This window comes from Lactuca sativa, chromosome 4 (genome assembly GCF_002870075.4).
Source record: "Lactuca sativa cultivar Salinas chromosome 4, Lsat_Salinas_v11, whole genome shotgun sequence".
In the NCBI taxonomy this organism is placed as follows: Eukaryota; Viridiplantae; Streptophyta; class Magnoliopsida; order Asterales; family Asteraceae; genus Lactuca; species Lactuca sativa.
In genome coordinates this window covers 4506725-4578813 of record NC_056626.2, presented here as the reverse complement: position 1 = coordinate 4578813, position 72089 = coordinate 4506725, and the positions used below count along the sequence as shown (strand labels likewise).

Sequence of the window (72089 nt, the reverse complement as noted above, 5' to 3'; positions counted from 1 at the left end):
AATTTATTAACAGAAGAATAGTTATTGTCAACACATAAGGTTCTTTAACAAGCTTAACTAAACATAATTACCAATTAAAATTAATCCTACTCAAATAATCAATCCATGTTCACAAAATTGTCTACCCTAACAGAAGAATAAGTTTTTAGCTCATGATTGCAGTAAACATAAACTCAAAAACAAAATCAAAGTATGTAAACATGATTCAAATCAAAAAGTTACTAAGAATAAACCAAAATTGTCTTGATTCTCTTCACAATTGAATGTAGGGTTGATTCTTCAGTCCCTCACGACCTAGCAGCACTTCTAATCGTTTCTCAGCCTCCTAGGGTTTCTCCCCATGCTATGATATCGATCTGAAAGTCCCTTTATATAGATTTTCACAAAACAGAGGCTACTCGGCGAGTCCAGTGACCTACTCGGCGAGTCCATCACTTAAAACCCGTGTACGGCAAGTCAGCGCGTCCAGAATCGCGAAACTTCTGACCAACTCGGCGAGTAATCGACCCTACTCGCCGAGTACGTTTCGAATCAGCATTTTCTCAAAACACGAAAGTCGTGCGAAATTGTGTCTAATTTTCAGAACATTTTGAATCTCATCAATCGGAGTTACGGTTCATGAGATACGGCCAAAACACTGACGAGGGGTCAAGCTGTCCAACAACATCCTTCTTTCTTCAAAATCCAAGATCCAAGCTTCCAATCGCTAGTTCCGCTTCATTTTCCACCCGAGCATGTAATTGTTGCTGAAAAATGAAATTATAAACTAATTAAGCACCTTTTGTTCATTAAATGAGACAAAAACAACATAAAGTATTAAGATAATGCATGAATTTTATAACTAAATATGTCCATATCAAGCAGTAACTTGGAAAAGTTCCAAGCAGGAAACCGTAGCTGATTCAATGTGCGAATCAGAATACATTGCAGCGAGCGAAGCGTTAAAGGAGGCAATATGGTTGAAGAACTTCATTGGTGATCTTGGAGTTGTACCTGCCATAAAGGAGCCTATGGAAATTTTCTGTGATAATGAAGGAACGGTTGCCTTGACCAAGGAACCGAGGGATAATGGTAGATCTCATCATATCGACAGAAAATATCACTTTATTAGACATCGAGTAGAAGAAGGACACCTCGTGGTTAGGAGGATATCATCAGAAGATAACCCAGCAGATCCGCTTACGAAGGGACTGAGTAGGGTTAAGCATTTGCAGCATGCTAGGAGTATTGGACTGGGAGATGATATTAGATTAGATTAGATAGTTTAGAAACTTATAATATATAAATGTAATTGACATTTGATGATTAAATAAAGGAGTATTATTTATAAGTAAAGTTACTGTCTTATGTTAATTGTTTAACTATTGTTTCACTTTGCATGTTTTGACTTCCATAATAATTGAGTTTATTAAGAATAGTCGAATTATTCAAACAATCCACAATCATTCATATGTTGGAAGTAGGTATGAATGAAGATTGTAATAAATTGGTGTGTAGATTGACTAAATGGTATTAGACATAGCAAAAGTTTGCTACAACGTTCATGAGTGCTTATGAACTAGTTTTGAGCATTGGAACAAACCCGAACTTGCTGGAATCACCTTATGGAATGTGACAAAAAGGTGATCGCAAGACGATAATATCATATGGTCTTAAAACCTAGATATATGGTTTGCTATTTGTTAATTGGTTGTACATTGATAATGCGAAACCGCATCAGTAAATTGATGTCATAAAACGCATTGTTGTGTATAATTGGTTAATGAATGAGTAAATGCATATAAGTCGAAGTTTATCTGTTACTTTTATCCTAAGAGGGTAAAAGCGATATCTCGGCCGCTCGATGATTTGATTTGACTTATGTTCCAGGCCAGTTCAGAACTAAATTGATGTGTTCGATTAAGTTCTATGTCGAATAAATCTGAGATCGAGAAACCCACTGCTGGACAAATGATTCCATAGAATTGTCCGCGTAATATCTAAACAGAGGACTGTACGATCCCTTATCTAAAGGACAGGACTGATAAGATCAGAGTTTGACAGCGTCTTTGAGAGCTACTATTGCTAATCGGATTATGCTTGTATATATAGTTACTAGACTTATCCAAGTGGGAGACTGTTGGAATAGTGTCTAAGGCTGCAACTATATTTGGCAAGTATTTGAGCCGGTTGTGCATGGTCCTTTTGGGTTGCCTTCACCATAGCAATTTGAGAGGATGATTTATAATGAGAGAAGAAATATTATTAATATATTATGAGAATAATATAAGGAATAATAATATTGTTATTTGATTAATATAAGTCATAAATTAATTAGGAATTAATTTCGTGACTTAAAGAGATTAATTGAATAAAGGGGCATACACTGTCAAATGTGTGATAGTTATGTTTTAGGCTATGAATCCTTAAGGATAAGAGGGTGGAAGATTTTAAGGTTTGGAAGATCCTAGAAATCATCCAAGGCCTAGTCCATAAGGATTATTGGATTGCTTAGGGCCTAAGTTATTCAATTAGGGTTTAAGGTGTAACCCTAGTAGCCATTAGTATATATAGACCCCTTGGGAGGAGGAAATCGGCACTCTTGCTAATCAAGAAACCCTAGAGCCGATTTTCTCTTCCTCCTCTCTCTCTATTATCATCCTCTTGCTAGTTGGTGTTTGTAAGCCATTAGAGGAGTGACAATTGTGACTCTAAGCTCCAAGGACAAGAAGATTCAAGCAAGCAACTCAAGGTAATCTTCTAGATCTGTTTTTCATATATGATTTGAATGTTTTTTTCATTAGATCTATCAATCAAAGTCTTGGATACATTGCATGTTCAATTAGAGAAACCTAGATCCAAGAATTAGGGTTTGTATGTACATATAGGAATGTTCTTATGGCTCAAACCCATCAGTAACAACTCCGGGTAGTGCTCCCTCATCTCCTCCTCGGGCTCCCAGGTCCACTCAGAACCCTTGCGGTGCTGCCACTGCACCTTCACTACCTGAACAACCTTATTTCTCAAGGTCTTCATCATGCAATCCAAAATCGCTACCGACTTCTCTATGTAGTTCAGGCTGTCGTCAACCTTAATATCCTCTAAAATCTACAACAAAACAAACAAATTGTGGAAAGTAGAAAAACAACCATCACATAATTTGGTTACAAGTTTTCAAAACATACTAAATAAAATCTCAAAAACTAAAACATACCAAAAATAAAAATGACTAAAAATAAAAAGGATAAACATCGTTCTTCATCTTCGTCATCTCGTGCTCCGCTAGTCTCTGCTCCGTCTCCCTGTCGCGACCAATACTTGCTCCATGAAGGGAAAATCGGGTATTGATTTCCCAAGTTAGGTGGTTGCGCAATTTGAAAATTTTGGATCATGTTTTCCATGGTACCACCTATCTAGTTCATACCCATACTCATCCGAACAAAATAACCTCCCTTCATCTCATCGCGAGATGGTCCTCCTCCCATGGGTGCATTTTGTTGCACTGGTTGACCTCTCTCACCTCACCCCCTCACATTCCTTCTTCCTCTTTGACGTGGTTGCTGCTCAGGTTCCCTAAATTGCTCCCCATCATTATCATCATGAATACGCCAATGTGATCCCATATTAACAATAACATACATGGACTCCAATACCAAAGAAAGATTGTCCCCTGCCTTGCACGTTAATGTACGAGATCAAACGAGGCATCAAAAGACCATAACACCTCGCCAGGAGAGTAACAAAATGTCCTCCTGTGATAGGGCTCATGTCTCGTGATATTAGCGCCTTGCTACTCAAGTAACTAGCAAGGTGGTATAGAATATTGCAAAAAAATGCCAATGCCATAATAGAACACAAGAAGAACAAGTATAAACTTGTCACTTTTTCTTCATGCTTCTTATGGTTGATGGAAAAGGTAACCAATCGATTGAGGAGTCGATGAATCGGTGACCAGATATGGCACTCTTGCAAAACACCCGAATGGAATGCCCTGTTCGCAGTGGAGATCTTGTTTCATTCTCATCATAAATACCCATCTTCGAAGAAAATTCCACTAAACTGCATTCCCTATATTCGCCCCCAAGGAAAAAAACTAAAGCTCGTGCAAAATATGGATCCACCGTAGCGTCCTCAAATGATATCGACACGAAAAACTCAACACATAATTCTTTAAAAACAGGTTTGTTGGTAGCAAATACATTCTTCCACCCATTACAAGTGAAAGAAAATCTGTCTACCGTAAATGTCTTTGGTAAATAAGGGGTCATCCTCTCCGTGAGTCATAGTTCTCCTAATTTGATCCAATCAATCCGAGGAGAAATGGAGAATTCTATATTATATAACCACCCCATATTGTTCTTAAAATTTGTCACCACACTTTGGGGCATGTTGACCGGAACTTGATACAATGGGTGAAGGTCAAAAACATTTCTGTGAAATTGCTCATTTGTTCTCCATGAGGCCATTTTCTGCAAAATAAACAATAAACAAGACCAAGGGAAGAAACAAGGAATAACAATTAGTAGAAAAATCATAGAATTTTGTTTGCACTGAGCTCACAACGTGAGCTCGAAGGCCACATCATGAGCTATGAACGAAAGCTAATCATCAGACCTAAATCAGGCATCACGAGTCCAAAATATTGCCAAGGGTTTTATATAATAACATTCTAATGTTCATAAATCACACATGCAATAGTAATTTTCTTTAATATATAACCAATTTCGACATTTAGACTTCAAGAACAAACCCTAAATCTAAATGCAAAAAATTAGAAAAATTAACAAGATTAGAGAGTGTGGATCTTACCGAAATCAAAGATTACACATGAAATCGAGAGAAAATTGAGGAAAAATGGCACAAAATCGAAGTGTGGGGACAAGTGCTTCGCGTTTGGTCGTGAGTGGTAGAAAGTGGTAGTCAAATGACAAAAGTTGTGTGTAGAAATGCTCCCTCGTGTTTTTATATCTCACGCCGTGAGGAGGTAACCTCACGTCGTGAATTTTAAAACGAGTAAATATCATTGGGTAAAATTAAATTACCACATTGTGGGGCTTAAACCGGCGTCGTGGTGTCGAGGTTTTTGACCATAAATTATATTTTTTTTCTCTAAAAAAAATTAAACACTCTATAATTGAAACCCCACACTTGATTTTTACTTATCTTTAAAAAGCAATATGACTTTGATGATTATTTATCCTAAAACTTAATAAAATTGCAAAACTACAAATGCAAAAACTAAAAGAAAAATGCAAACTGAACTAAGGTTGCCTCCCGAGAAACGTTTCTTTTTGTTGGAGTCATGAGCCGGACTCCGTGCCACCCTATGTTGTTTCGATTGAGATCGGGCTCTCCACTTGCACCTTTTGTTCCCTCCACCTTTTTCTGTACGCTTGTACCATTATAAGATATGCTTTCTTAGAATTTTCCTTCTTCAATTTAGAATCGTTGTCCTCAAGTTTCCGTTTCACCCCTTTATTCTTCAAAACAATTTCAGGTTCTCCTCTTTCTTGTTATAGCTCCTTAGCTTCGAAATCCACCTCGACCAAAGTTGGTTGTCTCAAATCTTGGGTAACTTCTTCTTCTTCATCAATTGACACCAAACTTTCTTCACTCTCCTTACTAACTAGAGAACTTGGAGTTTTATAAGCAAAGACCTTAAAAACCATTGGAATTGATGCTCCAGGCTTAGTTCGCTTGACTTGTTCTAATATTTAAATTTTTTCTTACATCAATTTATCCAACTCTTCAAGCTCATTTTCTTCATCCATAAAGAATACTTCATTTTGAGCGTTATCTGTTTTGAATCCGTCTTCCAATACAAAAGTCATTTCTTCATTCCCCACTCGTAATGTAAGTTTTGACACACGAATATCCACCAAGGATCGTGCAATATTGAGTAAAGGACGTCCAAGGATATGTAACGACCCAAAATTTTCAAATAAAATTTTCATTTTTATTTAGCCAAACATTCCCATAAAATATGTAGTAACATTAACCATTGTTTTCAAAATTCATAACATTAACATTTTATTTAAAACATCAGAGTGTCCCATCAAAACAAATGTTAGAGAGTGCACGCCATGCCATCAAGCCTTGCCCTTGCTCTTAGGCTCAGAAGTACCTGAAACAAATCAACAAACTATAAGCTAATTCTTAGTGAGCTCCCTAGAGCATACCCCACATACAATCCACATAAACACATATCATATTAGCTACAATAGCTACATATACCAGATAAACCATGCATACAAACATATAAGGATGTCGTGGGCTCCTCCCATGGTCTTACTCCAGAATGCCATGAGCTCCCCCACATGGTCTTACACTTAAGAGCCATGGGCTCCCCCACATGGTCTTATATCTAAGTGTCATGGGCTCCTCCCATGGTCTTTAGCTGGAAAGCCATGGGATCCCCCACATGATCTTATATCTAAGTGTCATGGGCTCCTCCCATGGTCTTTACTTGAAAATGTATGGGCTCCCCCACATGGTCTTACATCCAAGTGTCATGGGCTCCCCTCATGGTCTTCCCTGCAAGTATCACATATATAGCTAGCATAACAAAAAGCATAACTAACTATTATACCACATATCTCTATAATAATGAGTGTACCACATATCACAAAATGAACCGGCCTTGGTGCCTTAAACTCATTGGTATGGCGAGCAGACTCACCTCTTGTGAATGTTGAACTAACAAGCTAAGCTCGATAAATCCCACGTGCTGCTCCAACTCAACTACCTATAATCATCATGTGATTAACTTGTCACAATCCCGAATTACCATGAATATCCTCAAATTCAACCCTGGTCAAAGTCAAGGTCAACAGTCCATGTTGACGTCAACTCGTCGAGTGCATCCAGCAACTCGTCAAGTTGCCCGAGTAACTCTTCAACTTGTCGAGTTACCTGTGTAACTCGTCGAGTTCCCAAATGTCCAGAAGACCAAAAACCCATGCAGACCGAAAACCCCAACCCTTCACAAAAATCACTCGAAATCTCGAAAACGAGTAAACCTTACTCGACTCGTCGAGTTAGCTAAGGGACTCGACAAGTTCCTTCAGTCCTTTTTGTGTTCAAACATTTTTAAGCTACTCCAAAGCTCCAGATTGCATATCTAACCTCCTATGTAATGTCTGTGTTTCCGGGCTTGCCATATTTAGCAATATAATAGTCTAGGTTAATCTTTGTAACCCGTTTTAAAATAATAAGAATGTATTATTTGAGTATTATGTGTTTTGTGCTTAATTGCTTAATTATGTGGTCTGATTAATTAAGAATAAAAATAAGCGTCAAATTTTAAGTGTAAAATAAACTTAATATCTTTGGTTAATGTTGTAGTAGTCGAAACGAGGTTTCCGAATATATATAGAACGCCCAAATCTGACTTCGTATGAGGAAGTTATGATTTATCGAAGTTCCGGCTTAGCGGTATACAGCCTGAAATACTCGAATTGAGATCGAGCGGTTGTTAGCCGAAGCAATCTAAATGAGAATCGAAGATCTCATTGTTGGTATCGAAGCGATAAAAAGTTAGGCGAGAACGGACGTCAAACGAAGAAGTTATGAATTTATAACGAAAGTTTCTGTCGCGGCCTATTAAAAATAATTAATAAAAATAAAGTCAAAATTAGCCGACGGAGTCTAAACGAAAGTCGTAGAGCGTAGTCTCACCTTCGCGTGGATATAAAGAACGTCGAAAACGGAGTTCGTATGAAGAAGTTATGAATTTCCGAAGTTTATTAATCATTTTATATTTTTATTTAATTCAAAATCGGAGGCATTATCCGAAGCCGAGTCACCGGTGTAATCCGGAGTACGCCCCGCGTACGAGGTTACGCTATCGCGTAACTCCGATAGTGTCGACACTTCGGATGACGCATGAAATGACGATTTCGGACGCGTACACGTTGCGTACGCCTGTACGCCCCGCGTACTCCGAGGTTCCAGCCTCTATATAAAGGATCCGAAGACAGCCTCATTTCTTGTTCATTTTCTTCTCTTCTCTCTAGTCTTTTGCATCGTTTTTCGTGCCGAAGCTACCCCGAAGCCCCGGTATCATACTCTAGCCCCGAGGCAAGTCCCGAGATCCCGAAGATCCCGAGAAGCGCGGTTCCCGAGTCGAAGCTCTGCCCGCGAGAAGTTCGATTTTCGAGGAGATCTTCCAGATCTGCTGAGGAATACTACTTCTATAAGCCGTAGTGCTGTCGGATCGTCTTCTGATCAAGTGAGTGTGTAGTTATTTCTTCCAATACAATAATACGAAGTATTTTATATAAAAATACGTGCTATGTGTATATATTTGGTTCTGTTATGTGTGAATGAGTATTCACTCTCTTCTATCTTACAGATCTGCTTATTTCTTTATGAGATATATGTTATGTGTGTGTGTGCCTCGTCTGTTATGTGATATATGTGTTGATTCAAGCATGCTATACAGGTTTTCTTTAAACTATGTATACAAATGTATATTTTTATCTACTAATATGTTGGGTAGAACATGGGTAGATAGTTGGTGTGTAATAAACAGATGAGAGGCCTCGATGTTGTTGTTGTTGTTGATCTAGTTATTCAGCGGAGTATGGATAACGACCACGAACTCCTTCTAGACAGTCCAGTGGAACGCTAGCATGTTCATAACCTGTAGGTGTTGTGAACGATGTGTTCACCGGTGTACTCTATCCCCCTCATGGTTGCCTTTAGGATATCTATTGTTGAGGAAACCCCTTTCGCAGTGATGTCCGTCCCGATGAAAATCCTAGATTAGGTCCCTTGAGATAGTTGTTGTTTTAGGGACGTAAAGTGAGGATAACGGGAATGGGTAATCGGGATAGTGATTGGTTGTTGAAATTAAATATAACTTATTTATTGTGGGTTGAAAACCCTATATGCTCACCAGGCTCCCAAGCCCGACCCACTCAGTTTTATTTGTATTACAGGAAGTGGCACAAGGGCGTAAGATGGATGGATCATCTTGTTGTTTTGTTTACAAGTCTGTACATGTATATATTTGTTGAATGACTTGTAATGTTTATCGTTTATGCTTTATGGTCTGTATCGGAACATGACATCCCGAGTTTTGATTATATAATGAAATGCATCTCTTGATGAAATGCTTTGATAAATATTATTTTATCATGTTTTGTTTTTGGGAACAAATTCCGCAACTCTTTCAAATCAAAAGGATTTACTCTGAAATTATTTAAAAACATAAATGAAAATCGGTCTTTTCTGGCCGAGATTTTGGGGATGTCACAGTTGGTATCAGAGCATTAGTTTAAGCGAACTAGGAATTTGTAGGATTTCTAGACTTAAACTTAGAATGCTAAATGGAATGATGAGATGTGTGTCTGTTGGATTTTAGACACGAGCACTAGTTTATTTTAGGAAAGTTGCCTAAAATGCTTTATGTGCTAAATGTTATATGTTGCCATATATGATATTATTTGTTCGGATCTACGGTCTGTTGCCGACCGGATCTGGAAACCTTATGTGTGTAGGATTCTAAGCGTGCGTCTACGTCATTAGAACTAGCATGTAAACGTTTCGGAGTGATAAGGATGATTTGAATATCTATCGTGAATGAGGATCTAATTTCACCTTATTCGGTGTGTAGATCAAAATGGTGAGAACGAGGAGTGGCGTTGGAAACACGGATGAAAATAGGAATCAACCGCCAGTGATTGAGCAGATACCTGTTGTAGCAGCAGCACCAGAACCAATAACAATGGCTGCGGTGCAAGCCATGATTCGGGCTATGCTAGCCGAACAAAGGGAGGAGATGCGACAAATGTTGCATAATAATAGGGATGAACCTGTCATACCTATTGAGGAACCTGAATTGATTCCCGAGCAATCGGAGGAAGGGAACAATAGTCGCATGGTGAGTCAAGTTGGGACTCAAGAGGAACGAAGGAACGATCCAGAAAGGAGAAACAACAAGGATGGGCGTATGTACAAGAACTTCTTGGGTGCCAAACCGCCAAGTCTTTCTGGGAGCCCAAAGCCTGTTGAGATAATGGATTGGATCTCCGAAATGGAGATGGTATTTGAAAGTTGCGACTGTAGCAACAAACAGAAGACCGTCTTTGCGGTTAGAAAACTGAAGACTGGGGTCTTGAGTTGGTGGAAGTTGTTGGCAGATACTATGCCACGAGGAGCAGCCCTGAAAATGTCATGGGAGGAGTTCTTGGAACAACTGAGGGTGCAGTATTGTTCAGAGATAGATCTGATTGATCTGAACAATGAGTTCCAAAACTTGAAGAAAGGGAAGATGAGCATAGATGACTATGTTATTGCATTTACTGAGAAGATGAAGTTGTTTCTGTACCTAGTGCCGACGGAACTCTCCAAGATTGAGAGGTTTGCTAACGGACTGCCTGCTGACTTTGGTCCGACAGTCAAGATGGCAACCACTCTGAAAACGACTGTTCGTGCAGCTAAGAATGTGGAGGCCCAGCAGAAGGAAAGGGGTCTGGAAAGAATAGATGTTGGAGAAAAGAGGAAGTTCGATGGAACTTCAGGGTCCAACAAGAAAAACAAGTTCTCGAAGTCTGGTTCGAGGGGAGGTGGAGGTGAAGCGAAATGGTGCGACAAATGTAAGAAGAAGCATCATGGAAGATGTGAGGTGGCGAACACATGCTACAAGTGTGGAAAGCCAGGGCACTATGCCAATGAGTGTACCCTCACAAAGAAAGTTTGCTATGGTTGTGGTGAGGAGGGTCATATGTCGAGGGACTACCCGAAGAAGAAGGAGGCAGCTAGACCCAACATTCCGCCAAAGCCAAAGGCGAGAGCATTCCAGATGACACTGGAAGCTGCTAAAGATGAAGTTGATGTCGCTTCAGGTACCTTTCTCGTTAACGAATTGCCTGCCCAAATTTTATTTGATTCTGGAGCCAACTACTCCTTTATATCGGATGAATTTGGTAGAAAGCTAGCTTTGCCTGTTGTTAGACTAGATAATGCTTTATTAGTCGAAGTTGCTAGTGGCAAGTTTGTACCTGTTAGCTATCGCATGAAAAACATCTTAATTGATCTGAATGAGAATAAGTTCCACGAGGAATTATTGCCTATCGAACTTAATGGTTTCGACATCGTATTGGGAATGGATTGGCTTAGCGCCAACGACGCCGAAATTTTATTCAAGAAGAAAATAGTCAAAGTAAACCCGCCTGGGAAAGACTCGTTTATGGTGTATGGAGATAAACGCAGAGTGAATTCTGGAATCATTTCATTGATAAAAGCCAGGAAATGTTTGACCAAGGGGTGTACATCGTATTTAGCATTCGTGATTGATGCTAAGAATGAAAAGAAGGTGATGCAGAATATTCCAGTTGTGTGTGATTATCCGGAAGTATTTCCCGAAGATCTTCCTGGATTACCGCCTGATCGACAAGTGGAATTCCGTATTGACTTGTTGCCAGGAACGACGCCAATTGCAAAAGCACCTTATCGATTAGCACCGACGGAGATGAAGGAGCTAATGATGCAACTTCAGGAGTTATTGGACAACGGTTTCATTAGACCTAGTTCATCACCCTGGGGAGCTCCGGTGTTATTTGTAAAGAAGAAAGATGGAAGTATGAGAATGTGCATCGATTACTGAGAGCTGAACAAGGCAACAATAAAGAATAGATATCCGTTGCCGAGGATTGATGACCTGTTCGATCAATTGCAAGGTTCAAGTTATTTCTCGAAGATCGATCTTAGGTCAGGATATCATCAGCTGAAAGTAAGAGAGCAAGATATCGAGAAGACTGCATTCAGAACAAGATATGGACACTACGAGTTCTTGGTTATGTCGTTTGGACTAACCAATGCTCCAGCAGCGTTCATGGATTTGATGAATAGGGTTTGTAACCCGTTCCTTGATAAATCCGTGATAGTGTTCATAGACGACATTCTGATTTACTCGAAAAGCCAAGAGGAGCATGGCAGACACTTGCGAGAAGTGTTAGAAGTCTTGAAGAAGGAGAAGCTGTATGCAAAGTTCTCCAAATGTGATTTTTGGATTCGTGAAGTCCAATTCTTGGGTCACGTGGTCAACCAAGAAGGGATAATGGTTGATCCAGCGAAGATCGAAGCTGTGACAAAGTGGGAACAACCGAAAAGTCCCACGGAGATTCGAAGCTTTTTAGGATTAGCCGGATATTACTGAAGGTTTATCCAAGGCTTTTCTTCAATTGCTACTCCGTTGACAGCTTTGACCCACAAAGGAGCTACTTATGCTTGGGGTGAGAAGCATAAGGAAGCATTTGAGAAGCTAAAGGAGAAGCTATGCGAGGCACCGATACTTTCTCTACCCGATGGAGTTGAAGACTTCGCTGTCTATAGCGATGCGTCTGGTGTTGGTTTGGGTTGTGTTTTGACCCAAAGAGAAAAGGTGATAGCATATGCGTCTCGACAGCTGAAAGAGCATGAAAAGAACTACCCGACTCATGATTTGGAGTTGGCAGCGGTAGTTTTCGCTCTGAAAATATGGAGGCATTACCTCTATGGCACGAAGTGCAAACTTTTCACTGATCATAAGAGTCTCCAATATCTCTTTAATCAGAAAGAATTGAATATGAGGCAACGACGCTGGCTAGAATTACTTAAAGACTACGACTGCGAGATACTTTACCACCCCGGTAAAGCTAATGTTGTTGCTGATGCTCTCAGTCGGAAAGTCAATCCTGAAAGGAAAAGGCCAAGAGCGTTGAGAATTGAAGTTGTCTCAACTATTTTGGAAAGTATAAAGAAAGCTCAGAGCGAAGCTTCTGAGAAGAATGACAGAAAGGAGGAACGTTTGGGCAAAACGTTGGTGTTCGGTATAAACAGTCATGGACTGAAGGTGTTCCAAGATCGGATTTGGATACCTAAGACAGGAGGAGTTAGAGATCTTCTGATGGAAGACGCTCACAAGACCATGTACTCGATTCATCCGGGTAGCACTAAAATGTATAGGGACCTGAAACCCTACTACTCGTGGCCGACGATGAAGCTTGATGTTGCAAAGTATGTGGCCGAGTGTGTGACTTGTGCGAGAGTCAAGACACAACATCAGAAACCGTACGGGAGTTTAGAACCTTTGCCTGTGCCTATGGGCAAGTGGGAAGACATTGCTATGGATTTTGTCACTAAACTGCCCAGAACAAAGAATGGTCACGACATGATTTGGGTGGTCGTTGATCGATTCACTAAGAGTGCGCATTTCATAGCGGCCAGGGAGAAATGGTCTGTGGAGAAGCTTGCGAATTCTTACGTGAAGGAAATTGTGAGGCTTCACGGTGTTCCATTGACGATTGTGTCGGATCGTGATAGCCGTTTCACATCGAGGTTTTGGAAAAGTCTACAAGAGGAATTGGGTACCAAGTTGTGTTTAAGTACAGCTTACCATCCGCAGACTGATGGTCAGAGCGAACGAACGATACAAACACTTGAAGATATGCTGAGAGCATGTACTCTGGAATTCCTAGGTAATTGGGATGAACATTTACCGTTGGTAGAATTTTCCTATAATAATAGTTTCCACTCGAGCATTAAGATGGCACCTTACCAAGCTTTGTATGGACAGAAGTGTCGTACGCCGTCTTGTTGGCTTGAGGCTGGGGAAAAGCAGTTTATGGGACCGGAGATGGTTCATCAAACTGCTGAAAAGTTGAAAATAATTAGGGAAAGAATGTTAGCGGCTCAGGATCGTCAAAAGAGCTATGCTGACAAGAAGCGGAGACCGATAACTTTTGAGGTTGGGGATTCGGTTTTGCTTAAAGTCTCGCCGTGGAAGGGACTTATAAGATTTGGTAAAAGGGGAAAGTTGAGTCCAAGGTTTATTGGACCGTTTAAAGTTCTTCAGAGGATTGGGAACCAAGCTTACAAGCTCGAATTACCCGAAGAACTAAATGGAATTCACAACACTTTTCATGTGTGTTATTTGAGGAAGTTCACGGGAGAAGTTCCCGACATAATTCCAATTTCTGAATTGAGAATTGATGAGAACAAAAGGTTGATCGAAGAACCAGAGGCAATTGTTGACCGAAAGACTAAGAAATTGCGACGCATGATGGTTGGGTTAGTGCTTGTCCGATGGAAACACACGAATGGGCCGAATCTCACCTGGGAGACGGAGAGTGACATGATGGGTCGCTATCCGCATTTGTTTGTTGATGTGTGATTCCGGGGATGGAATCATTCTAAGGTGGAGAGAATTGTAACGCCTGTGTTTCCGGGCTTGCCATATTTAGCAATATAATAGTCTAGGTTAATCTTTGTAACACGTTTTGAAATAATAAGAATGTATTATTTGAGTATTATGTGTTTTGTGCTTAATTGCTTAATTATGTGGTCTGATTAATTAAGAATAAAAATAAGCGTCAAATTTTAAGTGTAAAATAAACTTAATATATTTGGTTAATGTTGTAGTAGTCGAAACGAGGTTTCCGAATATATATAGAACGCCCAAATCTGACTTCGTATGAGGAAGTTATGATTTATCGAAGTTCCGGCTTAGCGGTATACAGCCTGAAATACTCGAATTGAGATCGAGCGGTTGTTAGCCGAAGCAATCTAAATGAGAATCAAAGATCTCATTGTTGGTATCGAAGCGATAAAAAGTTAGGCGAGAACGGACGTCAAACGAAGAAGTTATGAATTTATAACGAAAGTTTCTGTCGCGGCCTATTAAAAATAATTAATAAAAATAAAGTCAAAATTAGCCGACGGAGTCTAAACGAAAGTCGTAGAGCGTAGTCTCACCTTCGCGTGGATATAAAGAACGTCGAAAACGGAGTTCGTATGAAGAAGTTATGAATTTCCGAAGTTTATTAATCATTTTATATTTTTATTTAATTCAAAATCGGAGGCATTATCCGAAGCCGAGTCACCGGTGTAATCCGGAGTACGCCCCGCGTACGAGGTTACGCTATCGCGTAACTCCGATAGTGTCGACACTTCGGATGACGCATGAAATGACGATTTCGGACGCGTACACGTTGCGTACGCCTGTACGCCCCGCGTACTCCGAGGTTCCAGCCTCTATATAAAGGATCCGAAGACAGCCTCATTTCTTGTTCATTTTCTTCTCTTCTCTCTAGTCTTTTGCATCGTTTTTCGTGCCGAAGCTACCCCGAAGCCCCGGTATCATACTCTAGCCCCGAGGCAAGTCCCGAGATCCCGAAGATCCCGAGAAGCGCGGTTCCCGAGTCGAAGCTCTGCCCGCGAGAAGTTCGATTTTCGAGGAGATCTTCCAGATCTGCTGAGGAATACTACTTCTATAAGCCGTAGTGCTGTCGGATCGTCTTCTGATCAAGTGAGTGTGTAGTTATTTCTTCCAATACAATAATACGAAGTATTTTATATAAAAATACGTGCTATGTGTATATATTTGGTTCTGTTATGTGTGAATGAGTATTCACTCTCTTCTATCTTACAGATCTGCTTATTTCTTTATGAGATATATGTTATGTGTGTGTGTGCCTCGTCTGTTATGTGATATATGTGTTGATTCAAGCATGCTATACAGGTTTTCTTTAAACTATGTATACAAATGTATATTTTTATCTACTAATATGTTGGGTAGAACATGGGTAGATAGTTGGTGTGTAATAAACAGATGAGAGGCCTCGATGTTGTTGTTGTTGTTGATCTAGTTATTCAGCGGAGTATGGATAACGACCACGAACTCCTTCTAGACAGTCCAGTGGAACGCTAGCATGTTCATAACCTGTAGGTGTTGTGAACGATGTGTTCACCGGTGTACTCTATCCCCCTCATGGTTGCCTTTAGGATATCTATTGTTGAGGAAACCCCTTTCGCAGTGATGTCCGTCCCGATGAAAATCCTAGATTAGGTCCCTTGAGATAGTTGTTGTTTTAGGGACGTAAAGTGAGGATAACGGGAATGGGTAATCGGGATAGTGATTGGTTGTTGAAATTAAATATAACTTATTTATTGTGGGTTGAAAACCCTATATGCTCACCAGGCTCCCAAGCCCGACCCACTCAGTTTTATTTGTATTACAGGAAGTGGCACAAGGGCGTAAGATGGATGGATCATCTTGTTGTTTTGTTTACAAGTCTGTACATGTATATATTTGTTGAATGACTTGTAATGTTTATCGTTTATGCTTTATGGTCTGTATCGGAACATGACATCCCGAGTTTTGATTATATAATGAAATGCATCTCTTGATGAAATGCTTTGATAAATATTATTTTATCATGTTTTGTTTTTGGGAACAAATTCCGCAACTCTTTCAAATCAAAAGGATTTACTCTGAAATTATTTAAAAACATAAATGAAAATCGGTCTTTTCTGGCCGAGATTTTGGGGATGTCACAGTTGGTATCAGAGCATTAGTTTAAGCGAACTAGGAATTTGTAGGATTTCTAGACTTAAACTTAGAATGCTAAATGGAATGATGAGATGTGTGTCTGTTGGATTTTAGACACGAGCACTAGTTTATTTTAGGAAAGTTGCCTAAAATGCTTTATGTGCTAAATGTTATATGTTGCCATATATGATATTATTTGTTCGGATCTACGGTCTGTTGCCGACCGGATCTGGAAACCTTATGTGTGTAGGATTCTAAGCGTGCGTCTACGTCATTAGAACTAGCATGTAAACGTTTCGGAGTGATAAGGATGATTTGAATATCTATCGTGAATGAGGATCTAATTTCACCTTATTCGGTGTGTAGATCAAAATGGTGAGAACGAGGAGTGGCGTTGGAAACACGGATGAAAATAGGAATCAACCGCCAGTGATTGAGCAGATACCTGTTGTAGCAGCAGCACCAGAACCAATAACAATGGCTGCGGTGCAAGCCATGATTCGGGCTATGCTAGCCGAACAAAGGGAGGAGATGCGACAAATGTTGCATAATAATAGGGATGAACCTGTCATACCTATTGAGGAACCTGAATTGATTCCCGAGCAATCGGAGGAAGGGAACAATAGTCGCATGGTGAGTCAAGTTGGGACTCAAGAGGAACGAAGGAACGATCCAGAAAGGAGAAACAACAAGGATGGGCGTATGTACAAGAACTTCTTGGGTGCCAAACCGCCAAGTCTTTCTGGGAGCCCAAAGCCTGTTGAGATAATGGATTGGATCTCCGAAATGGAGATGGTATTTGAAAGTTGCGACTGTAGCAACAAACAGAAGACCGTCTTTGCGGTTAGAAAACTGAAGACTGGGGTCTTGAGTTGGTGGAAGTTGTTGGCAGATACTATGCCACGAGGAGCAGCCCTGAAAATGTCATGGGAGGAGTTCTTGGAACAACTGAGGGTGCAGTATTGTTCAGAGATAGATCTGATTGATCTGAACAATGAGTTCCAAAACTTGAAGAAAGGGAAGATGAGCATAGATGACTATGTTATTGCATTTACTGAGAAGATGAAGTTGTTTCTGTACCTAGTGCCGACGGAACTCTCCAAGATTGAGAGGTTTGCTAACGGACTGCCTGCTGACTTTGGTCCGACAGTCAAGATGGCAACCACTCTGAAAACGACTGTTCGTGCAGCTAAGAATGTGGAGGCCCAGCAGAAGGAAAGGGGTCTGGAAAGAATAGATGTTGGAGAAAAGAGGAAGTTCGATGGAACTTCAGGGTCCAACAAGAAAAACAAGTTCTCGAAGTCTGGTTCGAGGGGAGGTGGAGGTGAAGCGAAATGGTGCGACAAATGTAAGAAGAAGCATCATGGAAGATGTGAGGTGGCGAACACATGCTACAAGTGTGGAAAGCCAGGGCACTATGCCAATGAGTGTACCCTCACAAAGAAAGTTTGCTATGGTTGTGGTGAGGAGGGTCATATGTCGAGGGACTACCCGAAGAAGAAGGAGGCAGCTAGACCCAACATTCCGCCAAAGCCAAAGGCGAGAGCATTCCAGATGACACTGGAAGCTGCTAAAGATGAAGTTGATGTCGCTTCAGGTACCTTTCTCGTTAACGAATTGCCTGCCCAAATTTTATTTGATTCTGGAGCCAACTACTCCTTTATATCGGATGAATTTGGTAGAAAGCTAGCTTTGCCTGTTGTTAGACTAGATAATGCTTTATTAGTCGAAGTTGCTAGTGGCAAGTTTGTACCTGTTAGCTATCGCATGAAAAACATCTTAATTGATCTGAATGAGAATAAGTTCCACGAGGAATTATTGCCTATCGAACTTAATGGTTTCGACATCGTATTGGGAATGGATTGGCTTAGCGCCAACGACGCCGAAATTTTATTCAAGAAGAAAATAGTCAAAGTAAACCCGCCTGGGAAAGACTCGTTTATGGTGTATGGAGATAAACGCAGAGTGAATTCTGGAATCATTTCATTGATAAAAGCCAGGAAATGTTTGACCAAGGGGTGTACATCGTATTTAGCATTCGTGATTGATGCTAAGAATGAAAAGAAGGTGATGCAGAATATTCCAGTTGTGTGTGATTATCCGGAAGTATTTCCCGAAGATCTTCCTGGATTACCGCCTGATCGACAAGTGGAATTCCGTATTGACTTGTTGCCAGGAACGACGCCAATTGCAAAAGCACCTTATCGATTAGCACCGACGGAGATGAAGGAGCTAATGATGCAACTTCAGGAGTTATTGGACAACGGTTTCATTAGACCTAGTTCATCACCCTGGGGAGCTCCGGTGTTATTTGTAAAGAAGAAAGATGGAAGTATGAGAATGTGCATCGATTACTGAGAGCTGAACAAGGCAACAATAAAGAATAGATATCCGTTGCCGAGGATTGATGACCTGTTCGATCAATTGCAAGGTTCAAGTTATTTCTCGAAGATCGATCTTAGGTCAGGATATCATCAGCTGAAAGTAAGAGAGCAAGATATCGAGAAGACTGCATTCAGAACAAGATATGGACACTACGAGTTCTTGGTTATGTCGTTTGGACTAACCAATGCTCCAGCAGCGTTCATGGATTTGATGAATAGGGTTTGTAACCCGTTCCTTGATAAATCCGTGATAGTGTTCATAGACGACATTCTGATTTACTCGAAAAGCCAAGAGGAGCATGGCAGACACTTGCGAGAAGTGTTAGAAGTCTTGAAGAAGGAGAAGCTGTATGCAAAGTTCTCCAAATGTGATTTTTGGATTCGTGAAGTCCAATTCTTGGGTCACGTGGTCAACCAAGAAGGGATAATGGTTGATCCAGCGAAGATCGAAGCTGTGACAAAGTGGGAACAACCGAAAAGTCCCACGGAGATTCGAAGCTTTTTAGGATTAGCCGGATATTACTGAAGGTTTATCCAAGGCTTTTCTTCAATTGCTACTCCGTTGACAGCTTTGACCCACAAAGGAGCTACTTATGCTTGGGGTGAGAAGCATAAGGAAGCATTTGAGAAGCTAAAGGAGAAGCTATGCGAGGCACCGATACTTTCTCTACCCGATGGAGTTGAAGACTTCGCTGTCTATAGCGATGCGTCTGGTGTTGGTTTGGGTTGTGTTTTGACCCAAAGAGAAAAGGTGATAGCATATGCGTCTCGACAGCTGAAAGAGCATGAAAAGAACTACCCGAAATGGTTCACAAATGCCCTAAAAATGTTCCAAAACCCAAGAAGAAGAGGATCTAATGCTAGAATGATCAAGGTAATAGCCTGTTACCTTCAAATGGGTGTCCAAACATTGTAGATGTTAGATCTACAGTCTCCTTCCCGCTCCAGGCTCCACAATCTTCAAACTCCTTCAACTAAAGCACCGAAAACTCTCTCTTAGCCTCTCAATCACAAGGAAACAGCAAAGAACGGCTTAGGCTTTCTTCACTGGGTAGTGAAGTTGTAAGGGAGGCCACAAGAGGCAGATTAAGTCCATTAAATAGGGTGCAAACCCTAAAAATTAGGGTTTTCCTTTACAACGCCTACTCGTCGAGTCGGGGCCTTTCAACTCGTCGAGTAGGATCTGAATACCGCGTCCTCATTGTTGAGTTATGAAGTGTTGCGTCATTGGGCCTTTTGTCTAAATCTATTAGGGTTTACTTTATATAGTGCATGCATGCACCTTAGTATGTACACTTTTGATAGTTTTCTCTTTGATTATATTGTAACCCTAGCACACCTCTATAGTAGCAAGTCTCCATAGAGTTCTTCTGAGTTCATGACTTATTAATCATTCGACATAAGCATTGATTCATCTGGTGTTCTTATTTACATTGTGTTCTTGATTTATTTGTTTAAGAATCTTATCGATCTAAACGTTTTAATCTCATCAATTGGTATCAGAGCAGGAGGCTGTGTAAATCATATGCATCTCTTCTATTTGAAGAATGTTTTTTAGGGTTTCCGCTTTTATTGAATCTATTGAGTTGTCATCTCTTCATTGACGTTGTTCATAGATCTCGATATTACCCTAATACCGCTTTACAAGTCTGATTCTTGACAGGTAAATAGATCAAGCTATTATGTCTCATGATGACTCTCAAACCAATCCCATTAACATCTCCAACAACATTGGTTCGACTACAAGGATTCCAATCTTGTATACTCAAGAGTATGAAGTATGGGCTCTTCACTTTGAAGATTATGTCCTTGGTTCGGAGGACAATGTATATTTAATCTGGGAGGCAATTACCGTGGGTCCTTTTTCTTATGTTGGAACCCAAAGAACCATCGAGACTAAAAAATAGTATAATCAGCTGATGATTGACGTGAAAGATGTTACTCAAGACGAGAAGGACAAGCTGCTCAGCAACGTAAAAGCAATGAGGATGATCAGATTCGCTTTACAATCTGACACCTTTCGTCTGGTGAGTACATGTAACACTGCAAAGGAGATTTGGGACGGGCTTAAGGAGTTGTATTCCACCGATGAGTATCTCGAACATTCCACTCAAACTCTTTTGGGTTCGGAGTTTGGTGACTTCAAGAAAAAGCAAGACGAAAGTCTCATTCAAACATTCGACCGTTACAACCATCTACTCAACAAGATGATCAAGCATGGAATTGGCAGAGAGGTGATCGAGCAGAAAGTCACTTTTATGAATGGTCTAAGGCCATAATGATGGCTATGGTTTCAACTGTTAAAGATCATGAACAGTTTAAATCCTACTCATTGGCGAAGCTCGTGGGAATTCTCAAGTCTCATGAAAGTGTTGTGACCAAGGAAACGAAAGCAGTTTCTGGAATGAGATCATTGGCTCTATTCTCAAAGGGTAGGAATTTGATTGAAGAAGAAACAAAGTCAAACCTTTTCTGAATGTGATATGACAGATGAAGAATATGCACTAATGGTATCCAATCCCAAGCGGTTTGCAAGAAAGAAGTTCCCAGCTAAGAACCGAAACTGGCAGGGAAGCTATAGTTCGGAGAAGGCGAAAGAGGAGATTAAAAGTGCTCCTTAGAAAGAAGAGGAAAAGAAAGAGTGAAAACTTGTGGGTGACTCGGGTTATGAATGCAATTATTGTCATGGCAAAACCATCTAGCGAAGGAATGCATGCTAAGAAGAAAGAATGAGAAGAAAGAGGGTGAAGATGATGAAGCTTACCACACTCGTAAGCTTGAAGAAGACAAGAAGAAGAAGTATAACGATAAATCCATGCACGTGTTACTTGTGCAGGAAAATGTTGAAGAAAACGAGTTCAGTGGAGTAGAGGTATGGTCTACTGATTCGGAAGATGAGGAAGTACGCAAGCCCACTCATGGCAGGGCATTTATTGTGAAGGAAGAAGGTTCTTAGTTGGCAGGAAAGTGTCTGATGGTGATGGATGGAATGTCACAAATGAGAGGTTACACTACAGATGGCGGGGATTATGAAGCGAAAGAGAGGGAGGATAGATGCTTCATAACGAAATTGGTTGGAGAACAGATCAACGAATGTGATCAGTTCATCAAGAAGGTAAATTCTATCCTTAAAACACTCAAAATAACCGTTTCTAACTATGAAAAGGAATTAAATGATTTATAATCTAAACTTTCTAGTCTAAGTGGTAGCCTAAAACAAACTCGCCTCACAAATGCTAACCTAACTGATCAAATTAACAGGGTGTCTTCCAAGAGTGAGAGAGCATAAGGAGTTAGAGTTGGTTAGGGCGAGAGACGAATCGATATATTTGCAACGTGACAATTTGAAAATTTTGAAACAATGGAATATTTTTTGTTTAATTGCTAAGCGTCTTTATACAAATATTACTCAGTTGCATCTAGATTGCAATATTGGCAAAAAGATTCACAAAATGATTTTGCCCTTTCTTGAACTTAAGGAAGAAGAAATAGATGTCGACTGTTATAACTGTGAATCAATTGTCTCGTCAGAAGAAACCACTGATGCCTATAGGATTGGTCTGGACAAAATTGAGTCCTTTTTTAAGTCAAAAGACCACAAGGACATGCTTAAAAACTTATTGGACGAAAATGATAAGTTGAAAATTAAGACCGAAACCGTACATATTTTTGATTCATTGAGTACCAAGTTAAGTTCAGAAAACAAGATTGATGTTGACAATACTTTTGAATTTGACGAGAACAATGATATGAGTGAAATTTCTGTAGAGGATGTGGTTGACTATTCTGAATTTGTTAAAACCGAACCCGAACCAACAAAAGTCCTTATATCTGAAAATTCTGTTGAGTTCGCTCGATCGTCTAAAGACCAGAACAAAGTCCTGAAAGAAAAGGTTGTGGTATAGCGAAAGGTACAAACTGTACCAAATCAAGTGTACGCCACCACTGGAGTTACCAAGAAGCAAACTGTTGAGCGAACTTCCTTGGTAGATGAAGATAATGATGATGGCTGTGATGAGTACTTTTGGTCTACCCCGATTGATAATGTAGATGAAACGAAAGGATTATCGAAACGAACCTCTTGGAGGGTAAAAGGTAGATACGTGGCTGAAGTAATCAATAAGCCATCTAACTTCGCTAAAGCAAGTACAAGTGGTACAAAAGAAGCTCAAAGTGAGACCAAAAGGACAAGCGAATCTCAGTCAGTAAGGAGCGAAACTCATGCAAGGAAACTGAAACCAAATGTGAATATTCACAAATATTCCAAGCAACTTGCAAAGCAAAAGCATCAACGAAACAGGAGATATCAGAAGAATCTCAACGAAAGGAAGCAATTTTGGCAATCCCAGAACTCTAACTATGTGAATAAAGAAAAGTCTTCCACTCAAAGAGCGAAAGCAAATTCGCAGGCAAAACCCAAGCAGTGTTCTCACTGTCATTCTTGTGCTTCACATAAACAAAAGGGACATCTCGCTCACAGGTCATCATCACCAAGAAAGTTCACCGTGAAAAACAACCATCCTCGCTCTCAACCGAATCAAACTCCTCTCAAGGATGTTAAAGGAAAGGGAAAGCTCGTCTTCGATTCAGAAGAACAAATAAAGAAGACGACTACTAACCCTAGGAAGGATACGGAAGGAGCTGTTAAGAATCAAAATAAAGAAAAACAAATTGATTCAAACAAAGCAAATAACAAAATCAAAGTTTTCACCGTTAAAAGAAAAGACGAAACCAATTTAATAAAACAAATGTATATTGTTGATCTTTCTATTTCTTTTCCTTGTCCTGTAAAAGGCTCACTAGGACCCAAACATCTTTGGGTTCCTAAATCTGCTTAATTTTTGCAGGTTATACGTGACGAGCAGTTCGAAGACGAATGGTATATTGATAGTGGCTGATCACGTCCCATGACAGGAAGGAAGGAAGGAAGAGCTTAGGGAGTTTCGTTCTCTCAAAGATGGGGGCGTATCAAGTACGGAAACAAATCTTATGGCAAGATAAAGGGATACAGGATGATTACAAATAGAGATTTCTCAATCCATAAAGTTGCCTATGTGGAAGGATTGCAACATAAACTAATCGGTGTTTCACAATTGGTTGTAGAAACTGGTCTGAAGGTTTCGTTCGATGATGAAGGATCAGAGATCATAGAGAAGAAAACGAAAACAGTTCTTTTGAAGTTGTAGTGAAAAGGCGAGATGTATCCACTTATTCTAAATCTGATACGAGGGAAGCCTGTTGTATGTCTACTAACTATGGCTCACTCTAATGAAAGCTGGTTATGGCACCGAAGACTCTCACACCTTAACTTTAAAGATATCAACAAGCTTATTCTTGGTGATCATGTGAGAGGTCTTCCCCTATTGAAGTTTGATAAGGAGCATCTATGTGCTTCATGCAAAATTGGAAAGCAAAGCAGAAAGAGTCATCCAACTCTTATAAATACAAAGATCATCGAGCCTCTTGAGCTTTTTCATATTGATCTTTGTTGACCATCTGCAATTGAGAGTATCAGCGGTAGTAAGTTTATACTTTATTGTTGATGATTTTTCCCGTTTCACTTGGGTATATTTTCTTAAACAGAAATCAGAGGCTACTCCAAAGCTGAAGAACTTCATAAAGCAAGTGGAAGTTCAGTTGTGAAAGTTGGTTCGTAACATCAGAAGCGACAACGGATTGGAATTCAAGAACAAAGTTTTTAAAGAATTTCTATCCGAAAAGGGAGTTTCACACAACATCTCTGCTCCTTACACTCCATAGCAGAATGGAGTAGTTGAAAGACGCAACCGATCTTTGTGTGAAGCAGCCCGAACCATGCTTAGCTTCGCTTCTCTTCCTCTTTATTTCTGGGCCGATGCTATTACTGCTGCTTGCTATACCCATAATTGATCCTTTCTCAATAAGCGATTTTCTATCACTCCATACTAAATTCTCAATAATCGCAAACATAACATAATTTTTTTTTCATGTGTTCGGTTCCAGGTGTTTCACCTTCAACTCCAAAGAGAACCGAAACAAATTTGATGTGAAAGCTGATGAAGGGATTTTCTTGGGATACTCTCTAACCTCCAAGGCATATAGGGTTCTCAAAAAAAGATCAAAGAAGTTAGAAGAAACCTATTATGTCACGTTTGATGACTATTACATGAAGAAATTCCAATCAAGCGAAGGTTCAACGGGGGAAATCTTTCCTATTACTGGTAAAGTCATTGCTCTGATATCCAACCTGTTCGAAGAGTACATGTTGCTTTTTGATGAACTAGAAAAGGCCATCCACTCTAAAGAAAATGCAGCCGATAACAAAATCGATAACCTAAAGAAGATAATCACTGCCGCTACAAAAGACATGGAAAATGAACCCCAGAGTCCAAGCGAACCTCATGCTTCAAGCACGCCAAAAGTTAGCACTCCAAAAGACAGCACGCCACTGCCAGAGGAAGATTCACCTTCATCAAGTAAAGAAGCTTCGCCTCTCTAGTGGGAGAACTCATCTCCAACCAAGACCCATGAAAGTCCAATCGAGGGGAAGAATTTTGAACCTGATGTTGAAACCGTCTCATCATTCGAGGGGGAGAATCAGAATACAAATGATAATTTGGACGATCAGTCAGAATTCGAAGAGGAAGTAACTGTTGAACTAGATCCTGCCTATGATCCAGATTACCCTCCACTAACTAAATGGACAAGTGATCATCCGAAAACACAAGTGATTAGTGAATCATCTGAGGGAGTCCTTACACACTCTCAAGTTAAAGCGAAACAAATTGCTTTATTCTCACAAGTGGAATATTGCATGTTTAATTTGTTTGTCTCCAAGATAGAACCAAAAACCATCTACATTGCACTCGATCATTCTGATTGGGTACAGGCTATGCAAGATGAAATCAACGAATTTGAGAGAATCCGAGTCTGGAGAGTGATTCCTACTCCAGAGGATGCATCCATAGTTGGTTTAAAATGGGTATTCCGTAACAAGATGGATAAAGAAGGGAATGTGATACGGAACAAAGCAAGAGTTGTAGTGAAAGGATATTGTCAGGAAGAAGGGATCGATTATGAAGAAGCCTTCACTCCAGTTGCAAGGTTAGAATTCGTATGTATCTTTCTGGCATACGCAACACATAAGAATTTTGAAGTTTTTCAAATGGTCGTTAAGTGTGCTTTCCTGAATGGGGAATTGGAAGAAACTGTATATGTTGAACAACCACCAGGTTTCGTGAATGAGAAATATCCTGATCATTGCTACATTCTCGACAAAGCAGTTTACGGTCTAAAGCAAGCCCCTAGAGCCTGGTATGAAACTTTAACTCGTTTCAAAAAATGTCTAAATTCAAACAAGTTTCGGTTGACCCAACCTTCTTTCGCAAGAAAGAGGGTGACCACCTAATGAGAGTCCAAATTTGTGTCGGTGACATCATCTTCGGTTCCATGAATCCCAGCTTAACCGCTGCATTCCAAAAATTGATGGAGACTAAATTTGAGATGAGCTTAATGAGTCCAATTAACTTTTTCCTTGGCCTGAACATAAGACAGGGACCAGAAGGCATTTTTATCAACCGGGAGGCTTACACAAAGACAGTTCTAGCAAAATTTTTCATGATGGGAGACTTAAGAGTAAAGGTTCCAATGGCCTTCGGGACGAAGCTGACACCATCCCTGGATAAACCAGTCGCTAACATGACCCTCTATTGTTAGATAATAAGATCAATAATGTATCTTACAGCTAGTAGATCGAATATCATGTTTTCTGTTTTTTATTGTGCCAGGTTCCAAGCCAATCCACGCAAACCTCACATGGTGGTTGATAAGAACATCCTCAGATATTTGAAGCGAACCTCATCTCTCGAAATATGGTATCCAACCAAATCAGGCTTCTTTGTTCAAGCATTATCTGATGCCAATCTTAGAGGATGTGGTCTAGACCGAAAGAGCACAACTGGAGGTTATCAATTTCTTGATGGTAAACTCGCCATCTGGCAGTCCAAGAAACAAACTTGTGTATCTCTATCCACCGCCGAAGCTGAATATATTGCCGCAACATTTGTACCTCACAAGTCGTCTGGATCCAAAGCCAACTAAGAGATTATGGCCTGAACATGAAGAAAATTACCCTATATTATGACTTAGAAAGTGCAATCCGTATTTGTCACAACCCAGTGCAGCATTCCAAGACGAAACACATTGCACTGCGATATCATTTCATCAATGATCACGTAGAAGACGGTAATGTTGAAGTTCACTTCGTTCGATCTGCTGATCAATTGGATGACATTTTCACGAAAGCTTTGCCTGAAGCAACCTTCAATAGAATACTCCAAGGCTTAGTAATGATGGAAGCTGAACCAGTACAGAACCCATCTTCGCTTCATTAAGCTTCACTTTCGCTTTCGCCTCTTTAAAATTTAACAAGTGAAATAGAGCGAACGCTCGGTCTATTTCGATTTTGGATTTTTCGGTAACCGAATTGTACTGAATGCTTGGTATATTTCGCCTCATCTATACAAAGGCGAATGCTCGGTATATATCTTTTTTGTACATTTATTTTTTTGTCTTTTTCAGAAATATCTAAAATACAAAAAATATTTTTTTTTGTCTTTTTAAGAAACATCAAAAATACAAAAATATTTTTCCTTTCTGTTATTTTATTTTATTTATTTTTCAGATCTATCAAAACACAAAAATATTTTCTTGTATTTCCTTTGGATTCTATCAATCTTGTTGCTTGTCTCAACCATGAATTATGGGGAAGGTATATATTCTTACTCTATATACTAGCTAAGTGTCCCTAGAAGTATGATGTTGCATGTTGTCCAAAGCCTCACCAACTCTAAGTGAACCCTTACTGATTCGATATATACAAATCGTTTCTTCCCAATAAGGTTGCAAAAATCGCTTAAGTAATGAGCTACCTTACTCTTCTCACACCGAGTTAAGAGTTATCTGCTCGGTCCTTATTGTATAGCAGAGGTACTTTCGGTTCCTTAACCACCTTATACTTTTCTCCATCTCATTACGCTTCATAATCGTAACCCTTGAGACTCTCTGAATTTACCACTCAGGTTTATGGCTACACAAAATATGTGTTAATGATCTTAGTTTCGTTTCGCCACATACTAAGTGAAACCTACAATCCAATGCCTTAACTGAATTGATGGTGAACAATCAAATGTTCTTGTTTTTCACCCATATATTAACGAAACCACATTTGTGGTCGGTACCATGAAATCTCTTTCATTTCACTTTATGAGATCTTTATGAAATGCTCCAACACAAGGACATTTCTACCCAAAAGATCCAGTTTTAATTTTGTTTTGAGATTTCTATATTATCACTAAGTCACTGAAATTGAACCAACCTACTTGATGTTTTGGCTACACTTGCCACACAAGTACTTCACTCAACTTTCGGTCTTATATCAAGGTTCGTAGTTCAGTTGAAGCGAAAGCCACCCTCATAACCGAATATTGAAAAGATGCCTTTCATTGCTTCTCAACAAGCATTTGATCCTACTTCAACGGGTAACCACAAAGACACTTCTCAGTCTCTCTTGACTTTGAAGGAAGCGATTCGTGTCCAGGATCCACAGTTTCGTGTCTTTAAAGACATCACTACTATCCCACATAAAAAACTTGATTTATTTCTTTTTCTTTGGTACACTCTTGCACGAAGTTCTTTATGATCTTCCAAAGTCTGGTTCGTTGTTACAATGGGAATTTTTTAACTTGTTGCTATGCTCCTACAACACAACAGTGGTCTTATTATTAAAGAAGTAACAGGTGCTCAATCAATCTTTTTGGCATATAAGGCGAAATGGGAGAATTGGTTTCGAAAAGGAATTTGAAACGATTGGTTACTCTGCAGAGAAGATGAATGGATAAGATTTTGAAAAAGGTGCGGGAATTTGAAACATTAACCTTATCATCATGCCGCCTGACACGCTTTTTGGGGAACGATAGTTGTCAAATCGCTACTTTTTAGGCGTCGTTTCAGAATGGCACGCTATCATTATAAAGAGAACTTTCTCTCTCCTAGAAATCAAATAAAGGATTTTCCTTCATTCTGTTCTCATTTTTACAACCTTCTTAAGGCGATTTCTTCTCTTCTACTGTTCATCTTCCCCACCAAGCTTCAACAATGGCAAATTCTTCTTCCATTCAAGAAAACACCGCTCAATCCTCTCTCCTTACCATAAAGCCCAACCAAAATCTGATTATCAACTTGGTGCCTTACTCCTATGATCCCTACATGTTGCAGATGGTCGAATGTCTAAAATACTCACCATTGGTGAATGCCCTTACTAAAGTCGACGTTGTTCCAATGTCTCTCCTTTCTTAGGTTTATTCTTCAGCAAAATACGTCAAGGCCGATGAAAGAATTTTATTTGAAATCTTTGATAAGAAGACTTCAGTCTCGAAGGCTAGATTTTGTTCTCTTTTAAGGCTACCTTCTGACGACTCATTGGTGAACCCCAACTCAATTTCTACTGTACCTACACCTCCAGTCAACACATTTGATGCGGGGGCACAAACTTCAGGTGTTGAAACCCCCATTACCTCAAAACCTTTGTCACCAATCAACTCAGAAGAATCAGATACTATTCTCGGTGGCGCGGATATGGATTTTGATACTTTTCACTATAGTCCCTACATTGTTCAAAGTGATGACGATGATGATGCCCCTGTCACCAAGAGGCATCTCAAGGAGTTAAATGAGAAGCTTGATACTTTGCTCGCCTCTTCATCTCAATCCTCTACTTCGGCATATTTTGATGCCGCTATTAAAGCTTTAGTAGCCACTTTGGTTCAGCAGCATGAAATTTCTACCGAGAAAGCAACCAAAGTCGTCGATGAATCCACTAAGATAGCGACCGAAAAAGTCAAAAAACTAATGGCTGATGCTAAAGCCTTTTTGCAGTCTCTACAAGCTGAGTCGCAGCAACATGTAAACACAGTGAATTCTTCTGTCGAGAAGCTTGTTTCTTCTCTCCAAGTCGAACTAGTAAAGTTTGAAATTGTTCGCTCTGACATCCAATCTGATCACTTGGCGCTCAATAAGTCTATCAACTATCGTCTAGAAAAACTCTAGGTTGATCTAGCTATGGAAAATAAAGTGATGGATGAGCTCGCTCGACAAGCCACTTTGCTCAAAACTAAGTCTATAAATTTCACCCAAGCCCAGAAGGAGATTGATGATCTCAAGAACAAACGAGTAGTTGTTAAATCATGTGTTGCTGATGTTCATGCTCTTCTGGTTGATCTCCTGGATGCCCATGATATAGTTCTCACAATCACCATCAGGAGGCGTTTTGCTGAAAAACTGTGTCCAACTGTAATACCCTGTTTATTTATTAGATGAATAAATAAATTAATGAACAAATGGTAGCCCTAAAATAAATAATTACATATCAAAGGATGGTCTCGAGGAGATAATTGTCACAAGTTTAGAAGATGGAGGTTAAGAGTGTAAAATCCGGACTTAAATTGTAAGTATTAATGAAGGTAGGGGCTAAATGGTAAATTACGGACTCCATTTGTAAAGAATTTTGAAGGTTGGGGTTAAAAGGGTAACATATGGATTTTATTTGAGAATAAGTTGTAAAGGAGGGGCTGAATGGTAACTGTGTGTCTAGATATGAAAGAAATTATGTGAGCAGGGGTGAGAAGTGTAAATTGTGGACTTCCTGTGAAAAGAATCATATGGGGAGGGACCATTTATGACATTATGGGTGAAGTTTGAGTGGGTGTCGGGTATATAGCTCTCGGTAAACCCTAACCCTATCTTTAAGAGAGTAGCCGTCATCTTCCTTTTTCCCCTTATACCTCCCACCATCGGTCGTTACTCCCTTATTTCTCCGACTAACCAAGCAACCGGCGAACCATTGTTGCCGGTGAAGGCAACCACCATGGAAGTTGCGCCCGTCGCCGTCATTTAGCCATCGTAGCAAGCATCCAGGAGGTCTACTGAAGCCTGATGAGCTGAGCTTCACGGCTATCGTTCGCTGCTGGTGTGCCGCCAAGGACCACCGAACCTCCTCCGTTTTCTCTCTCTCACTGCCATCGTTCCTATCGCGGACGGTCACACGTAGTCGAGAAAGCACCACCGTGTCAGGCGATTAGGCACCGGATGGGGGAAGCTGCCATCGTGTTGGGACCGCAACACCATCAGGAGCATCGCCGCTGCATCCATTCCGTGACCGTCGAAGGCTGCCCTTGGTTGTCGGGTCAGTGGGCAGTTCATGGGGCGTGATTATTGTTGTTTCCGTTCACCAGTCGGGGTTACGACTCCCCACCCCTCTCCTTCCGCTTCGCTGCCACCGCCTATGCAATGTATTGCTGCTCCGGTCAACATAGGTGAGTGATTGGGGTCGTTTTGTAGTAGATTGGGTGTGTGGTTGCATCTCCACTAGTAGTTCTTGTGTTGGGTGTTTTGTTGGCCTAAGAATGGAGAAGAGAACCACCATGGCCGCCAGCCATGGTGGCTGCCACCATACACCGCCATGTATGTGTGTTTACATTAGTTAGGGTGTGTGTGTGAGCTTTGGTATTTTATTGTAATTGTAAAAGAAAATGGAATAATGAGAAAGAAACCATAACCACCACCGTGAGGTGGTGGCTGCCGCCTCCCGCCGCCACCGGCCGCCGTGTCGGGTGGCGGTGTGCCTTGTCTCGATTGTGTTGATTCATTTGGGGGTTTGAAACCCTAATGGGCCCAATAAGACTTAATGGGCTTAATAAAACCTTAATGGACCCTAATGAAATCTTAATGGGCTTAATAATATTTTAGTGGGCTTAATAGGCCCAATAAGGCCCTAATGGACCTAAAAGCCCAACAAATTGATAAATGGACTAATATTTGGGTTGGAAAAACCATAATGCAAATAAAACCCTAATTTGTGGAAATTGTTTGGGGCACACGAGAATTAATTATTAAATCTTAAATAATTAATAATCATTGGCAAACTAGCGTAAGGCATAATGGAATTAATGGATTAAGTCCTTAATGGGTTAAGAAAGAAACACTAAACCTTAATCATCATTGCATGTGAAAACTCTAATTTGGGATTATGGGCTTGGACTTATCGAGACCCATATTTGGGCCATTGGAATGGAATTATGTGATTAAGCCCAATCACATCATATGACTTATTTAGAAGAATGATGGACTTAATGGATTAAGTCCTTAAAGGAATAATTCCTTAATGGGTTAAGTAGGAAACTTAACCCTAATCGGCATTTTATGTGAAACCCTAACTTCACTTGGGTTTATTGTTGGGCCTTTCTATTGGGCCTTGATGATTGGATTATTAATGGGCCATCCAAGAATAATTATATGGACTAAAATAATTTAATGGGCCTAGGGTAAGTCCCATGTATGGGGCTTGGGCCCAATTTGGAAAAATGGGCCATAGTTTGGGCTTTAATGATTACATGATGTTGAGCCTTAGAATGAGACCATGTATAGGCCTAGGCCCAATTTGGAAAATTGGGCCATGTGTTGGGCTTTGATTCCTAGTTGAGTTTGGGCCTATAGATTGGGCCTTGGGCTTGAATAAGCCAAGCTAGGGGTAATGTAGTAATTACCCAAAGAATGTACTTATGGTTATGTATTGGGACCCAATTATTAATTGGGTGTTATTTTGGTGTTGACAGTTCGGGAAGCTGTCATTCAGTAGTTGGGGTTGAGTCTGCAGGACTTCAACAGTGTGGGATTGTGTCTACGGGACTTCAGCAGTGTGAGGTGAGTTACCTTCCAGTAGCGGTGGGTCTAAGGCCACAATGCCGACCCACTAGTAGGAGACGTATGATAGATGATTGTCTTTGTGATATCATCTAGGTTTGCTACTACCCGATATGTTATATGCTAGCATGATATGTTTTATGTGATAGTATTCGAGTTCGGTTGTTAGGACCGAAGGGTAGTCAGACACCCCATATACGTCTGACAGTATGTGATGATATGTTTGCACGCTGGCTTGTTATGTTATATGCGATAGAGGTAGTATGAGGGGACCAGTCCCCGTGTTCGGTTGTTAGGACCGAAGGGTAGTTCAGGCACCCCAGATATGTCTGATAGTATGTTTATGTTATGATATATGTGATAGTAGCAGTAGGGGGTGGAATAGTCCCCGAGGGTCGGTTGTTAGGACCGACGGGTAGGTCAGCACCCCATAATGGCTTGACATGGGTAGGTCAGCACCCCATAATGGCTTGACATGGGTAGGTTAGCACCCCAGAATGGCTTGACACGGGTAAGTCAGCACCCCAGAATGGCTTGACACGGGTAGGTCGGGCACCCTAGAATTGCCCGGCAGTATGTATGATATGTGACTGTATGGTATGTGGTATGATGGGGGAACTCACTAAGCTTCATGCTTACAGTTTTCAGTTTTGGTTTCAGGTACTTTGTGTTTAAAGGAAAGGAGCCGGCTTGATCGCAGCGCATCACACTATGGTTTTCCGCACATGAGATCTTTGGGATTACACTCTGATATTATTTTATGATAACACGTTTGATTATTTCTACTTTGGTTTTGACATGACATGATACTACGGATGTTTTATTACACTGTTGGTTTTATAATGACGTATTTAAAAATGAAATTTTTGGCCTGTATTTTTGGGATGTTACACCAACTCTTGCACTTCTGAGCAGAATCGAGGGTGTTTCGGAGGCGGGCGCCCTTCCAAAACAAGGGGGAAAAGCAAGTCAAGCTCCACCAAAGCAAAAACCCAAAAGCCAAACTCCAACAACAGAAAATCCTCCACCTCCTATTGTTAAACCAAGTGTCACTACAAAACCGATGGATAATGAAGCTTTGGGTTCAACTGGTCATGATAAAGGAAAGAAAACTGTTGGTGAAAGTGGAGAAGAAGAAGATGTGAATCAAGAAGGGTCGTTAAAGCAAACTCGTGAAATCGAAGAGAGGGAAAGAAAAGCTAAAGATGCTCATGACATTTTGGAACGAAGTAAATCTATTTTTCCATTATGGACATTGGAAAACCTGCTGAAGGAAGCAATTGAATCCCCAAGTACTCATTGGCTTGAACCAGTCATTTCCTTTGACTTGGTTAATTCTAAAGACCTGCAATTCGACATGTCGATCACCCGAAGGGCATTATTTTTTCATTGTTTTAAGCCAATTGCTTCCGTTCCCTCACCTGACCCGAAGGTTGATAGAGAACTAATTGATTACTACCTTGCTTTCTCACAACCTCAGTATTTGACCTGGAGTGCAAAGAAGATTACCACGGTCAAGGTTTTGAAGCCAGTTGCTGCGGGGAAATTTATCAATGTGAAGTTCCGTGTTACTCGTGGTTCGGATGATTCAGTTCATGAATTTTCTCTTGCTGACTTGCCGAATCTCAACCCTCATGATTGGATTTTGTTGACTAACATTTTGTTGTCAAATGAGCAGAAGTACGAACCCATTCTTGATCACATAAAGAGAATGTTGGTTTCGTATATACATGAAGTAGCAAAGCTTGATCAGGCGATTGCTTCGGCTCTGAGGAAGAAGCCCACTGTCAAACCCATTGGCAAGGATAGTGATGTGAACAAGATGAGTATGGGCAAGATTGACACCGAACATTTAACGGTGATGTTTACTAAAGATGTTGGAGGTTCGACTCTTCCATTAAAGTGCCTGTTCGCTTTGTCTGACAAGCATCTGTTCTCTACTGTTGCTCTTGAACATATTTTGGATATAGTCAACAGATGTAAATCCAATGACGATGCTGCAAAGAAGATCTTCAATGACATGATTTTGTGGTATATTAACTTTCGTCGCACTATTCTAGCTATTATACCGAAGCTGTTCCAAACAGTAAAGAAGACTACTCAGGTTCTGCAACAGTAATATCTCACCTCAATTGACGTAAAGGGGGAGATTGTTGAGTTATGAGGTGTTGCTTCATTTGGCCTTTTGTTGAAATCTATTGGGGTTTACTTTATATAGTGCATACATGCACCTTAGTATGTACGGTTTTTGTAGTTTTCTCTTTGATCGTATTGTAACCCTAGCACACCTCTACATTAGCAATTCTTGATAGAGTTCTTCTGAGGTGGTGACTTATTAATCATTCGACATAAGCATTGATTCATCTGGTGTTCTTATTTACATTGTGTTCTTGATTTATTTGTTTAAGAATCTTATCGATCTAAACGTTTTAATCTCATCACTCATAAATGATCTCTACTCGACGAGTTGGAACTCCCCAACTCGCCGAGTCCAAACATAAAACCCTAAAATTAAATAAATTAAATGATAGCTGGAATAGGTGTTACAAGATAATTGGGAAATTTTTATCGTCCTTCATGTATAACACTACAATATCAATTGGAAAAATAAAATTTTCCAATTTTCACTAAAATGTCCTCAACTATGCCGTGAGGACGAGTCACTGAATGGTTGGCCAGATGAATCGTCATTCTAGTTGCCTTCAATTCTGGAAGGTTGAGCTTCTGATAAAATAAATAGGGCATCAAATTTATACTCGCTCCAGAATCGGCTAAAGCATATGTCTTCACATGGGAGTGTAAGGCGTTCAGGATCTCCCATATTCCTTGGTATCCCTTCCATAATAACCTTAGAACTCTTCTCACTAAGGACTACCTTGGAGGTATTTTCTAGTTGTTGGCAAGTATCGAGTAAATGTTGAAGAAATTTGGCAAATTCGGGTACTTGTGCCAAGGATTAAATAAAGGAGTATTAATCGGAATACTCTTTAATTGCATCATAAATTTAATATGATCTTTCTCCAGCGAATGAACTTTGGCTCGAGAAGGAAATGGTAAAGAAGGTTGATAAGCTTGAACATCAACAAAATTTTCCTGCCTAGACCGGGCCCACGTCGTGAGGATTGAAGCCTTACATTTTGAGGATGGTAATTTAGCAACATTATTGTCTTCTACTTTTATCTGATTTGGTTGTGATTCGGGCTGCTTTGTCTCTTCTTCCAAAGCTTCTATAAAATCAGAAATAGTGTTTTCTTCAGTATCGATGGCCATGACATGTGGTGGTGGTTTCTTATGTTAATTGGTGGAGGTAACCGTTCGTTAACCAATGTAGTTAATTGACCAAGTTGAGTCTGAATATCTTTAATGGAAGCTTGGTGATTTCTCATAGTAGCATCAGCTGCATCGTGACATTTTTCTGAAGCCTCCATGAACCAAGTAAGTATAGAATCCAAATCAACTTTCTTTTCAAGTTGTGGTTGTTCTTTTTGGTAAAAAGCCTCGGCCTCTTTGGCTTTTGTTTTTTTGTAGTCATCGTAAGGCAACCATTCCTTATTCAGCTTCCCGTAATCTTCATCGTAGCAGTCTCCACTTGAGTAGTAGACTCGAGCCTTTCTATTCTCGTTCTCATCCAAATAAGAATCTTTTGTCAAATGTGAACCATTGCAATTTTCACAACCCACACAAATCGTGTGAAATGATTGGTCCATCTTGGTCATTCTTCTATCCATGCTACTTAACATTGCCATTACCTCCGTCATATCTTCCGAAGCACCCTTCTTGATCCCCCTAGTTCTATCGTTACGTGGGTTGTGATATTCCCGTGAAAGCTTTGAAAACTCTTCGATTAATTCTTTATTTTCAGCGGGATTCTTCTTAGTTAAAGGTCCTTGTGAATCAAGTAGTTGCCTTGTCGTGAGGTTCACCCTATCATAGAAGATTGTAACAACCCGATATTTCAAGTTAATGTAATAGTCTAGGTCAACTATTGTAACTAGTTTTACAGTAATAAAGATGTATAAATTAAGATAAAAATGATCGTCAAAATTAAAATGTTAGATAAACTCAATATCCAAGAAGAAACTTGTAGTGGTCGTGACAAGGATTCTGGAGATATAAAGAACGCTGAAAACCGAGTTATAACAAAGAAGTTATTACCTATCGAAGTTTTGCGACAGAACTGACACAACGTTGTGTGACGTCAAAAGTGAATTTACGATAAAATACTTTTTAGCCTTAACAACCTAAAAAAAATTTGTAGCATACGTTAAATCGAGAACATACATAAAAAAAAACGTCCAAATCTGACTTCATATGAGGAAGTTATGAAATTTCTAAGATTCAACACAGCAAGATACATCCCGAAATTCGAATTCTAGATCGATCGATTTCTAGCCGACACGACCTAAATGAGAATTGAAGATCTCGTCAATAGTAGTTCAACGATAAAAAGACAGACGAAAACGGATGTCGAGCGAAGAAGTTATGAATTTTTAACGGATTTTTCATGTCCTGGCCTATTAAAATTTAAAAAATATAATATTAAAAATAAACTCAAAATCAGTCGACGAAGTCTAAATGGAAGTTGTATAGTACAGTCTCACCTACGTGTGGATATAAAGAACGTCGAAAACGGAGTTCGTATGCAAAAATTATGAATTTTTGAAGTTTTGGACACACACTTCGAGGCTTATCCGAAGGGGAACGCCATGCGTTCGAGGGAACGCCCCGTGTTCGCATGCAGGTGGACACGTATCTCGAACCATTGACACGTCCGAAACCCGAAAAACAATCCGCAACCACATCTCACCGAACGCGCTGCGTATGAAGGAACACATTGCGCTCTGGAACGCGCAGCGTCCCTCGTAGGAACGCCCTGCATACCGAGGTCAGAAGCCTCCTATAAATAGGATGCGAGGCCTCCGGGTTTAGTTTAGAAATTTCACTCCGTCTTTACCTTTAAACACCTTTTTAAGCCACGTTAAACCCCCCGACGCCTAAGGAAACCCCCTAACACCCGAAGAAAGCCCGAAGCCATCAAAGTCCTCGAGAAAATAATCTTTTTTCAGTCGAAACTCTGCCCGCATAAAGCCTGGTGTTCATCAGAAACTAGAGGTTTCATTAAGTAAAATCATTTCTAGAAACGAAGCGCTGCCCAAATCACCATTTATCAAGTGAGTTCATACCCCTACATTTTTTATAACTTTTTTCCATGTTTTAAAGGGGGGGGGGGATACAAGTAAAACACAAGGAAACTTAATGTAAAATTTCAAACAATTGTTTATGTTTTCTTACAGTTTCTATAACTATTACATGAAAACATGTGCATACAGAACATCTTATGACACAACAGTTATCAGTTCAAATGAAACATATATTGTAAACTATAATTGATGTAGTTTGGGTTACATTCTCATTATTTTACCCCTTTCAGGGCAAAACTAGACAACGTCATCTAGGGGAAAGTCTCTTTCTCCCTAAGCAAGGCTATAGGTTGTCATACAAAGGAAGACGTCAGTACAGTTGTGCACGGGCCACTATCATTTATTCCCTCTACCCCAATCAGAACATATGAAAGATTAGATAGTAACAACCCGATATATCAAATGTCGTTATTCTGTTCCCCTCTACCTGAAACCCTAACTATACAAGGGACTTAGGAAGCCCCTAAAAGGTACAATTTATTTTACTCTCTCTCTCTCTCTCTCTCACTCTTTCTCTCTCTCTCTCTCTCTCTCTCCCTCTCTCTTTCTCTCTCATATCCTGCTAAGTCTCTCCCCTATATTGCTGAATAGATCGTCAGAGCGTCCTCCCTGGATCCCCTCCCGGAGAGCGTCTGACGTAGTGTTTGATTGTGACTACATGTTCCGACCGGAGATTAAATTGGCCAACCGGTGTCTTGCTAACGGAACGACGACACAACATTTGTTTTCATCACATTTTTAACAACATATACAACATCAATTTTGATTTCATACAAATAAATTCTGATTTCATAAGCATATAACATTTTCTAAGTTTTGATTTCATACAAACATATACAACATATTCAACATTATCTGATTTTAGACCAACATATACAACATTTTCTGATTTCACATACCTAAAATCTGATTTTATTCACACATTAGTTCATATTAAAATCACACACTAGTTCATATAGAGAAAATCAGATTTCATACATAAATATACATTATCAACTGATTTTATGCACACCCTTTAAAGCATTTCAATCCAAGAAGAATGAAATCAATAATTTCACTTGACATTAACATTTTTGTGATTTCAGAAAAAAAAAACAAAAAAAGGCAAAATACGTTACCTGTTGTAGACGTCGTTGCTGATGATGTGAATGTCGTCGCCGGTCGGAGATGCTATTCAAGGGAAGTCGCCGATGTGAGATGTTGAGGATGAGCTGACTAATCAAATGGAACTATTTTTTTCAGCGTGTTTGTTTTAGGTCTTGAATGGAAGACGATGGAAAATAAAAGAAATTAAGGGTTGTTGGTTTTTTTTCAAGTCAGTCAAGATTTTTAGGCTTATTGAGTAAGTCATTTGGGCTTTTTCTTTTCCTGCCAACAAAGATTTTTAGGCTTACTGACTAAGCCATTTGGGTCAACAATGTTCAATGAGTCAGCTACATATTGCATCTATCAAACAACTAGGCTGCTAACCAAGTCAGGAGTCAACACTTACTTGTTTAAATCAAACTGCCCCTAAATTTATAATTTTCTGAAAAAAAAAACTCAATGCTTGGCCGTTAAGTCGGTCAAAAACAAAATTTTTGAAATCCTTCGCCCAAGCAATTGACCAATACGGCTCTCGTCTCTCCCTGTCTCGCCAGTCTTTGGCTATCGCTAGTCGATGGTCTTGGGTATCGACCATCATTCCTGACGATTCCGCCCCTACCCTCCTTAGGGTTTTTCCTTCAAACGACCACAACTTTTTTCAATTACTCTTAATTCTTCACCGACATCGCCACAAATCCACCCTCACCTTCATATTTCTGTTTCACACAATATTCTTAGAACATATTTTCACAGTTCATCCCTCTCAATAGTTCTGCTTCAAGGTTTCTTTATTCACTTAGAATCTTACCATTAAAGGTATGAAATCTTTTTTCATATTCTTAATATTTGTATTGTCGATTCGTGTTTAAATCAGCTGTATTCTTATCTAGAATCCAATTATAAACCCTAAAAACCAAAATCTCTTCTTGATCGAAGTTCTGTTCCTGACTCGGCACATCCAGCGCCTCTCCGCTTACGAACGTCAACGGTGTTCCTGGTACATCCATCTACCATCTGCCTTCTCAATTTCTTCTTATTATTGATTTCTAAGTACAATTCTGAAACCCTACCTCTGCCGCATTGGATCAGGGCATGATCATTAGAACTATAGTTTTTATGCAGCGATTTTAATATATTTTTTTTACTAATCTCTATTCATTTAAATTGATTATAAACAGATTTTCTTTCTATTGATTGGTGCTGTGTTTTAGCTTCGTCAACACAGATCATGGAGGTTAGTTTAGAATATGAACTGTTTATTCTTTAACAAAGCATAAATACTTCTTCTCAGTTATTAACTTATTTGATTTTCAAACTTTGACAAACAGAATCCAATTGACATTGACAAGATAAAGGAGACATTGGAACCTGATAACAGCGGTGGCGGAGGATTACAATTGCCTGGGAAAGATAGGGTTGTCTTCAGAGCGCCTGAGAGGAAATCATTACTAGGATTGGATGCTCTTGCAAGTGCAAAACGAGCTGAAGGATCATTTAAAGTTCCTAAAGAAAAAATTTCTTCTATGATGACATCTCTTGATGAAGATGTGGAAAAAACCACATCCTCACTTACAGGTCTTGATGAAGTTGGTAGTGGTGTATCCAGCAGTGGTCGCAATTATACAAGCAGACAATATCGTGATTCCACTGGGAGCAAAACATCTGGTTCAGGTATTATTCCTGTGATACCTTTTTAACTTGTTCTAATGAACTCTTTACAAACACATCAACTTCTATGATCTATCTGACTGTTATGAATGTTGCAGAAAGTCAAATCACTGAAGAAGAACGAGCTGGTGGCAGATCTGCTAGGCATGGTTCACACTCTGAGGTAAGTTTAGAGGATGCTACCTTCTTCTTTGTATATTATATATTAGATTGTTCAATGTTCATACATTTATCTTAACTTCATATTTGGATATTTTAGGATGTTACTCCTTCATCTAGAAGTTCCCGAAGTAGTCAACACCGGAGTGATAGATATGATCCAACAGAGTATGATAGGCGTAGGTATGATAGCAGAGATGATTCAAGAAGGAGACATTACAGTAGTGATAGAGATGAGAGAAACCATGTGGAACAATCACCTCGTTATGGAAAAGACTACAGAGATTATGGGAATAAAAGAAGCAGATATGAAAGTTCAAAGAGGACACCTGGTATGCACTAACTTTTGTAATAACTATTTTATCAGTTCAATTTGCTCATTATTAAAAATGAATCACGTGTGTGTGTGTATTGTAGGTAGATCTGATTGGGATGATGGAAGATGGGAATGGGAAGATTCACCTCGGCATTCGAGTGGGAGTAGACATCATAAACCTTCACCTTCACCAATGTTACTTGGTGCTTCACCTGATGCACGATTACCTTCTCCTTGGTATGGTGGCAATACTCCTATGGGTCGCTCTGATTCTCCATGGGACAATTTTGCCCCTTCTCCTGTTCCGATTAGGGCATCTGGATCAGTCAGATCCTCAACTTCAAGATCTGGTGGAAGATCTCAGCGACCACATGCTGCAGAAAGTTCACTACCCTTAGAGGATGATGGAGAAGATGGAAAGGAAGTTTTTCATAATGCAGAGATAACTGAGAGTATGATGTTAGAGATGGAGTACAACTCTGATCGTGCATGGTATGACAGAGAAGAAGGGAACACTATGTTTGATGCTGACAGCTCATCGTTTTATCTTGGTGATGAAGCTTCTGTTCAGAAGAAAGAAGCAGAAGTGACAAAAAGACTGGTTCGTAAAGATGGAACCCCAATGACACTTGCTCAGAGCAAAAAGCTATCGCAGCTCACTGCAGATAATGCTCAATGGGAGGATCGCCAGCTCATGAGATCTGGAGCTGTTAGAGGTACAGAGGTGCAAACAGAGTTTGATGATGAAGATGAACGCAAAGTTATTCTTCTTGTTCATGGTATGAATTACAAAATTTTTTGTTATTCATTTAAGGATTTGTGTTTCATGTTTCTGACAGATTTATGATGTATTTGTTTCAGATACAAAGCCTCCATTTTTGGATGGGAGAATTGTGTTTACTAAGCAAGCGGAACCGATAATGCCACTAAAGGATCCGACTTCTGATATGGCTATTATTTCAAGAAAAGGTTCAAACCTTGTTAGAGAAGTTCATGAAAAACAAAGTATGAATAAGTCACGTCAGCGGTTTTGGGAACTTGCTGGCTCAAAGCTTGGTGATATTCTTGGGGTTGAGAAGACAGCAGAACAGATTGATGCTGATACAGCAGTTGTTGGTGAAGATGGTGAAGTTGATTTCAAGGAAGAAGCAAAGTTTGGCAAACACATGAAAAAGGGTGAAGCAGTAAGTGATTTTGCAAAGTCAAAATCACTTTCACAACAACGTCAGTATCTCCCCATATTTTCTGTTCGAGATGAGTTATTACAGGTATGTTTTTCTTTTTTCTTCAAAACTTATAGCCAAAAAAAAAACAATCTGTTGACATTGTTGTGACCCTTGTTTTAGGTGATACGGGAGAATCAAGTGGTGGTGGTTGTAGGTGAAACTGGTTCTGGAAAGACAACACAGCTGACTCAGGTACTTGACTACTTACTTTCCAATCACAAGTTTTATAATACTCATTATGTTACATACATCTTATTTTGAAATTATTATATATGTATATACAGTATTTACATGAAGATGGGTATACCACAAATGGCATAGTTGGTTGCACCCAACCAAGACGTGTGGCAGCAATGAGTGTCGCCAAGAGAGTTGGTGAGGAGATGGAAACAGAGCTCGGAGATTTGGTCGGATACGCAATCCGTTTTGAGGACGTGACTGGGCCCAAAACTGTTATAAAGGTAAGTCAGACAGACTCATGAGTAATCCGTTTACTAAATCATCTTTTAGTTTTTTAAATAAAGATATTTATGTTCATCTGTTTGCAGTACATGACTGATGGTGTTCTGCTTCGTGAAACATTGAAAGATGCAGATCTTGATAAATATCGGTAAGCATACCCTTTACAATAATATATCTAATCTAATGTGTTTTATATGATGATAGAAACGTCTAATTTTCTGTATACAATATTGCAGTGTCATTGTCATGGATGAAGCCCATGAAAGATCATTAAACACGGATGTACTCTTCGGGATCCTCAAGAAAGTTGTTGCCAGGCGTCGAGATTTCAAGCTCATAGTCACTTCTGCTACCCTCAACGCACAGAAGTTTTCCAACTTTTTTGGCAGGTAAATAGCAACAAAATGTTTGATCCTGTGAAGTCAAGTGAAATGACCATAATGACCCTAGTATTAACTTTATAATTATGTTTCATTTTGCAGTGTCCCGATCTTCCACATTCCCGGGAGAACATTTCCGGTGCAGACATTGTACAGTAAAACGCCATGTGAAGATTACGTGGAAGCCGCTGTAAAACAAGCAATGACAATCCACATCACAAGTGCTCCCGGTGACATACTCATCTTCATGACAGGTCAAGACGAAATCGAGGCAACATGTTACGCCTTATCAGAACGTATGGAACAGCTTGCATCCACCACAAGGCAAACAGTCTCCAGCTTATTAATCCTCCCTATCTACTCCCAACTCCCTGCTGACCTACAAGCAAAAATCTTCCAGAAAGCCGAAGAGGGGGCCCGCAAATGCATCGTGGCTACAAACATTGCAGAAACCTCGTTGACTGTAGATGGTATCTTTTACGTTATCGACACTGGGTACGGGAAAATGAAGGTGTATAATCCGCGTATGGGTATGGATGCTCTACAGGTGTTCCCGGTCAGCCGGGCAGCCGCTGACCAGCGGGCAGGTCGGGCAGGTAGGACCGGGCCAGGCACTTGCTATCGTCTTTATACCGAGACCGCGTACCAAAACGAAATGCTCCCACAGCCCGTTCCAGAAATTCAGAGGACTAATCTCGGAAACGTCGTTTTGCTTCTGAAATCTCTTAAAATCGAAAACTTATTGGATTTTGACTTCATGGATCCGCCGCCACAAGATAATATCTTGAACTCGATGTATCAGCTGTGGGTTTTGGGGGCGTTAAACAATGTCGGGGGTCTAACGGATCTCGGGTGGAAAATGGTTGAATTCCCGCTCGATCCACCGTTAGCCAAGATGCTTTTAGTTGGTGAACAACTGAAATGTTTAGACGAAGTGTTGACAATCGTATCCATGCTCTCGGTCCCGTCTGTATTTTTCCGACCGAAAGACCGGGCAGAAGAAAGCGATGCTGCCCGAGAAAAATTCTTTGTGCCCGAATCCGACCACTTAACGTTACTCAACGTCTACAAACAATGGAAAGCCAAGGATTATCGTGGAGACTGGTGCAACGATCATTTCCTCCAAGTGAAAGGTCTGCGAAAGGCTCGAGAGGTCAGATCTCAACTGCTAGACATTCTAAAAACACTCAAAATCCCGCTCACATCATGCGATCCGGATTGGGATATTGTACGAAAAGCGATATGTTCGGCTTACTTTCATAATGCTGCCAGGTTGAAAGGAGTTGGAGAATATGTTAACTGTAGAAACGGGATGCCATGTCATTTGCATCCGAGTAGTGCTTTGTATGGTTTGGGGTATACGCCGGATTATGTGGTGTATCATGAGCTGATTTTGACTTCAAAAGAGTACATGCAGTGTGCCACGTCAGTTGAGCCCCAGTGGCTGGCGGAAATGGGGCCCATGTTCTTCTCGGTTAAGGATTCGGATACGTCCATGTTGGAGCATAAAAAGAAGCAGAAAGAGGAGAAATCGGCTATGGAAGAAGAGATGGAGACTTTGAGGAAAAGGCAAGCGGAAGATGAGATTAGGAATAAGGCCAAGGAGAGAGCCAAGAGGATGAAACAGCAACAGGCAATCTCCATGCCTGGATTGAAGCAAGGGAGTTCTACTTATTTGAGACCTAAAAGATTGGGTTTGTGAAATTCCGGAAATGCCCTAGTTTTTTTTACACTTGAACTTGTTGTTATCGTTTGTGCATTACGGTTGTACAATACAAATTGGGATGGAAGCTTAAGAAATTTGTCATATGAGTAAATACTTTTTTAGAGTTTGATGAAATGCTTGAAATCTTTTAAAAAGATTTTTATTCTTCAAATGTGAACACATTCAAACGCGTATTTCTTTTTTAATCCTTTTAACTCTTATGAACTACTACTCCCTCCGTCTCATTTTTATCGTCTACCTTCCTATTTCTAGTTGTCCCAAAATTATTGTCATTGCTAAAAATAAAATATTCAGTTTTACAATTTTACCTTTTATTTGAGTAATCTATCATATCTTTAATATGCTAATTTACGAGACGACTGTTGTAGAAAATAAACAAACATATTAAGCATGACAATTATATTAGTGGCTTTTTGGTAGGTCTCTTAATGTAACCATTAAGAGGCCGACTCTTAATGATTCAACATTAAGAGTGTTTGGTAGACACCTTTGTACCTCTGATTAGCCATCGTCACCGTCACAGGTATCCTTGTCATTGTTCATGTTATTCTTAAAGTCTTTAAGTGATCAATTTGTTGGTACAAATTATACTTCCTATCACTTGATTGTGCCACTAATTATGTGCCTAAGTGTGAAGTTAGGGTCCGTGTTACGTTTTATTGCTGAATTCATACAATCATTTATCTTATTCTTAGCAATCTCTTATTAATTGTGACATTATCTCAAGACATTAGATGAATTTGCATTTAAAATAAACAATCTGTATTTCGATCTAATTCAATTTTTTTTTTTTTTTTGCATATTGATTGAAAAGTTGCAATTAGTAGTAATTTTGTAACATTTGTTTTCATGACATGTATTATTACGTGAAATGTTGTTAGATACATTGCTATAGAGAATACACTAATATAAATGGTGATGTTTCGATGATGCAATACGTATGTCGTTATACTTGTTGCATTATATCAGAAAATGAGTAACGTTTAGCTACGAGATTATGAAAGAAAGTAATAGTTTACTTTGACACAATTATGTTGATATAAAGATCTTAAAAAAATGGAGTTCGTATGAGAAAGTTATCGCCGTTCGAAGTAGAGATAAACGTACTTAGCTATTCTGAGAAAGTCAATGAAAGTCAAAGTTAAATAGTTAAATTTCGGTGCTACACGACGCATAGATCTGGTTATGCGGCGTGGAGATGAAGCGAGTCACGAGGGCACATGTCACTAATGAGTTCAAGAGGAGAGGCAATGAAAGCCTTCCTTGTGAGTTGCCGATGGTCATTATACGACTTAAAAAGCTTGAGTTCAACCATTTCTAAGTAAGACAGCATTACTTTTTATTGAGAATATTTTATAAGTTTTTTGAAACCGGATACCCGGTATTGGAACCGGTTTCTATCGGTTCCAGGTTCCAAAGTCTAAAGAACCGATGTAGGCGGTTCTGGTTCCAGTTCTAATATTTTAGGAACCGGCGGTTCTGGTTCCGGTTCCGGTTCCAAGCAATTTGGCCGGGTACCCGCTTTTGTTCATCCCTAGTCTTAACCCTAAAAATTATGGTTTGGTTTCAATGGCTGTATGCCCAGTGTACGCATGGTACGCCTACGTACTAAATTGGTTGCTCTAATATCACTGTTTCTTTTTATTGTTCGATTTTTTTTACAAAGTTTGTGCAATACAACTAAAACTTATTAGGCTTGTTGGGTTTTAGTAGCATTAATACTCTATCTAAAGGTAGCAAAAACAATCAAAATATTTACCTATATGTACATGCACCCAAGATCTAGATTTTACTAGTTATAGAAACAAACTTTAAAAACAACAAGAAAGAAACTACTAACCTATGGATTGTTTAACTGTGATCTCGTATGTTCCAGATTGATGTAATGGATGAAGGATTCAAAGTAGAACCGCTCTAATGAAGTTATACCCATAACACCAAAAGCATAAGGAAGAAACCCTATTTTTAGGGTTTAGTTGAAATTCTCTAACCCTAGAACACAGGTTAAGAATTTGTCCACTAAGAAATAGGGAGAGATTTTACATGATTTTTAGTGAGGAATCAGCAGCTCTAGGGTTTATCCCTAGCAGTCTATTTATATGATGTAGATAGAAACCTAAAAGGATTCAAACTTTAGGGTTAATCCTTATGTGATTCAAACATGCCATATCCTTATCGAGGAATCTTTCAAAACTGTCCACTCCTAGGTCTCAACGAGCTTCTAGAATATTCCAATTAATCTCTTGGATTAATTAATTTTCAAGCTCTTTAACTAATTAAAACCTTTTAATTAATTATCAGAATAATTTATAATTAATTTATTAATTCCATCATAAATTAACAACTTATTTATGTCAATTTCCTAATTCTATTTGGGTCATAAACTATCATATTCTATCTTATATACCCTTCTATAACCCATTGTATTCTTGTGTGGAGGCAGGGGTACAATGGTATAAGTATTATTGTGTTTCATAGCATCCAACTTCATATTTCATGACATGACATCATTCTTAATGTTTTGATTATTCTTTGTAGTGTTTGGGTTTCAAAATGAGAAGAAACATTCATTGCAAAGAGTCGGTGTTTCTTTGGAAATATTGTCATAAGATAGGAATTTATCTAAGTAATATGGGGTTTTAGAAGAAGAATTATGAACAACATTGCAATGATAATCTCTCAAATACGAAGGATGATGATAAGATCTAACAGGCCTGCCAATAGGAGGCAGTGGAACATGATTATCATGGTGAGGAACAGAAGCATTTACGGACAAAAATGAAGCAGTGGTATTTATGGAAATGTCTTCATTTTATGGAAAATGTATGTAAAACTCGGTTTTAGATTTGCCTTGTTGCTTGGGGCTGCAACCCAATCATCAGTTGTCATGGAGTTTAGGACTTCAGGAAAGGAAGGATTTAAGCCCATTTGGATCTAGTTGCCAAGTGATTCATGAATTCGATTGTGTCTTTGGAAGCCAATGGTATGAATGTAAATTGATATCTCGGTCTTTTATGGGTTTTGGGTTTTATTCGGAAGGTTTTAAGGCTTGGTGGTGTTGTTAGAAGCGTAGGGCTTCTCGCCACCTTTTCGTGGACAAAAGGTTCGTTGGAAACGGACCTAGGACGAGTGAGTTATGGCATTTCAAAGTTATTGACATAATTGGTCCTTGGATGGAAAATCTTGCAAATCAGTCCCACGCATGCAAGGATGCATGCACATGTTTAGCTGGGTACGCCCAACATAGAAGTTGGGAAAAGTGGACGCGGAGAAGTACGCACCACATATGCTCAAGATCCCCAAACATTAATTGTTAGGGTTGCACCATATATAAAGGCCTTATGTCCGCCCCAACATTTATCCTTTCAGCCTCCACTGTCCCTAAAGAGTAGAAATCGAACCCTAAGCCTCTTGTATGCCTTGTGAGCAATTTTGGTGCACATTTTGGGTGGTCTTGATAGTTTAGGAGTTAGAAGAAGGAGTAAGAACGTGAAAAGAGCTTGTAGATCCAGAAGTTTGACATCTTTTCTCACTCATTTGAAGTATCAAGCTTCAAACTTGACCATTGCATGCTTAGTTGTAGTTTTGGGGTGTTATTTGTGGCATTTTGGCCCCATAGATGAGACTTCTTGTGTTATGGTAGTTCCAACCCATAAGAGTTGTCCTTTTGAGCCATTGGAAGCATTTAGTGTTGGATTAGAGTCTAAGTCCACAACTATAATTGGTATGTACTTGACCCGATTGGCATGGTCCATTTGGGTTGCATGGCGTCGAACAATTTGGATAGAATTTTGTGAGAAAAAGGATAATTATGATCTGTTAATAAATTATAAGTTCTAATATATTAATATGAAATCATATTATTTAATTAGTATTGATCAAAAATTAATTTGGAATTATTTTTGTGATCAAAAGGAGACTAATTAAATATATGGGGATTAATTGTGTAAATCATTCATTCTTATATATGTGGGCTTATGATCCATAGTTCTTCATATTGGGCTAAACCCACAGAGTAACCCATGGATACTCCATGGACGTTTTAACCCATGGAGCATGAAGAATATGGAAAGACATGAGTTACATGGTGTAACCCTAATAGCCACCATATATAAGGACCCCATGGCTCAAGAAATTGGCACTAGTGTGTGTACACATGAGGGCTAGCCGATTTGAGCATAGGAACCTTTTCTCTCAAGTTATTCCAAGATGTTGGTGATGTTGTGTGAACCATTTGAGGTGTCACACTTGAGGTACTAGGCTCTTAAGCTCCATGGAATCAAGCAACAACAAAGATGTATGTAATTCTACTAGAATTTATATTATATGTTCTTTATATTATGCTAGTTAGAATAATACATTGGAAAAATTGATATTTGCATGTATAATAGAGAAAACATAGATCCAAGGTATTTAGGGTTGCATGTACACCTTAGGAGTGTTAGAATGCTCAAAACCCTTTAGTGGTATCAGATCCTAGGCTTGTTTTCAATTATACTCGTCGAGTAGGTTCATACACTCGACGAGTAGGAGCCCCAGACAGCATATTTTCGAGTTTTTTAGCTGGAATTGGACTAGGAACACTACCCTAAGCTGTTTTTGAACTTGTAAACCTGTTTTTAATGTGGTAATGTTCATGCTAATCCAATTTTATAGATAATTGTCAATAGATTCATGTTTTGTATTAGTTTACTGGTTAAGCTAATTACATGAAAAAGTGTTTGATTTGAATTATCTTGTTCTTATGAGTTGATTTAGATTAATAGAAAAGTTATGTGATAATATGTTTTCAATCCAAATTAATCTAAAAGTTGTTCATAATATGTGTTTTTGTAACTTATCCTCAAGTTATATGAAAGGTCACATTTATGATTATTAAAACTCATAAGATTTCCATAAGTTATGAAAAACGGAGAGTCTCATTTTTAAATGTTTTAAAGTCTTCCATAACTTGTCCTCAAGTTATGGAACTTGAAGAGTTTTTTCATTAAAGCTACTTTAAACACATAAGTTATGGAATTGAAAAGTTTTTGAATAGTTCAAAACTTGCCCTCAAGTTTTGGAATTTGTAAAGTTTCCCCTCATGTATACTTTAATTCCAAGTTAAGCCTTTAGAATTTTAAAAGTTAAAATTCAACCCTTATACTTTATAGTATTATAATTTAATTATATATATATATATATATATATATATATATATATATATATATATATAGTTAGATTCAAATGTTTTTAGTAAGTATTGTGTGCCTAAATGCACCAATGAGAATTCAGGAATTAATAAATCATTAAATAAATTAAAAAGGGTATAATGGTAAAATTGGTTTATCTAATTATGGTGAAAAAATACTTCAATTAATCTCTCCTTAATTAGTTAAACCCTACCAAACTAACATCCCTTTATCAGTCGGCCGCCGATCACAAAATCATCTCGTCTCAAAATAATTTCTCGAGAACTTCTTGTAGGAGAATGGAAGTTTTAATCGAAGATTTACGATGGAAAAGACAGTGGTGTATGGAAGGGAGCCACCCTTGAAGCCTTAAACCCGACAGGAAAACGAGTGGGGGATGAGAGAACTTGGTGGTGGTTGATGATTCTATGGGTGTTTGGTTGTTGTTGATTTACAGAAAGAACGAGGGAGGAAGGATTTGCAGCCAATAATGTGGGTGGTGACAAACAGCATCTCCGATGAGGGTGGTTTGGCAGTGAGGATCGACGGGAAGTAAGGGAAAGGGTCTCCGGTCTTTGACTGGCCGCAGGAGGTGTTATCATTCGTCGATCAAGGGGTGTTTGGCTGGTTTACCGGTCGTCGATCATCAATCAGGTAAAAAAAATTCTTTTTTGTTATTTGATGTTTAATAGAAATCATTGGGGTGTTTGGGTTTTCCTGGAAAATTGATATAATGAAGGGGATATGGGTTTGAGTTTTGAAGGAAATCCATGGGTGTTTTGATTGGGTGTTTGAGCTTTGGTGTTTTGACAGGGAAAATGGAGGAGAAGCAATGAAGGTGTGATGTCCCATTTTCTTGATTGATTTGTCAAGAACAACACCGTGTTCTTGACTGGAACGTGATACTCAGAAGAAGAAATAAGGTAACTGGATGTTGCTTCTTTGGTGATTCATTGACTGTCAATCAAAAGGAAACACATGTTGAAACATAATAAAAGTTAATTTAAAACTCAATCAGGTGTCTTATTTTCTTTATTGATTACAATATTCTATTATCTGAGATTTGATCAGTGTGCTTCGATTTTACTGCAATTGGATGGTTTTGTTAGGACCAAATTAACAGTTGTCCTAAAAGTGTTTGATGAAATGTCAAAGAGAAATATTACCATATTGATCGCTCAACATGTCATGGCTTCAAATTGTATTCATGGTTAGTGATTGAATTTTTATCGATTCTACATATCATCTCCATTGTTCTACTGATTTATGCATTTTCCACTTTGATATTTTTCCAATAGAATGCATACGGTAACTGAATCTTGAATTCAAATTCTATCGGAATGGAATCAAGAATTCCAATTTAGTTGGAATGGAATATGGATATTTTTTTTATAGTTTTTATTCTCTTAGAAACCGAACACAGGAGGTATAACCTCCTGTGTAACTCATTTACTTTGCAAACTTTATTAATTAAAATGAACCATCATCTATGACCTTTTCATCCAATTTCTTTTTGATTTTGATTTTGAAGTGAATTCCAGTTCTGTTGGAATGAAATATGGATTAATTGTTTTATTCTATTTAATGCACTAAAATTTTTATTATTTTGAAAATTGATTATGTTTTCCTTGTGAATTTAGGTTTTGAAGATGTTGCCATTAATGTGGAAAATGAAGAAAACATGGAGAACAATATTTGTATTCTAACAGAATGTATTCTGTCAGAATTTATAAATTGTTTCTTAGCAATAATATATTCTTTCGGAATAGAGTAGTGTTTTTGTTAGATTTTGATGGTTTTTTTTTCTTTTCTAACCATTTTTAGTTTTAATCTTTAAGAATAAATGCAATCATTAAACCATTATTAGTCATAATTTTTTTAGAATGATTGTAATAATTGTTTATAGTATTTTTCTTTATCGATGAATGTAAATAGTGATTCTTAAATAATAAAATTCGTATTCTTTAGAAAATGTTATTCTTGATAATATGTTGTATAATTCTTTAAGCATGTTTAATATAAAAAATATATTAAATGAAACAATATTCTGCAAGAATAAAACCGCAATATGTTTATTAGTTTATTCTTGACTTTTTTGTCATTCTGACAGAATAAAATCGGTTGTTATTAAAAGTAATATTAAAATTTGAATTAGAATTAATTTAAAATATTCAGATTTTTTAAAAATAAGGGAATTAATGATCCCTTAAAATCCGAAAATTTCGTTTTTTAAAATAGGTTAATTGACCAAAATACCCTTTTGCTGAAATTTGTGTGATTATAGGATACATGATACCCTATTGTAATATCATAGACCCTCAGATCATGATTGTTGATTCTATTCATCCGGTGGTCCAGATCTGTGCATTCTGGCACATAATAGTTACTAGAAACAATATAACCTAACCCTATATATATATATATATATATATATATATATATATATATATAAGAGCAAGTCCGTCTTACCGTTAGTAGGCCTCATTCACAAAGCCAGTCTATAAGGGGGGTATAAGGTTATTGCCTATAAAATGACAGTTTAATGGGTGTCCACTCTCACCCACCACTTCCTTGACTGGTGGAGGGTCGTTAGCCGAACGGGTGGGACAAGGACTAGAGTTCTCCCTTCATTAAAAGTATTAATGATAAATATAAAGTAACTAAACCTTTTATAAATTTCCAATCTTAGTTACTTTAGGAAAATGTGAATTTGGTACTAACCCATGAAATTACACTTTTCACTTTGCTTAAGTCGGTTAGTGGAGCGCGTGTGGTTAACCGGCACAGTAGCTTGACTTAACAAGGTAGGCAAAGGATAACTGAATGTTTATCATAGTATCGATGGAGCGCGTGTGATTAAACGACACATCGATTGAGGGGTAAATATTAAGGGTACCAAGTATATTTGCATGGTTATTCACACCTTGTTTTGTGATCCTTGGCATCCCAGTCAAAAAAATTGAGAGGGCACAATCGAGATTGAAACATGCCATTGAAAAGTTCGATGAATCTCAAAAGATCTAGGAGTTTCAAATCCGATTAAAACCTAATAAGTTAGTTCGTTTTTCATGGTGGAAATTGGTGAATCGTCATTCGCCTACCTTCAAATATTCTATAGCTTGGATTACGGCATCCCTCTTCCAATTTATACAATATTGTTTTGGGTCCTAGCCTTAATAAGGACTACTAAGTTCTTCAATCACTTCCTAAGTCCCATAGTGAGTTCTTTAAGGACTACTATGTAAAAGACTATGGCATGACCCTTAATGATCTTATCTATTTGCTTGGTGCTGTTGAATCAACAATGATTTAGAGCACTAGTAGAGCAAACTTGATTATGTAGATCAACTTCGCAAACTACAATGGACATTGACAATTGGTAATATTGGATATCCAGAAAAGATTTCTCTTCCCAATGGAAAGGGATCGGCCATAGTCAACTCGGTTGACCAAATGGTAAAGAGAAAGGCAAGTCTGAGATAGTCTAGTGTACCATTCCCAAAGGGTCCATATGGTTCTATTGCCAAAGGAAGGGACATTGGTTGCGAAGCTGCCATAACTACCTGAAAGATCTAAGAAAGATCTAGTCAAAATGCTTGACTCTGCTTCAGGTAAGTCCACTATCTAACTCTCTTAAGTTCCCATTTGGAGATTCTTAATACATTTTTAATGTATGGCAGGATCGAGCAAAGGGAATGGAACTTAAAGAAAGAGTATGCTGAATCTGATCGCGAAGATGGATTTCAATCACATGGTTTGATGATCAGATTCTTGAGCTACTACTTAGAGAGTAATGATAGATTGCTATGAAATATGTAATAGCATAGTTTCCAATTAAAGTTGCATTGTAAGGAAAGTTTTTCCGCATTTGATAAATAAATAAAATTTTGTTTTATTTTTTATGTCCTTGAAATGGCACTTATGGAAAATTGATGTTTGTATATTTCTAGCAATAATGGAAATATGAATTTGAATATTTCATTTGTGGTAATGTCTAAATTTACCAAATAAGAAAAGATTCTCATCACCCAAGTTTCAATTAGACCGAAACTTGGAATTATGCAAGTTGTATAGTATGATGAATGAAAATCTTCATCTTTGGAAAATTAAGACTAATTCCTTGTTCACATGTATATATGAGTCAAGTGAAGGACTAAGGGATCGAGTACACATTCTTGTGCACTGGTCAAGTCCACCACAAAAGATTGATAAGACTATTCGTCATGATTTACTAAAGTTTAGTAAATATGGTTATACTTACAAGGTTAAGTATAATTCCGAAACATTGGAAAAAGTTTCGATGTATGGCAGAACGAATGAGAAGAATCAAATTAGGCAGAAAGATAAAAGTTTCTAAAATCTAAAAAGATGGGAGAATACTTTAGTATCATGTTTTGTGATCATCTCAATGATTAAGAAACCATATCACAATTGGTCCTCTAAGGACATCTTAGTGCATTCCTATGGCTAAGAAGAGGAATCAAGAATTGCTGAAATGGTTAAATCAAGAAGATGAGTCATACTTCGTTCCAAAACAATTCTTGGAGTCATACTCCAAGATTGTAACTTGAGTGACATATCTTAAAGAAAGGTTTATAACACTTGTCAAATGTAAGAGTAAAAGTGTCCTACTCTTATAAATTTGAAATTGGTATGTTGTGATGTTTTGGATAAAACAAAGACCAACTAAGGCCAATTGTGTGAAGTGTTTGTCTCGATAAAGAATCCGCATTATCTCTTGAATATTTGGCAAGAGAGTCTTATATGTCAAGAGGACAGTGGGAGTCTTAAAGATCTTGAAAAAGCTTCAAGATCTAATCAAGAGTAAAAACCTGTAGTTTATCACTAGCACACGACGTGAGGTTTATAAGCTATCGTGTTGACATATTCCTATTTCTGTGCCCATTCTAGTGAAAGTTGGATTTGCATATGAGTTATGAGAGTTCTCAATTGGTTGCATAACAACTTCGAAGCAATGATAGACCCTTGTGTTGCTAGGTGGCAAGAAGTTAAGACTGCACAAGTTCAATCCATATGAGTTTGGATTTGTCATTAACCGTGTCTTGTGATTATGGTTTTGACAAATTCACATGGATAGGAACACACACACCATAAAATCTAAGTGTCATAAGGTTTCCCTCCGATTCATGAAAACGATGGTGAGGAAACGCTTTCACTAAGTAGATTTTAGGTAGATAGCAAGTGTGATATTTGCATTCTCAAAGTCGTTAGTGGAGCATGTGTGGTTAACCGACACACTAACATGGACTTGTGAGGAATGGCAAAGGTCTAAACAATTGAGACTATGATTACGACATCCATTTTCATAGTTCTGAAATTGTTTAGACACACATGTGTGCTAACTAAGGAAAGGTGTACGATTTTGATAAAGTTTTATCAAAGCATCTTGTATCAGAAGTCTGAACTTTGGTAAGAAAGTCAATAAAGTATTGATTTCTAGAAGTCCAGCTGATTTTTGAGTACATGTCAAAGCTAGTGGGAGCATAAGTGTTATGCTAATAATCATCATGTTAGTGGGAGCATGATAATTATGATAAGTGTTGCAAGTTAGCAATATTAATTATAGAAAACAAAAGTTTCAATTGGGAAAAGTTGTTTTGCTATAATTAAGGGAGAGGAAATTATACTTCATTTCAATTCTAAAAGCTTAGATTGAGGTTTTAGTCATCTTTAATCCAGGATTTATATATGAATTTTATGTTGGAATGGCCCAAATTGAAATATATAACAAAATTAGATACATGTGAATACACAAAAACAGAAAAACGTATAATGGTCTCACTTCGTGAATAATTGCTAAAATTGAAGATATATATATATATATATATATATATATATATATATATATATATATATATATATATATATATATATAGTAATAATCACATGTGCGTGTGTTAAATAATAAATCATTAAGTATATTAAACATATTAATCAATGATTTGACCAGGTTTTACAACACTGTTCAGATCAGTAAGGGGCCGATCGGGGAGTACTTGAGATTTTGCAACTCGCCTCGGTAAGGGGCCGAGTAGCGAGTACTCGAAGGAGTAATCGGGCAACTTGGCGAATTTTACAACACTGCTTTCAACCATTGAATTTTGTTGTGGTTTACCAACATTTGACTTCTAATGAATAATCTCTCTATAAAAAAATTACTTGAAATCCAACCCTTTGACATTATGTTGAATTGATTTTGAACTTAAGTACGAAATTTTGGTATAATACCCTATATTTTAGACTTGTGTTTTAACAAATAAATCCAAATATATCTTCTCTTATCATAAACAATCACTACAAGAAAAGTCTTTAGGAATGATTATTTTTTTAGTTATGATCTAATATTTTAGCCACCATATAATAAGTCATCACTGAAATTTGGTAATATTATAGATTTAGTGATCAATTCGATGATAGTTGTCACTCATCGGTCACTAAATTATAAAAAAAAAATTTCTTTTAATATCACAACAAATATTAATGACTAAAAATAATAGCCACTAACCTAATGACATAAAATAAGCTGCTGTTAAAAGGCTTAGGTTAAGCGGAGTGGACTCGCCAAATACCTTCGCTAAACACGCTAAACAACTTGGAACACCGCCCCTTAGCGCTCGCTAGGGGCCTCGCCACCGGAGACTCGTCACTATGTTAGCGAGAAGAGAGAGAAGGTGAGAAACGAATGTGATTGGTCGGTACAACTCCTTCTCCATCAATTCATCTTCTTCTCAGTTCTTCATTCCGTCCACAGCAAACCAGATCAATACCCGATTCATGGATTCTAAAACCCTAATTCACCACAAAGAATACCTCAAAACAATACCAATAAACCCTAATTCGCGCATTCAGTTGGGTCTTAGATCGTCATCGACAAGTTTCAGATGAAGGAGATGAGCCAGAGCATAGGAACGGCCAAAATTTTGCGTTTCTTCTTTTAGTGATAATGGAGAGGACGAAGAAGAAATTGCGAGTAAGATGTCGGTGACAGAGAGAGATTTGGTGATGAATGAGAGTATTTGGGATCAATTGGTGGAGATTTTGAAGTTTTAGGTACATTAATTTCTTCGTTTCTTATGCTCTGTTTATTGAGCTTAAAAATGTGGGGATTGAACTCACTGTTTGTTGGCTATTATTTTCCAGGTGTAATGGGAAATGTTATAGGTATACCAAATGTATGATGAAGCAATTTAATTAAAATAATGTAATCTAATTAAATTAGAAAAAGAAAATCAAAAAAATTAGAATGTTAGGAGTGTTACCACTCCCTACCAAATGCTAAGATTAGATGCTAAATGATCAAAAATAAGGTGGTACTTCAAATTCTGACATGACAATGTGTTAAGAATGTTACTACTCCTCTTAGTCTTAAGATCAAAAAAAATGGTCACTTGATCGCCTTATGTGAACGAAGAACTAAAAGTATAAATTATAATAGTGAATGGGCCAATTGTGCCATTTGATAAAGACCCATAAAAAAATAATATCCTCCTTTTAAACGTCTCACTGTTATCATCAAAACCGCTCGTTTTTAAACTCTCTCTTTTCCCCCTCTCCCGCTCATACACATATGAACGCAGACAAGCACAGTTTTCCAGCAAAAATGCCAACAGCAATCGCCGTTCTGATTCTATGCATCTTTGCGGAAGCGATGTACCCACGATTCGTCGAGTCAGTGATACTGAACATGGCAGATTGCCTATCGTACGTGACGATCGGAAGCACGGTGAAGAAGTCGAAGGAACATGTTGCTTGGGGATTAAATCGGTGTTGAGAATAGACGCACATTATTTGTGTGAAGCGTTCAAAAACAGTGCGCAATTGGGCACGTCGCTGAATGCCACTAAAGCCCTAGCTTTGCCCGCTGCTTGCGATATCAACGCTCCATCTGTTACTAACTGTGGAATTAAGCCTATCTAGTATCTCCGTTCGTCTCTCGTTAATCACTTTCTTTCTTCAGGTCTGCACAGTATGAACATCTTGTCTTAATTTGTTTACATCAAATTTCAATTTTGTCTTAGTGAATTGCCTGCTTGATTGACATGCAAAATCAAATGTGTTTCGTGTCGTTAGTAATAATTCACCCGATAACCTGAGGTTCATAAATCTAGCTCCATTTATGAAACTAGGGCTTTTAGCTACTTATGCAATAGCAAACATGCTAGATCCGGCTTACCAAGGTCTTCAGTCATCAATGCAAGTGATGAAGCTCTATTTTTGTAGCAAGTCGAAAATTATAGTCTGTGTTCTAGAGTGTAGTTGACATCTGTAAAAAATGTTTTCTCTTGATCACAATTTAAATTAAAGCAAACGTGTTGGTGTTAATTTTGGGAAAGATGTTCTTAACTCTGTTTTTGGTAAGTGTTAGGTTTAACATAAAAAGTCAAAATCCAGCCTATCTATTAGTGTAGCATGCTCTTTTTCTTAGGCTATAATTGTATGACTCATTTTGGTTATTCGTAAAGCACATAAAACATATAGAAATAAGTTTCGCCAGTATGCTACTTACATATAATATTAAGAAGGAAAGAACAATTTCTCATAATCTTTCACAAATAGATATCAATGAATAGGTTAATAATATTATCTTAACTGGCTGTGAGGAGATTAGACCATTTGTTGACATGATATTTTCACATCAAATTTATGTATAGGCAACAATTGTCGTTTTGTGATCATCATTTGTTATAGTTGTAAATACTTGGTCCATTCAAGAGCTAGAGTTGTCATGTGGTATTCTACTATTCTTCATTGTGACTTTTCGATAGTGTACAAGGGTAAAAGAGTCCAAGAAAAGTGCTGAATGAGATATTGATTAAGTTAACCATTTTGAGAGAGTCCCACAAAAGAAGATATCAGTTAATTTTCTTTTGTTTTTATAAGTCTCTGTTATTCATCCGTTAGGTTTTATACTTTTATAATATTGTTACTTTAATCTGGTTACAGGAAGGGAGATTTGATTTATATATGACATATATTACTGAGAATATAATTCCTATGAGATTTCCTGTTGGTGTTACGAGCTTTGGATACTTTAGATATTTTGAGGTAATGGGCTTTTTGTTATTATCAAGTTAAATGGCATTAGCATAAATAATGAAATAGTTTTGTTGATAATGTTTGAAATTTGGTGTAGGGATTTTATCATAACCACATGGAGGAAGTAACTAGGTTTTTAAAAACATATCACAAGGTAAGAACGGTTTTTTATATTAATATTCCAATTTTATGTTTCATATTAGGTACATTAGCTTAATTTTTTATAATTTGTTGATGTGAAGATAAGTACAAGGTGTAATCTTTGCTTCAAGGGGCTATAATGCTATATGATGCATTATCCCCTACTTTTTTTTAAAGAAAATCATGATATTCTTTCTGTAGAATCTAAGTTGGAATGAAAAAGAACATTGCAAAAGATTTGTTTATATAATTATATGTTTAGTGTTATATCTTAATCTGATTAAACTTTTATTTTAACAAACTAACATTTCTTTCTTTATTTATCAACTTAAATCACTTTTGGTTTCCAATTATACATAACAAACATGTTGGAATGATTTCATTCCTGTAACCATGCCAAACATGATAATTGAAAGTAATCACTCATTCCATTCCATCATTTTCTCAACAATTGCCATCTCATACACCTTTAAACTCTTTGCAGGTTGTCCACTGTAAGGCCGGAATGGCAAGAATATATCTCGAGGTAAGATCAACTGTTCAATTTACTAATCTACCCCTGATACACAAGTTGCTGGAAGATTTAACTGTTGTTTTACTGAAGATGCTAAGGAGGAGACAGTCGCAAAAATATTTATAAATCTTGAATAGATAATGTGATTGGTTTCTCATGTTTAGGTTCTCACTTGAAACTACTGATTTAAATGATGTGTTTGCAATCAAAATAAACTGTATATATATCTTGTGAGTTCGTTTAAAATTTTGAACAATTTATGTTTATCATTTGACAATATATATTTTGATAAATGAATTATAGTATATCTTACCATTGACTTAAGTTGTATGCTAATTACTTAAAATGAGTTAAATAACAATCAAAATCAGTGACGATTTTTTATGGTCATAAATTGGATAAAATAGTGATGATTTTTTTATGGTCACTATTGGGTAAATCGGCGACCACTCTAATTAGATATAATGAAATCGAAGCGACAACAAGCTCACAGCATTACAGATTGAAATTAAGAAATGAACATCTAAATTGAAATGATCTTCATTTATACAAAGAAGAAAATGTAAGGAGCGTCTAACTAACCACCTAGACATATATTTACATATTGACCCTTCTACTTTTTATTAAATTCTAAAATGATCCCTAATAGTTCTAAAATGATGTTGCCTCCAAAACATGCTTCATGGTTCTTATTGGAACCTGTTTTGGGGGTAGTTTGGCTCTTCAGAAATCGAACTATTTTTGAAGCCTCGAAGCCAGAACAGGAGGAGATTTTTTTTTTATCCTTCAAGATCCTGTCTACTCCAGCTTCTTGCTAGAGTAGTTGTGTTTTATTTAAAATGTTGCAGTTAAAAAAAGACACTGAATCAAATTGGGTTTAGACAATTTGAAATTAAATCGCTTTAGTTGTACATTCGAGAAAAGTGTTATAAAGTTTCTGTGCGTTGTGGTCAGCAGAAGGGACATGAACTTTATATATGGGCTTAAGTCGGATTCCTAGTTTGGTCTTTGATTCAAGTTTTTTACTTTTTAGTTTTAAACTTTAACAATGAAATCCTTGAAAAGTTTGCTCTTTTGCTTTTGAATTTAAAAAAATTTAACATATTTATTTTGACTCAAACATTAACAAACAGCTTTAGAACAATAATAATAGATTAAACGTATTAATGTGGCTAACACAAAGAGGGTAGCCTTCCCTCGACACCTTTAACCAAAAGAGAAAATAAAAACTAGAAGCTGAATGTTCTGAAAATCATGTTAAAAGTATTTTCAGCATACACCACCCTATACTTACTGAAACTGAACTAATATTCATCCTAAGAAGGGACAGGCAAAAAAAAGTTCTATTAAACTCCATTGACCTTTATATGCCACTTTCAGGGAAGATCTAATTGACTTTAAAAAATCAAAAGAGAGGGAAGATCTCTGTTATGATCAAACTTCACCTTTCACCACACAATACGAACCAATTGCAAACGATTCACTTTTAGTCTTTTCAATTTTCCCAACACCACGAAGACGACGGCCGAGACGGCATAATTGCAACAGCTCCACCACCGCAGCATCGATCTCCTCCTCCCCTTTAAGCATCAAATCAACACTAATCTTTTTGGCTTTTTCTCTCACCACCTTCCCTAACTTACTCACCACCACATGCCGCACAACCCCCGCCATCTTCTCCCGCTCGAGCCGCCCGTTTCCGTCCCTCACCACTTCAACTCCAACCCCAACCTCCGCCACCAACCGAGCGTTGACCGGCTGGTCAAGGTGCATTGGCATGGCTATTATTGGAACACCAAATTTCATAGCTTCCATTGTCGAACTCCATCCACAATGACTCACAAATCCACCAATATTTTTGTGGCATAATATTTTGGCTTGTGGTGCCCACCCTTCGATCACTAAACCCCTATCCTTCACCCTTCGAAGAAAACCTAATGGCAAAGCTTCTGAAAGGCTAAGCTTTTTTTCCACTTTCGGGAACCTTAAAACCCAAATGAAATTCACATTGCTCATTTCTAACCCGTATGCAATTTCTTTCAATTCATCTTCAGAAAGAAAATATTCACTTCCAAAAGAAACAAAAACAGTAGACCCAATGGCTTTTGTGTCAAGCCACTGCATCACACTGTTTTCCTTCACGTTCACAGAAGGAGGTGGCTCAACCACAAGTGGACCTACTGGGACAATCTTTTTATCAGTAAGAAGAGAGAGATAGTCACTGTATTTACCTTCAATCTCTTTGAAAGATTTAACAAGCACGATACTTGAAGATAGACCGACACACTCCATAACACGATCTTTGTCTTTACGATTATTTGCTGAGCTTTCAAGAATCTCCGACACGTGAGAATACTCATTTTTTCGAAAATAGATTTCCGAGAACGGAAATGGAATACCACTGGAGCTCTTCAAGTAAAGATGAAACATGGTAGAAGCCATGGTGACACTTGTGGTGATGAACACCACAGACGGGATTGAAAGGGCGGAAGCCGCCACCGGAGCCCAATGTTGAATAAGATCGTAAATGAGCAAATCGGGTTTTAGGGTTTCCAAGATGTATGAAAACTCATCACTTGCCATGTCGAAAGCTTTCTTGAGAACAGGCATAAGATGCGGTGGGAGGCCATTGGTGGTGTGAAGATCTGATGGAAGCTCGGGTAGCTCCGGAAGGTGAAGCTTTATTTGATGAATTACAGGTGATTTCTTGATAGACTTGAGATTTGCAGGAGTTGAACAAAGGTAGATGTCAAAGAGGTTGGTGTTGCTTAGTTTTTTGGCTAGTTCTAGGAAAGGAGAAATGTGACCATGGCCTAACCATGGGAACATCAAAACGGTTTGCTTTCGTCCATATCTGTTCATCGTCATTGTAATTGTCATTGAGATGAAATCCTTCTGATATCGAAGGTGGAATTTGTTTTAGAGATTGTCTGTGGAGAAGACGATGCGTTAATTATATAGACAAAGTTATGATGGAAACTGCTTAAAATACGTATGGGGAAATCTGCTTACAGATTTGCATGTAATCTTTCTATTTTACGTGCATGATTCAGCTTTGGCGTATCTTTTTAAAACATAAAAGATATTCATATTGATCGGCGTTTTATTTTATAATTAAATTACACAACGGTATCTTAAACAAATTAAAATGCGATGAATTTGAATAGGTAATAGAATATATATATCTTTTTATGAAAATCGATTCTTATTTTGTTTTACTAAAATCGATTATTTTTAAATACGTAATAGAATCTATATATTTTTAATTAAGTCCATAATTTGATGTTTATCACCCAAAAAGGTAATAAATCTTGATTTATAAAAAAAAAAGACTCGCGAAATCTAAAATCTATTCTTATTATGGTCTAAGATAATAACGGTTTGATTAGTTATGGAAGATATCAACTGTTCCAAAAATAAAAGTTTTCTATATTATATTATATATTGACATAATAACGCTTAAAATACATACCAGTAAATCGGTTTAAAAATGCATGCAAACCTTATTTACGTGCATGATTCACTTGATAATATGTAGTATTTAGTTTATTTATTTTTTTTTTACTTTGGTTTCGAAATTGCCATATGCATGCTAATTTAATATTTAACGTTTCAGAAGAACTTGGTTTATTAAATTAGGCTTAATTGTTTGGGCAATTCTAAATGTTTGTTTGGCGTTAGATACGTATATATATATTTTTTCTTTTGATGTCACTACAAAAAATATAGACAATTGTATTTCAAAAAAATAAAATAAAACAAAAATTATAGACAATTGTATTTAAAAACAATATAATAAAATGAATTGTATAGTTATTAGTTTTAATCCATAATTTGATATGTTTATCATCCAAATAGGTTATAAATCTCGATTAATAAAAAAGGCAATTGCTAAAAGCTAAAAAATCAAAAATGTTATGGTCTAGGATAAGAACGGTTATAGAGCTTTGGTTATATTATGAAAATAGCATCTGTTTCAAAAACTCCATATATTCTTATTAATGAAGTATTTATTTTTAGAAAATATATTCACTATAAATTAGTCTTTGATTTTCCTTGAAAACCGCTTAACATATTTTCTTATGAATAATTTATTCCTGACAATGATACATAATTACATATATAGCCACTGTTATATATATCTCTATACTAATAAAAGAGTAGTACTTTTGCCAAGTGTCATAATATTAGAACTCCTAATTAATATGATGCCACTTGTCATTCTATTAATTCTCCATTTTAAATTCATTAAACCTCCTAATTAATGTGATGTTATTTGTCAATCTATTTATTCTTTATTTTAAATTATTTTAAATTTTAAATTTTATATTATTGTTTTCATTAGTTTACAAATAAAAAGAGTCTAATATATATGATAAATTAATTACACATATTTATCTGAATCAATAATTATAATTTTACATAACTAATAAAAAAATCTTTTAATTAATAATGTATTTAAAATTTTATATAAAATAATTGATTAATAATTTTGAATTTTTTACTATGAATATTTAATCAATTTTGTAAGCGTGGTTTCCACGGGTTATAAACGAGTATATATATATATATATATATATATATATATATATATATTAAAGAAATGAATTTTATGAATAGTAAACTTGTCATTTTTTTTTGGCAACTTTGCTCTTCATTCTTTGGTCATGTTGACATTTTTGGTCCTTACGATCAATAATTTTACATTTTTTAGGAACCTTTTAATATTTAAAGTTTGGTCACAAAACTTTAATGGTTTAACAACTTTGATCCCTTTTCGAAAAAGTTGTTAATTCTTACCCCTTTAATTCTTTAGCCATTTTGACACTTTTAGTCCTTGCAGTCAAAACTTTTATATTTTTTCATAAAAACATGAAAAAAACGGTCCGTGGCAAAGTCCAGGCTTTTCATCCTTGCACTTTCTACGTCTGTCATATTTATCGATTCGGAAACAACATTGAAAGCTTCTGACTCCCGCATAGCGAGGTAACCTTTCTAATTATTATTATTATTATTATTATTATTATTATTATTATTAAATAAGGCTCTTTTCCGTTTTGTTTGTAAAAACGTTTGGGCTTTGTTTGCAAAAAGGGGTCGTGGCTCGTTTCCGATTAGGTTGACGTTACATTAATGGTCCTTATAACTTTACATTTTTATCCCCTATATTTACATGGCATGTTACATATTTACTATTTACATTTAGTCAAAACATCAAAATGGTTCATTTGGTTTCCAAAATATGGGAAATAATCTCTAACTTTAAAAAAAACCTTATAGAAGGTCCATGTGGTTTTCAATTTCTATTGTAGTTGGTCCCTCACCCATCTAAAAAGACTTATTTACCCTTTTAAATAAAATTTTGATTTTTTTATTTAAAATAAAAATAAAAGCCACCCCTTCTTCTTGTCTGAAACCTCCCGTCTCCTTTCCCTCATTAGAGCTTCATGCTCTCAACAAAACAACCACCAAAAATTGATTCAAATGATTATGAAAATGCTTCGAGTGATAATTACATTCTGGAGCATGTATGGAAACAATTAATGGAGGTGGAAGATCTTGTCTTCATTTTTTCTTCTACATGCTAAGGTTGCCCATAGAACCTCGATTGGTACCATTTTTGACCAAGCCTCTAGTCCTGGAAAAGAGTCGAAAGTGGCAATTGAGACAGTGATTCAAAATTTCAACATCAAAACCAATAAGACTTCAAGTTTATATCTTCAAAACTCAAGAAACAAGCCTGGACAAGTAACTATTGCATGTGAAATTGAAATATTCTTTAAAAACTACACATTTTCTTTCTGAAATATTAGCAATAAATATTTTAAAGAAGTTTGATTCGGTTGTTCATCGTCTCTCATCTCTCTTAGGCATTTCATCAAACAACTTTTGAGCTAACCCATATCTTACCGCTCACACATGGTTTATCTTTATTAGATGAAGAACCTGACGTGCTCAAGAAAATAAAACGCCAATTCTTTTTGATTCATATGTTTATGGAACTTAGGATTCATCTCTTTCAGACAGCCAAGCAGAAAGGGATGACGAGAGATGGGTATATATAGATCGTGACTAATGAAATCATAGATATTTTTCATCCCATTAATTCCACAATGATTACTTCATAAAAGGTATGATTGCAGTCTAAAGCTATTTCCCTGAGCAACAATGGGTTGCTTAAAGACGTCATAGGAATCTTGCATAAAGTTTAGAGAATCGAATGAGGGTTGGTGTTCCTGGTCGATCTTTGTGTTTGAGGAAATGATGAGAAAAATGAATCAACCCTTTTATTATATTTTATTCAACGACTCTTATGATGAATTGATCCAACAAATACCTGAAAAGGTTAGCAAAAGCGTACACAAAAACAAATAATTATAGCTGAAAAAGAACATATAATGGGTGGTGTAACGTCCCAACAATTAAGACTAAAAATTTTCGATTTTTAAATCAATAAAACCATTATCCAAAACAACATCGTAAAACCATGGTGAATCAAAGTGTATCAATGACATACAAGTACATCAGAGTAATACAAAATGTGGAACGATGTGGGGTGTGTGCTGCAATCATCCCAAATTCTCCCCCTTCGAACCAGAGGTATCTGAAACATAAAATGAAAATCGTAACCACAAAGTTTAGTGAGTCCCCCAAAATACTACATATTATACATATCAAACATATAATGGGCCCCGCTTGGTATCGAGCGCCACTCGGAACAAATATGTCAGTCATCACGCCCTGCCTGGCATCAGGCTCTGCCCGATATACATACAAGTATACAACATATAAACACATGCATAAAATCACAAAGATAAATAGTATACAACAATATAATCATCAGGTCCCGCTCGGTAAACATATAAACACATAACATATGAAAGAGTTACGCAGACATCTAACATCCTAAAATAACAAACCATGGGCCGACATTAGTGCCTTCGACCCACTAAACACAGTGAGGAAACTCACCTCAAACTGCATAATCTCTCAGATAAAAATCTCAGTCTACTGGTCTGAAAAATCTCCATGCTAACATCATCAAATAAATATCCAGTTAATAATTGGATCTCGACCCATCATCAATAATCTAAGTTACTTGTCCAATATCCAGGCTAAAAGACCATTTTACCCTTTTTCTTACTTGGCCCATAACACGGCCCAACCCATTTGCTCACCCGACCCAAATTCCTAAATGGCATCCCAAGGCCCAATAAGGCCTAACTTCAAAATTTGGCCCAAAAATCATCGTGCACCTAATCCCAAGAAAGTCCATAGTCTATCCATAGCCCAAACTCAGAAGTCAAATGGCCCAACAAGGCCTAAATCCTAAAAGCCCAAAATATGGCCCAAGCCGATGAAGTCAAACTGAAGGTCAATCTGTTTAGTATGTGGGAAGTACTCTGCTCGTACGCTTAGCTTACTCCTTCCGGGGCTAGTACGCGTAGCGTACTAGCTGGGTACGGCCAGCGTACTACCCAGATTACCAACCCAACTCATTAAGCACTTAAATGGTTAAGCCAACATGCTAAACTCTCAGATCTGATTCTAAAGGGCGACTTAATACGTAAAGTTGGCAAGTTTACACCCATGCATGACTTGATAAGGCCCAAAACTCAAAAAGAAGCTTGATAAGAATCTTAGAACTTGCACGGACCAATATCTTACATAAAGTTTGCATTTTTATGAACAAGGGTCCTCAATGGAGTTAAGATCTAACATCCATGGCTTCTGGAGTAGATCAAAAGCTCACTTTAGCTCAAAAGACCGAGAAATGAATAAATAACACCCTAAGTTGGATCAGGCGTAAAGAATCATCAAGATGGGAGCTTTTTACCTCAAAAGGCTTGCTAAGGTGAAGATAACTTTGGATCTACAAGCTCAAGCTACTCCCAAGCAACCTCCAAGTGTTCTTCTTCTTCTTTCTTCACTAAAACACCACCAAATCTCACTTTCAAGCTCAAAACTCACCAAAAGCACTTAGGGTTTCGTTTTCAAGCTATAGAGTGATAGAGGCTGATCAATAGAATGTCCAAAGGTGATATAAGTTTATTAAATAAGGCAAAAACCCTAAAATTAGGGGTTACCCCATTATTACGTATACCTAATGTACTCCCACATACGCCCAACATACGTGGGTGAAATCACGATAAGTCGGAGAGCTAGTATGCTAAGCATACTCATAGAGTACACCCCGCATACTAGCTAGGGACCAAAATGTAAGGATTTTGCATTAAGGGGCTAAAGGGAAACATACCAAATTTTGAATGTTACAATTCTCCCCCATTTGAATCAGACTTCATCCTCGAAGTCCGTTCCCCAAATACCTCTGGGTAATGCTCCCTCATATCGTTCTCCGACTACCACATCCATTCTGAACCCTTGCGATGCTGCCACTAAACTTTCACCATCTCAATAATCTTTTTCCTTAAGGTTTTCGTCTTCCGATCAATAATCGCCACCTGTCTCTTGATATAATTCAGGCGATCATCAACCTGAATATCTTAAAATGGAATCACCATGGAATCATCCACTAAACATATTCGTAGTTGAGAGACGTGAATTGTGCTATGGATCTGACTAACCTCCACCAGAGGATCCAAGCGATAAGCAACCCGACCCACCCGTGCCAAAACCCTGAAAGGACCGATGTACCTGGGTCCCAACTTAAATTAACCACTAAAGAATAACCATTATTACTCTGCCCGAAATCTGAAATCCTAAAACCTTGTCTGACTCACCGACAGACAGCCCATTCTGAATTACTGGTAATTCAACTCCATTTCGTATTCCAAATTGATCATAACCCATCCAACCCTTGATTATCTTGTTGTTTCCACTAGGAACAGAATCGCTTACCCTCCGTTACTGCCGAAAACTTTCACTTGATAAAAGGCTTAGATAATCCTTCAAGTAAAAGACTCATCCCAACAACACTTAGACTCAGACGAGAGTTGCACAACAGAGTCAAATCAATTACTCTGAGATTATATAACCTGTTAGGTAATAAAGCGAATAACTCTAAGATCAATGACTGGGTTTGGAGGTCGAAATCAATTTCGCATATGAGGTCAAATTGTTTGTTCACATCCATGGATCGTATGTTCAGTATGCAAAAGTATTTATATGCAATTGGAATGCAAAGTGAAGAAGAAAGGGTTGTTTCATTTCGCATCCCTAAACTTTCAAAGAAGTGACGGTTTTAACCCACTTTCGCAATGGGGGTAATAAAATGTGATAAATGCTGAATTTTCATTTCGTATACCTAAACTTTTGCAACTTGGCAGAATTTACCCATTTTTGCATTGGGCTAAAAATTCTGTGAAATGGGAAATTTTTTGAATCAGGTCCTTGCATTTATGCAAATTGACTCTTTACGCCTAGTTTCGCATTTTGGGTAAAGTTTCGCATTTTGGGTAAAGTTTCACATTTGAGGTTGTTTTGGCGCAACGGATCACTACATAATTTCACAATTGACAGGTGCTCGGATTGTTGAAATTTAAGTCAAAGGCGGTCCGAGAAGTATTGAATTCGAAAATTATGATATTTTTGGATTTTCGGATTTATGCAAAACGTTTATGCTATGTGTTAAGGGGGAGTTTTGTATGGAAAATTCCTAATTGAGCACTTTGTCATACCTTTTTGGTTTTTAATCAATTTTCAATTCTAAAAGGGGGAGAGAATTAAATATGAGAATTCAAAAGTTGTGAATTTTTCATATTACACGGACTTGAAAACTGATGTGACCTTGAGAAATCGAAGTTTATGAAGTGTTTCGATTTGAGATCCGGAAGTGATTTGGGTTTTCTCAGTTCATGATGGGTTTGGGCTTAATGAAGATTTTTAGGGTGTGCTTTTATGCTCAAATTTGGGTAATCTTTTGGAGGTTTGGATACTCCTAATCACCTTTTGATACTCTATTTGTAAGGTCTCACACTCTAGAACCCGGATTGGAAGGTCATTGAAGAATTGAAGATTTGAATTTCATTTCTATATTTGTCACATTTGAGGCTTAGTTCGTGAAGTTGCTCATTTTTGGAAGATTGAAGCCGAGTCATCCATTCCTAACTTTGAAAGGGGGGGGGGGGAATGTTGGGTACAAAGTTCTCCATTAGATGACTAGTGAAGACTTGGCTTAAGAAGACCCACTTGCATATAGGATTGATGCCTTGTGACATGATATATATATATATATATATATATATATATATATATATATATATATATATATATATATATAGTGGGTTGCATACCAGTTGTAGAGTGTGCTTGAGAGATGTAGTTCATAGAGAGTTTTGAGTGAATTAATTATGTAGACTAGTCTAGTTCCTTTTTGTAAAGTCCTCATGATAATCGAATACATCTTTTAGCATCCAAATCACCATGTTCTTTGTGTTCTTATAATTCCGCATGCCAAATCAAATGTTCATAATTCACTACACAAATGATTATTTTTAATGACTCATGGGAAACACACTATTGAATTAGACAATTATATTTAAACCAAAGTAATTAAAATAATAAATATCACTGAAATATGATTATTAGGCTAACACAAAAAGAGGGTAGCCTTTTCCTCTTATGGACATCTCCCCTCACGACCTCTAACCAAAAGAAAAAGAAATTAATACATAGTATATATGTTAGGGATGAGCAGTTTGTCCCAAATCCCGATCCCGTACCGGTACCGTACCTGAACCGGTACCGAACCGTACCGAATTTAAAAATATAGGACGGTACTTGGTACTCAAAATACATGAAATTCGGGAATCGGTACCGCTGGTACCGGTACTAGTACCGAAAACCGGTACCATTCCCGGTACCTGTGATGTTAATTCGGTTCAGTACTTAGGATTGAATTTTGACGAAATTTGGTTTTCGGGAAATCGGGAATGGTACGGGTCGGTACCGGTTCCGTCCCACGCTCATCCCTAATATATGTTGTGTTTTTATGAAAATAATGTTAAAAATATTTTCATAATAAACCCCTAAAATAAAGTTATGTTTATACCAATTTGAAGGGGCAAGTCAAAGAGTTTCTAAGAAACTCTATTAACCATTATACCATGCTTCCGTATTAATATACAAATTTAAAGGACATCCCGTTTAGGAACAGTCCTAGTTCCCAGTCAGTTGTCTTTACATGTATAGGTCAGGAACCGACCCCCCATTAAACATCGTCCTTCTTTGTTCTTCTTCAATCTAAATCAGGTTCGCTTTAGAACTAAATTCTTTACTCCGTATCAGTTGCAATCTTCTTTACTACGTATCAGCTGCAATCGGCTCGAAATTCATTCATTGTTTCCCCGAAACCAAAATAAAAAATCATCTGTTTTACTCAATCTGATCTAATTCGACTTCTCCGAACTTGACCCCCAAAATCGATATAGTCGATGCTTTTGATAGTTTGATATCTCTTTATGCTTGATTAACAGTTCTATTTTAGTTTGTTTGATTAATTTCGATCTTTTTTTTTTCTATCAACGGCCCGATGCAGTGAATATATGTTGCTTTTTTGGTTCAATGAGACATGCACATGAGAATAGTGACGATAAATTAGCTTCCAATTTTATGTTTGCTATAATCGGCACTACCATATTGATACGATACCATAAGTCCATCTGTCCTTCCGACAATTGACCAAGGCTTATGATGTTGTTGCACAACTCAGGTATGTAATACAATTCTTTTAGCTTTCTTTGTTCACTATTTTTACATTGGAAAATGATCATGCCTTTCCCTTCAATTCTAACTTTCAAGTTGTTTCCAAACTTTACAGAGCCTTGGATTGTAGTGTCTAATTCTTGAAATTTACCCTTTTCTCCTGTCATGTGGTTGATGGGCCCTATATCTAGATACCACATGCTTGATTCGCACCCATCATCTCCATTTTTTTAGCTTTATTCGGGTTTACTTTTTCCTTATTAAAAAACACTTATCCAGTTTCTTCATTAAAAGATGACAACAATAGAGCTGGTTCACTAACAATATTTTCTTGGATCAGGTTGTTTTCCTGATTTCTCTCCTTCCTTGGATTCTTGCACTCGACTGCATAATGACCATAGTCTTGACAGTTGTAACATTGAATCCCACCTTTTCTTTACTATTGTTCCCACCATAATTTCCTTCCTTTCTTATGGTGAGAACCACTTCTACCACGACCACCTCGACCACCAAAAGAGCCATCCCTAAGTAGTTTCTTCACCACTGTGACATCTCCAAATTCATGGTCATTTAAAAAAAAAATATTTATGCTTATGTGAAAATCAGAGTCTCATTTTAAAGAAAAGTGTTGCGGAATTTGTTCCCAGAAAAACATGATAAAGATATTATCAAAGCATTTCCGAAGAAATGTATTTAGTTTATATTAAAAATTTGGGATGTCATCGTCACAAAAACATAAGCATAAACAGACATTACATTCGTTTACACTAGTGATTTACATCTCCTTTAATCTCTTAGTGTAATGTAGCTTCGTATCGACACCCGTGATACAAATAAACTGAGTGGGTCAGGTTGGGAAACCTGGTGAGTACATAGGGTTTCAACCCACAATAATATAATTAT

The 72089-nt window shown here is 37.8% G+C and overlaps 2 protein-coding genes across 2 annotated transcripts; one reads left to right on the top strand and one right to left on the bottom strand.

The window, feature by feature from the left end:
* The first annotated feature begins 39169 nt into the window (after positions 1–39169).
* On the top strand, positions 39170–44753 carry LOC111889836 (pre-mRNA-splicing factor ATP-dependent RNA helicase DEAH7). Its single transcript, XM_023885994.3, has 13 exons — positions 39170–39518; positions 39593–39699; positions 39881–39936; positions 40031–40373; positions 40469–40533; positions 40630–40861; positions 40947–41624; positions 41707–42113; positions 42192–42263; positions 42356–42532; positions 42620–42681; positions 42770–42922; positions 43016–44753. The coding sequence occupies exons 3-13, from the start codon at positions 39931–39933 to the stop codon at positions 44613–44615; spliced, it is 3795 nt and encodes a 1264-aa protein (XP_023741762.1). The 5' UTR covers positions 39170–39518; positions 39593–39699; positions 39881–39930; the 3' UTR covers positions 44616–44753.
* A 16155-nt stretch (positions 44754–60908) lies between these two features.
* Positions 60909–62390, bottom strand: LOC111889864 (UDP-glucosyltransferase 29). Its single transcript, XM_023886021.2, has one exon. The coding sequence runs from the start codon at positions 62388–62390 to the stop codon at positions 60957–60959; it is 1434 nt and encodes a 477-aa protein (XP_023741789.1). The 3' UTR covers positions 60909–60956.
* Positions 62391–72089: the final 9699 nt, after the last annotated feature.

Bases quoted from the DNA above. Each gene is read 5' to 3' on its own strand.
- LOC111889864 (XM_023886021.2), bottom strand. From the start codon at position 62,390: ATGACGATGAACAGATATGGACGAAAGCAAACCGTTTTGATGTTCCCA.
- LOC111889836 (XM_023885994.3), top strand. The intron at 40,534-40,629 runs GTAAGTTTAGAG...TGGATATTTTAG, and splicing joins GGCATGGTTCACACTCTGAG to GATGTTACTCCTTCATCTAG. The intron at 42,923-43,015 runs GTAAATAGCAAC...TTCATTTTGCAG, and splicing joins TTTTCCAACTTTTTTGGCAG to TGTCCCGATCTTCCACATTC.